At 46.1% G+C, this 50,501-nt stretch overlaps 2 protein-coding genes across 4 annotated transcripts; both read left to right on the top strand.

The window, feature by feature from the left end:
• Nucleotides 1–4,883: 4,883 nt before the first annotated feature.
• On the top strand, nucleotides 4,884–40,800 carry ZNF592 (zinc finger protein 592). 2 transcript variants are annotated; one of them, XM_066196694.1, is made up of 9 exons: nucleotides 4,893–5,024; nucleotides 8,706–11,026; nucleotides 24,624–24,802; nucleotides 29,128–29,304; nucleotides 30,080–30,239; nucleotides 32,805–33,083; nucleotides 34,156–34,268; nucleotides 37,668–37,803; nucleotides 39,040–40,800. In XM_066196694.1, the coding sequence occupies exons 2-9, from the start codon at nucleotides 8,714–8,716 to the stop codon at nucleotides 39,544–39,546; spliced, it is 3,864 nt and encodes a 1,287-aa protein (XP_066052791.1). In that variant the 5' UTR covers nucleotides 4,893–5,024; nucleotides 8,706–8,713; the 3' UTR covers nucleotides 39,547–40,800. The 2 variants fall into 2 exon arrangements, with proteins under 2 accessions (XP_066052792.1, XP_066052791.1); XM_066196695.1 differs by lacking the exons at nucleotides 32,805–33,083; nucleotides 34,156–34,268; nucleotides 37,668–37,803 and having other exon boundaries at nucleotides 4,884–5,024.
• A 516-nt stretch (nucleotides 40,801–41,316) lies between these two features.
• Nucleotides 41,317–48,327, top strand: SEC11A (SEC11 homolog A, signal peptidase complex subunit). 2 transcript variants are annotated; one of them, XM_066196697.1, is made up of 6 exons: nucleotides 41,318–41,425; nucleotides 41,535–41,644; nucleotides 43,291–43,440; nucleotides 47,094–47,213; nucleotides 47,659–47,716; nucleotides 47,858–48,327. In XM_066196697.1, the coding sequence occupies exons 1-6, from the start codon at nucleotides 41,375–41,377 to the stop codon at nucleotides 47,906–47,908; spliced, it is 540 nt and encodes a 179-aa protein (XP_066052794.1). In that variant the 5' UTR covers nucleotides 41,318–41,374; the 3' UTR covers nucleotides 47,909–48,327. The 2 variants fall into 2 exon arrangements, with proteins under 2 accessions (XP_066052793.1, XP_066052794.1); XM_066196696.1 differs by having other exon boundaries at nucleotides 41,317–41,425; nucleotides 47,659–48,327.
• Nucleotides 48,328–50,501: the final 2,174 nt, after the last annotated feature.

The raw sequence follows: 50,501 nt of genomic DNA, 5'->3' as shown, positions 1-50,501 counted from the left end.
CGACTGCACTGATATTGCTTGGAGTATGCTACTGGCAGTTTAAGACAGAGAACCCTTATGGAATTATTTTTCCTGCAATTTTTTCAAGCTTTGTTTAAACTTTTTACCAAAGTTCAGAGAGTTTCCAGGAGCAATGTGGTCTGTGCCTCGATGCTGCTGGTGCCTGTATCCCAGCAGCTCTCCCTCCAGCTGGATCTCACCTGGGAGTCAAGTACCTCAGTCTTCATTTTTGCCCACACAACCACTTGTCAGACTATGTGAAAGCTGAACTTGAATTCTGGGGGCAGTTCTGGGCCCCTCATGACAAGAAAGGTGTTGAGGGGCTTGAGCAGGTCCATTGAAGGGAATGAAGCTGGAGAAGGGGCTGGAGCACCAGGAGAAGCTGAGCGAGCTGGGGTGGCTCAGAGTGGAGAAAAGGAGGCTCCTGGGGGATCTTCTGTCTCTGCACAGCTCCCTGACAGGAGGGGGCAGTCAGGTGGGGCTCTGCTCCCACGATGACAAGAGGAAATGGCTTTGAGTTGCATTAGGGAAGGTTTAGGTTGGACATTAAGGAAATTTTCTTCACTGTAAGGATGTTCAGGCACTGGCACAGCAGCCCAGGGCAGTGGTGGAGTCCCCACCCCTGGAGGGATTTAAAACACAAGTGGATGTGGCAGCTGGGGACATGGTTTAGTGGTGAACACGGCAGTGCTGCATTAATGGTTGGACTCAAAGATCTTAGTGGGATTTTCCAGCTGAAATGAGTCTATGATTCTATGATGAGGGATGATTCAAAGTTTAATTTCTTCCCTGAAGAGAGTTACAAGCCTGGATCAGTTCTCTGTTCACAGAGCTGTCCCACTTCCATCTCATGGGGCAAGTGGAGGCACAAAGGCAAGAACAGCTCAAGCCCTTGTCACCCTGGGAAATGCATGGGGAAACCAGGGTGTTCCCCAGCCACTGCAGAGCCAGGGCCAATGCCACAGCCACAGGAGACATTGCTTCATCAGAAGAGAAGGTTCTCTGGAGAAGGTTCTCTTGCCATAGTCTGGGGTGTGGGAGTGAGTCCATTCAGAGGCAGCTGAAGAAGGAGAGGGGTCACTGTGAATCCCACTCGTGTTCAGCAGTCATGAGGAGCCCCTCAAATGGTTACATCAGCTCTACTTGGACAGAACAACACGGAGCCCAGGGCTCTGCTGTCAGCACAGAGGATTGCACAAAGGGTCCTTGCTTCCCCAGACCTTGGAGTGTGTCCGTACTGCACTGGAGCCTGCAGTTCTCATGGGTGAAGAAAATTGACTGACTGGAAGTTATTCTCCCAGTCTTCTGGTTGAGTAGTAGAATGGGTTTAGTACTGCACCAGAAAAAGCTGATACAGGCAACGTGCATCCTTGGCATTTCAGCAGGGTTTGACTGCAACCTCCCTGCAAGAAATCCATCTGTCTCATCATGCCTCCAACTGGGAATCCATCAAATTCCAACAAATGGGATTCAGAAGCGTGTCAGGGTATGAAACAGTCCTTCTCTATGGGAATTTTGCCACATTATCATTCTTATTCCTGTTCCCAAACTCGCTGGGATACATGGCTTTGTTCTCTTAGATTTGACTCAGGAATTTAAGGTCACGGCTCCATCACTGCAGGAGAGTATGACAGCCACTACAAAGTTATGCTGAGTGAGCATGGATGTGGAGTAGAGGCAGGTTTTCCTGTGTTTATAGTGGATCCGTGGTTCTACAGAGGGATCTTCATTGAAGAGATGCATCAGCTCATTAATATTTGTGTCAATAAGGAAAAAGAGGGAAAAAACCAGTTTGGGGCAATGCAGACGGCAGGCCCTGGGAGTGAGGGAGACCAAAAAGCCTAAGTGATAGGTGTAAATGGTTTTAAATGTATACAGAAGACATCTGTGTAATTAATTACCCTGGTTTAGATTACACCTCTTTTTGTGTGTGTGTGTAGGTAACACCAAGGGCTACGCTGTTGTCTTAGTGTAATGTTTGTGTCTGGGGATTCGTACTCACCCTGCCAATAACAAATCTTCCCTGGAGTTTCTGAAACATTAATTATCATTTTGTAATATGCAAGTTTTGCAACCAGCTCAAGGTAATTCACTGCAACACAGACCTCTGGCAGAAACAAACTAATCACTGATGTGAAAACTGACAGTTGCTTAGACATGAATGCTCAAGACTTTGCGATGTTTTTTATTAAAAATAAAATGGGTCTCACTGTCCTTGCCAGCCTGCCTGCCTCCATACACTTTTCAACACACTAGCACCTGGGAGGAACCATTTCCCCCAGCTAAAAGGCAAGCACCAACAACTCCAAGCAGGTTAAGAATTAAAAGTTTAGGTCCCACATGTAGCTGGACGTAGCTTTAAGAGTATTTCATCCAGGGGCTTCCCTCTCTGAGGTTCCACCAGCAGGTCCCACCAGTGTTGCTCTCTGTCAGGCCTCAGCATCTCCCAAGTGCAGAGAGCTGCTCTGTACATTGTCTCCTTAGATCAACAGCTTTTGTCTTTTCCACATAAAATCACAGAATCCCAGACAGGTTTGGGTTGGAAGGGACCTTAAAGCTCATCCCGTTCCACACCCCTGTCATGGACAGGGACGCCCTTCTACTAGATCAGGGTGCTCCAAGACCTCTCCAGCCTTGGATACTTCCAGGGGTGGGGATTCCACCACCTTTACAAAACAAGCCTAAAGGGACAAATTTAAACTTTTAAAGAAAAACAAAGAGGAGGAAAATGTTTTGCTTCCAGATTTGTCAAATCACCACACTGGACTAAAAATAAGAAAAGGAATGTGATTTTTAGATCATGCTGAAAGACATTGACTCCCCTTAGAGCCTTTTGTGTATCTGCTGTCTTGAGGAAGGGACCCCAGCCACTCCAGGGCTGTCTCTCCTCCTCGGCCACCTGAGGGATAGAGCTAAATTCCCATTGGCATTACATTTCTTAATTATCACAATCCTTCAAATTACCACAGCTTTCCAGCAAGCTAGAACTTGTTCAGGACTGTGACAGCTCTTAGTAAATTGTGTAACAAATGTCATCTCTCTTACTAGATACAATTTAGAGGTTTTCCTAGACATGTGCTAAAATTACAGGTAGCAGTTGCAATTTTGAAAATGTTTTCTTTTTGTGACTCCCTTTGTCCTTTTGCTCATTTTTGGAAACTAGCTGTTCCTTCCAAAAGGAGAAAAGCAATGACACTGATTCAGAAATCAAGGATGTGGAGCTACATATGTCAGTTAGAAAAAAAGTGGGGTTTTTTTTTGTTTTGGTTTTTTTTGTTTGTTTTGGTTTTTGTTTTTGTTTTTGTTTTTTTGTTTTTTTTTTTCCCATGATGACAACGAAAAAATTTATTTAACTAGATGAGAAACAAATGTAGTATGAGCAATGCTGTACACCTGGTACTGGGGGTAGATGGTTAAAATGTCAGTTCATGGGAAGACCACCTCAAGAAAGTACTGTTTATTTATTACAGTAGGAGTGTGCATATCCACACCTCAGTACAAAATGCTTCACAGCATCCCAGAGAACTTGAAGCTGGAAAAGAACTCCTGAAGTTGTCTGGTCCAGCCTCAAGCTGGGCTGGCTAATGCTGGCTGCTCAGAAAATCCTGACTGCTTTTGAACACCTCCAAGGATGGAGAATCCATCTCCTCCCTGGGCAACCTGTGCCAGCCTGTGGTTACCATCAGAGGGAAAAATATTTCCTGCTGTGGATCAGTGTGTGCCCATGGCCTCCGGTCCTGGCACTGGGCACCTCTGGGAAGAACCTGGCTCGTTCTTCTTTGCACCCTCCCTGCAGGTACTTGTAGGCATTGATGAGCCCTCCCTGAGTCTGCTCTTCCATAGGATGAACAGCCCTGGCTCTCTCAGCCTTTCCTTACAGGGGAGGTGCTTCAACCACTTCATCATCTCCATGGCACCTGGCCTCTTTCCAGTATGCCCCTGTCCCCTTTGTGCTGAGGAGCCCAGAACTGGACATGGGTGGAGAACAAACAATATCCACCACCCTCTCCTCATCCCCTGAACTTGCCATAGAATCGGTTTGGCTTGAAAAGTGCCTTAAAGTTCATCCTGTTCCAGATCCTGGGTAGGGACACCTTCCACTAGACCAGGGTGCTCCAAGCCCTGTCCAACCTGGCCTTGGACGCTTCCAGGGATGGGGCAGCCACAGCTACTCTGGACAACCAGGAAGGCCTCACTACCCTCACAGGGAAGAACGTCTCCCTGACTTCAAATCTAAATCTACTGTTCTAGTAATTTCGATGCAGAAGGCATCAGGTTATCAGGGATGGAGGCCCTTTGTAACCTGTGCTGACAGATCCCAGACATCTCCTTGTCCTCGCTGTGTTTGGAAACGGCTCCAGGGGTTATTGGCTCTGTCACCTTCCCAGGGATCAGGGTGAGGCTCACCCGCCCGGAGCTCCTCACATCTTGACTCTCGCCTTTATGTGACATCAGTGAGTCCATCGGTGTAATTGGGAGCAAAGCGCATCACGGTGGACGTGGGACACAACGAGGAAGGAGTTGAAGACAGGGAGCGGCGACTGCAGCGGGAGCCGTTCTCGGAGCACGTTTTGAGGAAACCTTAGAACAGCGGGATCGCGGGGCCTCGGCGGCGTGAGAGGGCAGGGGGACGGGGCCGGGCCCTAGACGGCTCTGTCAGGAGCCTGCCGGAGGGGGAACGGGGCGGAGCCCCGGGGTGGTGAGTCCCCGGGGAAGGGAAGGGAAGGGAAGGGAAGGGAAGGGAAGGGAAGGGAAGGGAAGGGAAGGGAAGGGAAGGGAAGGGAAGGGAAGGGAAGGGAAGGGAAGGGAAGGGAAGGGAAGGGAAGGGAAGGGAAGGGAAGGGAAGGGAAGGGAAGGGAAGGGAAGGGAAGGGAAGGGAAGGGGGGGCGGTTCCGCTGTGCCCGGCCCGCCCCGCCCCGCCCCCGGCCCCACCCGCTGCCGCCGCCGCCATGTTGCGGCCGTTGGTAACCGGTGCGGGGTGAGGCCGCGCGGGCCCGGTGGGCCCGGAGGAGCTGCCTGCGTGGGTGAGTCCTGCCCGCCCGCCCGGGCCCGGCCGCGCCGGGCCCGCCCCTCCCGCTGCCCTCCGCCCTCCCGCGCTCCCTCCCTCCCGCCGGCCCCGCGGCCGGGCGGTGCTGCCGCCCCGCGGGCAGGGCGGGCGGCCCCGCCGCCGGCGCCCCGAGCCCTGTGCGTCCGCACCGGCTCTTCCGGCCCGCAGGCCGCTACCTCTCCCCGTTCTTCAGGTCCCTGCTCCGGATCGGCTGCGGTGCCCACGGCGGCCCACCCCGGCCCGGCCCGGCGGCGCCGGGACAAACTAAGTTCGGGGGGCGGCCCACGTGCGGCGGGGCCGAGCCGGGCCGGGCTGTCAGCGCGGGGGGCGGCGGGGCCGGTCTTTGTCTCGGGTGGGGACGGCGTGGGCCGGGGGCGGTGTGTGTGTGCATGTGTGTGTGGGTGTGTGTCTCTGTGTGTGTAGGAGCGCCGCGGGCCGGGCGAGTCCCCAGCCCAGCGGCCCCGTTTGCACCGAGAGCCGCACCGGGCTCATGAAACTTTCACGGGTGTTACAGCCCCGGGTCCCGCCTGCCACTGAGCCGCCCTCCGGTTCAGCCTTCCGCCAGCTGCGGCTGCCCCGTGCCTTCTCCGCAGCCCTGACAGCCGCTTCCCCCATCCCCTGCCTTCCCCGCGCTTCTCAGCTCCAGTTATCCCTGCCTTCCCGTGGGATTCCAGTGTCATGCAGTCTCTGCATCCCCTCCCGGAGACACCAGCCCAGTTTGGGCTGCCCTTGGCAGATGTTTTCCCTTGTACACTGTTGTTTTGCCGAATTGCCTATATTTAGTAATGGCAATGTACATGATAAATAATCCCCTACAGCAGGGGATTGGAGCTAGATGATCATCAAGGTCCCTTCCAATCCAAGCCATTCTGTGTTCAATTTCCTTGGTGTAGCTGGGGTTTCATGCTTCTTAAGTGGCAGTCTCAAACCTTCTCCCTAGTTTGAAAGCTGCAGAGCATCTACTTACAGTCTCCAGAAGTCCCTGGGGATAACACTGCTAGCTAAAGGTTGGTATGGAGTGAGTGCAGGATGTGGGTCCTGTGGTGCCTCTCCTTGGTTTTGAAGCTTATCTGTAGCACGTGGCCCTGAGATTTCACATCCTTCCCCAGGGGTTTTTTGGGGGGCTTGAAGCCTTCTAGGTCTCCTGATTCCTGGAGAAATGTGCTGTAGTGAGCTTGAGTTTGCACACTGAAATACTCTCTTTACTCCATAAGTCCTTCTTTGCTCATTTTATTCACCCCTTCTACAGCTTTGTAAATCTCAACCTCCATGTTTTCATTGGATCCCAAGCTTAGGTTCTCAGTCCTTTGCACAAAAATGATGGAGTATGGACAAAGGTCTTTATTTTCAGCTTTCCTCGTAAGCTAGTTTACATAATTTCCTTTAATATCTCTTTTCTTTTTATCTGTGATCAGAGGTAAACTGTGTTAAGTCAAAAGTTTAAATTTATGTTATTTAAAAATCGCTTCTGTTGATAAGATACTTTTTCTCTAGAATCTGGATCAAAACTTGCTTTATTCTGAGAAAGTGTAGCTTTGTGTATGACAAGTTTAAGATGCACTTTTGTGGAGAAATATTTGGGTAGAGACTTGTGCCCTCATGATTGCAAGGACCGTAAAACAGTGTTTAATAAGACTCAAATATGAATACAAATGCTTCTGAAAAAGCAAGGTTTTGTCCAACAAAAGGATATTTTGACATGCTGCAGGTATGTGGGATTTATTTTGTCTTGCATTTTAAAACACAGATGCAGAGAGGTGTTCCAGAGTGGGAAGGGGAAGGTCAGGAGTGATTGGCAGGCTCATTTTTCTCTGTACAAAACTCAAGCATGCCAGGTTATGGAATGAAGTGTCTTCCTTGCGGAAGGATTTGTGTGCCAGAAATTTTGGGAGCTGCATGGTGCCTAGCTCTCTCCCAGCTGGTACAAGTTTTCCCACCCAAAGGAATAGGAAGTTTCAGGCCCATGCCTTTGCCAGCTACAGTAATCCGTGCTGTTTCCAAAGTCCTTATCAAGTGCTGGGGATGTGGAGTGTGTGGATAATTTGGGCTTCCAGGGATTTCATGCCCAGCTGTGATTCCTTGAGGGACATGGTTGTAAATTATTGCATAGCCCTCTTTGGACCTTCATATTTGTGGTTTAATTTAAGAACGAGTTTCAAGTTCAGCCACAGCAAGCTACTGTTAAGCCAAATAAATCTCTGCAGAGTGTTTTGCAGTAGATTAACCAAAGCAGCACCTCTGGGACTTGTCTGAAGGAACAGCTGAGCTAAAGCTCAAAGACCACTGTGTCGCTGTGCACCACTCTGAAGTCATTTCTCCTGGCCCAGGAGTTCTTCCCCATTCCAGCAGCCCGGCCAGAAGGGTTGAGCTTTGTTTGGTTTGAATATGATGCTTGACAAACTTCTAAACTGAATTGTGAATAACAACAGCAGCCTTAAATCGGGCCACTTTTGGGAGGACATCAGATGGCTTCTCTCTGTCCCTCTGCCTTGTTCCGTGATCCTCCTGTCTGCTCCCAGTTCTTCCCCGTTGTCCTGGAATCCTGCCACCCCCACAGTCTCGCTTGCTGCTGGCTTTGGTAGTGTTGTTGCAGCCCAAGTCAAGTGTGGCAGGACTTACCTTGCCTGTGGATGCTCCTTGATAAGCAGGAACTGGTGCCCTGCTAGTTCTGTTGACACTTTTTTCCCCCCTCCCCTGTGTACAGCATGCACCAGTTCACATAAATTTGGGGTTTAAATAAAATATATTCAAAGAAAGAGTCATTAAATGTTTGTGAAGTCTCTGTATTGTACCAACTTGAAAATATTTTGGAATCCAATATCCCTGACAGTAGTGAACACAAATGTTCTAGTAATTCTGTGCTGTCAGTTTTCATGCATCTCACCAGAGCTTGATTATTCCCGTTGTAGGTTGCTGTGTTGAGTGTTCCAAGTCCCCACATCCTTTCTGAAGAGCCTAGAAAAAAAGAACTGGCTGGGAACACAATTTCTTCTTATGATTTGGCTATAGTTCTTTATTCTATCTTTGGGCAGTTTTTGCTTCACATCCTAATTAAGGATTGCCCCTGTTTCAAATAACCCTTCTTGGAACTGTTGTATTGAAATGTTTGCTGAAGATTTCTATTATTTAAATTGCTCAGAGTAGGGAGTCATCTCACTTTTCAGGTCTGTGTCTCTTGGGCCACCTGTTTGTCCCTGCCTTTCTTCCTCAAGGAAGGACCGAGTTCTTCAAATGTGACAATCTGTTGAGAAATCAGCAGTGATTGCTGCCTATTGGCTCCACAAAAACCCCAGCCAAACAAAAAAAAAACCCCACTCTGCTAATGCACTTCAGAACCTTTTGTTGAGGCTTATGATGATGGCTGGCTTTGGATTAGTGATGCACCTGACAGGTTGAAAAATGCTCCCTGCATGAGCTTTGTGTAGTTTCAAAGGTCATGCTTGTACCAGCTCTGTTCTCTGGGATGCTGAGATGAGGGCATTCTTGCTGTCTCTCACCATGCTGCTTGAAGCACCTCTGAGGAGCAGCTCTGCCCACACCCCGGGCTTTGGGCGATTGTGATTTTTGTCACAGAAGATGTTGATACATGTGGGTCTTACGAAGTTTGTCCGTGGGGGAAATGTACTTGACAAAGTATTTTTTGTGCTTTCGATTGTAGCTTTCATCATGGGGGACATGAAAACCCCCGACTTTGATGACCTCTTGGCCGCTTTTGACATCCCTGATCCAACTAGTCTCGATGCTAAGGAGACCATTCCATCAGCTGGGGAGGAGAGTGAGAATCACCTGAAGTCATCAGGAATGTGCATCGATGAGAATGTGTCCTTATCCCACTCTCTGCCTTCCTCTGACGCACCTGTTGTGAGTGTGATAGTAAAGAACACAAGTCGCCAGGAGTCTTTTGAGGCAGAAAAGGAGGGGAATCACCTTGAAACTGGTCTGTTACACAATGGCTTCCGTGGCTCTGATCTGCCAGCCGAGGCTCATGCTTTAGTCCATAATTATGGCAAGTTTGAGTCAGCTTTTATTAATGGTGACAGCTCGAGAGGTTACTCTGATAAACTGGACGAGTCCAAGTCAGAGCCTTTGCCAACATTTAGTCAGTTTAGCCCCATTTCCAGCCCTGAACCAGAGGATACATTCAAAGAGAACAGTATTGGAGATAAACCCAAACATGCCCAAACTCCTTATTTTCCACCACCTTCAATATATGTACCAACAGGGGCTTCAGTCCTAGATCATCTTAGGAAGGTGCCAGAGCCTGAATTAAGCATGTTTGATCAGTACTGTAAAAAGGAACAGAAGATGGAAATCCACTGCCAGCCAGAGAATCGGCTGGAAGTGAGCAGGAGAGAACAAGACAGAACAGTGGATAGGTTTGCGGAGTCAAGCAAGGGCTTGTTAGATACCAACAGCTTTCTTGGGGAAGGCTTGGTGTTTGGAGACCTCCCTCACAATAATTTAGAAGATGGCAAGGGGTCTGTGCCCGAGCTAAACATGTCTTCATCAATACCACCTCGGCAGAGGCTAAAGCCAGCTCATTCCAAGTTGTCATCCTGTGTGGCAGCATTAGTAGCTCTTCAGGCCAAAAAGGTTGTGTGTATTCCAAAAAGCGATCAGCCAACTTTTACCAAGGAACCCGGTCCTTTTAAAGACGGGACGAAGGGAAGTCCAAAAATGCCCAAGTCGCCAAAGAGTCCCCGAAGCCCCTTGGAGGTGGTGAGGAAGGCTGGCAAGCAGCCTGAGAGTCCTCGGAGTGTGTGCAGCGACAGCAGTGGGAAAGGCTCCCCTTCCATGGCAGCTGGCTCTCCGCCAGCTATTCCCAAAGTTAGAATAAAGACTATCAAGACATCTTCCGGTGAAATTAAAAGGACTGTAACTAGAATTTTGCCAGAAAATGATGAGTTGGGCAAATTTTCAGAAGAGTCACCTGCGGAAACCTCTTCTGCCGAAGAGTTTATCAAATCTTTCCCATCCCCTGACACTAGTGCAGTTACAGAAAGCGAGGCTGGCAGGAATTCAACCAAAAACGGGGCTGCTGTGGCTATCCAGCTGTCAAATGTAACGAGTCCTTACTCAGACAGTATGAAAATGGATATTGCAAACAGCACATGTACCGTGTCCTTATCTCCACTGCCAAACTGCGGCGGCGGTGCCATAAAAGTGGGGGTCAAGAGGCAGCAGCAGGGTACTGTGACGCAGCCATCCAACACAACCACCTCCAGCCTTCTTCCCAAAGCTGTGCACTTGGCAAATCTCAACTTGGTCCCCCACAGCGTTGCTGCTTCTGTTACAGCGAAGACGTCGGCACAGAGGCGAAACCAGCCTCAAGTGACACAGATGTCAGTGCCACTGGTGCACCAAGTCAAGAAAGCTGCTCCCATTGTCATGGAGGCATTCCATAAAGTGCTACACAGTGCCAATCCAGTGCCGATATATACTCCGAACCTTAGCCCCCCACCTGACGCTAGTATTAATTTACCTGCCTCTGGGTACTGTTGCCTGGAATGTGGGGACTCATTTGCCTTAGAGAAAAGCCTGACTCAACACTATAGTAGGCGAAGTGTTCACATTGAAGTCATGTGCACTCAGTGTTCAACTATGCTCCTTTTTTTTAATAAGTGTAGCTTGCTTAAACATGCACGAGATCATAAGAGCAAAGGATTTATCATGCAGTGTTCTCAGCTGCTTATGAAACCAATTTCCATAGACCAAATGTTTTCACCTTCTCCTACAAGCTCTTCAGTCTCTCCAGCTCCTCAGACTTTGCTCTCATCCTCTCCTCCACCTAAGTCCAGTGCTGCTTCAGGAGGCGGGGTAGGGATTTCTGCGAACGCTCAGCCAGCCTTGCCTCTCTACACGGACCCACAGAGGCTAATCCGTCATGGACTTAAGTGTTTGGAGTGTAACAAGCAGGAGCAGGATTACACTTCTTTAGCAGCTCATTACCAGAGGACCTCGGAAGATAATGAGAGACTGGTAAGTCATCATTTTAATGTTATTAGTTAAATCTCTAAGTTTAAAGAGATTGTCCTCAAGGGGAAAAGTAGGCATAGTGGTGGCAAATGAGTTGCTTTGCCTAAAAAAGTGCTTATGGGGAGGATTTGGAATGCACATGATCCCAGACGGGTGCACGTGAAGGGGTGTTTAGTGTTGTTTGCTTGTCTTCTTTCTACCCTTTGCCAGTAAAAAGAGCGTAGTAAGGAGACTGTGGAGATCCTCGTGTATGAAAGAATGGTGGTAGAGATGAAAGATCGCTTGGATGAGGAGTGCAAAAGAGCTGTAGGGGAGGATCAGTGGAGCGTTACCTGAAACAGGATTTTGTGCTGTAAGCGTGGCTGGAGGAGATCTGGCACAGTTTAATGTTGCCTTTCCTGGAACTGGTGCCAGAACTTTCCGTGTAACACCTTGCACATCGGCTGTTATTGCTTCTGTTGGTGTGGTCAGCTGTGTGTTGGACAGGCCTGCTATGGTATGTGGGGTGAAAGGCTGGTTCTGGCTGCTTTTGCCCTTTGGGTGGTACAGGGCGAGTGGGTGACATGATTACATAGCAGGGTTCAAGAGACTTTTTAGTGGCTTCTTGCCTTCCTCTTGTGCTGCCCTGCTCAGGTCTCCACCACCTTTATGGACCTGATTGGAATCCCCTTAAAATAAACTCCAGCTTAGGTTTCTCCTGATGAAGGGAAGATCATTGTTGCTGTGTACCAGGACCATACGCTTTGTTTATGGCTTTTATTTTGGAAGACATGATCAGTCTTGTTTAAGTGTTAACCAGCCTGCAGCTGAAGAGGACGAGGACCCCTTTCTCCTTACCTCTTTGGATGAGGTGAAAATTTTCCAGGTCGGTGTGGCTGCCAGAAGAGCTGGCTCCCAATGCAAGGGCTGCAAAAACCAGGACTCTGTGCCATCCTTTGGGAGGATGACCACATCTTTACTGTGGTTGTCAGAGCACCTGCACTCTCCAAAGCCTCCCTGTGCCACTTGAATGGCTTGCACAAGTATTGAGGTTGCTGTGGTCCCATTTAGATGCTTTGTTATCTTAAACTGATCAGCCACCAAAAAAAAAAAAAATAGATTATGGCTGAACGGTTTTGATGTCATAAAAAATGGCAAGGCCAAAAAGGATCAGTGTGGCCACGTAATCAGGTTTCTTGCCTGAGGCCGGTCAGTGAGCACTGCACTCTGTCAACACCTGAACTTATTTTTCAACTATAATGCTTTTTTGGGAAATGTCAGCAGTCTGGCATTAAAACTTCCAGAAGGGATACAGTGAGTGCTCCAAAGTGAGCTAAAATGTTAATCAGTGGCATTAAAAATGTACTTCCTATTTCTGTTGTGGGATTATCAATTCAAGGGCTCCTTAAAGAGGGAAAGAATGTGTGATGGTAAGTATTTTTTAGCTTGTAATCAAATAATTTATTCTGTGACTTAACCAAGAATAGAGTTTACGCCTCTCATTTCAAGTAATTCTGCTAGATGTGAGATTATTTTTGTGGTATTTTTCTGAAGAGAAGCACTGGAAAAAAAAGCTAGTTTTGAGCTTCTGAAACCAGTTCCTCCCTGTCAGATCTTCCCATGCTTACACTCCACAGGATGCGTGCACTGCTCTGAGAGTCCTTTTCCACTGTATCTGCTGTCCACCAGGCTGCCCAGTGGTGCTCCAGAGTGTTCCCAGAACATCTGTTTCAATAAAGTTATTACATTTCTAAAGGAAACGTGTCCATGCCTGCAATTGTATGTCTGGATTTAGCAGTAGCTGATGGAAACCATCCCACTGCTTTTTACTAGATCCCAGGTGTTTGGTGTCACTGGGCTGAGAGGTAAAAGATGGGTGAAATTCAGTGGTCTCATAGGGGTCCCTGATTCTCTGAGCTGTCCAAGGGAAAAGGTATGGATGACCTTCATATCATGTGTCCCACGTGGATAATGCAGTGTAGCTCCCAGCGGTATCAAGGTCTGAGAAGCTGAAGGTTTTGTATCTAGGGTATTAATTAACGTAATACTACTAATCATGGTGTGAGAAGGTCGTAGGTGAAGTTGTTGAAATGTGTGTCATAAACTCTTGGAACAGGAGAACATGGCCACCCCTTTCTGAGACGATACCCTGATTTTGCATTAATTTAATTCCTTGGGTTGTTCTTTCTGTTTTGGTCAGAAAAAAAGAGAAATTTTGGTATAAGCAGGAGAGGATCAAGTGACTGTTTTTGCAAACACTTTCTTACATGGTAGAAATGGTTAAAAACTCTGGTTTCCATCTGCAGAATTGTGCCAAGACACTTGTTTTTTGGTGCAGTGGTAGAAATTGGGTGTAGAGAAATTCTTCCCTGTGATGGGGTGAGGCCCTGGCATGGGTTGCCCACAGGAACTGTGGCTGCTCCATCCCCATAAATGTTCAAGATAAGGTTGGATGGGGCTTGGAGCAACCTGGTCTGGTGGAAGGTGCCCCTGTCCATGACAGGGGGGGAACAAGATGGTCTTCAAGGTCCCTTCCAGCCCAAACCAGTCTGGCATTCTCTGATTCTCTGAAATTGCATTGCTGAGGAGGGCATTGATGGCCTGTAGTGAACGTATTTTAGTGCCCTGGTAGTGGTTCAAAACCACTATGTCCACAAGGCAGAAGGTGTTGATTTACATACTGGTACATCTAATTAAAACCACAGTCCACACCAGTTGTCCTGCTTGATCCACAGCACGCTGCAGTGGTGGGACAATCTGTCAAGATGCAGAAGTAGTATTAATTGTTGTGGGCAAACTTGGCTATGATCACATCCCTAGATTTCAAAATACTAATTATCTAAAGTGTTATTATAATTTCGTGCATTTTGAACAAAACCTGTGTATTTCTTCCTCCATACCTGATGTCTATCTCACTGTGTTGAAATGCTGGTTTAGAGGTGGTGGTATGGGGTACGATTGTCTTTCTTAAAGACAGCAAAAAAATGCACTCTGATAATTTGGAATTTTTTTGTATTTTTTAATTTCTTATTCAATCTCAGAATTCAGGTACAAACTCTTTGCCATGCCTCACCGAGTAACTAGGAAGTACCGATGCTTTCCACATAAAGACATGACTTGATTTATCCCTTCTGAGGAGCTTCAAGAAGTAGCAGGGGCAGGTCCCCTTTGTATTACGGCCAAAAGCTTTTAATCTGTGACTATTCAGATGCTTGGTACCAGATTATCTCTAAAAAATAAGGATGCTTGGAAAGGGTAGATGAATGTATAACGAAAAGAGCAACTTCAGCTGAAGAGAAAGGGTAAAAGCAATTTATCCGGAGCACCTGGGTTCTTACTAGAAGGTGGAGACCTGTGGAAAATAAGCCAGGTGATTTCTGATCTGTGTTCTTGGAAGCTTGTCTGTTAAATGACACCAAATCTGGATGCATATCCAGTGTGACCGAAACTTGTGAAACCCAACAAGCTTTGAAGTGCTCAGTTATGGTGCTTGTAACTCAAAAACTGCTTTGGACATGGCTTTGGTGTGGCACCTTGCTAAGAAGGAAGGGCTGATCCACCAGGGTTGTCAGAGAAAAGAAATAACAGGAAAAAGACTTATTTTTCAGTATGATGTTTTCAGTTACCCAGAAACTGAAGGATGAGCACCCTGTGATAAGAGGCAGAAAGGATTGGATTGGATAAGGGGAAGAGCCTAAGCTGGCTCTGCTCTGTGACAGAACTTACCCTGTGTTGATACTTAAGACTTTTCACTTTAATTGGAATGTCTTACCATGACTTTGTGAATTACTCTGACATTTTCAGGTTTCCCAGAGCTGCTTGAAAAGGGATTGTTGTGTTTTTCTTCCAGGTGATGGCTTGGGAAATACCTTGTGCTACATTCCTACATGGCTGTGGGTAAAACCCACATACATAGGATGGATAATGGGTAAATGATTTTCCTAGGTGTGGCCAAAATGTGAATAACATGGCTGGGTCATAGTTCTGTTGCAGGAAGAAAGAAAGATAGGGATGTGGTCTGGACAGCAGGGAAAGGAGGAGATTTGGAGCATGTGGGAGGAAGAGAAGGTGATGATGATGTGGTTGTGCAGGTGCTGTGGTTTTCTAAAGGAAAGACCTTTAAAAAAATGATGGAGAGCTTGACCTTAATGTTGTATTTTTAGACACGTACTTGATTGCAGTTGCTCAGAGTAGGCAGGGTTTATTTTGGTACAGAGTATGTGTAGGATGAAGGCAGTTCCTCCCAGTCGAGTACCGTGGTGGGATGGGATCTCCATGGCTCGCAGGGACAATACAGGCTTGAATAATCCACTTCAGAAACATAAAGAACTGGATTTATTAGATGTATATTTTAAATGGATCATCTTAATGGATCAGAGTGACTTTGCCTTTTTTTGGCTACTAGTGAGGCCAATTCTGCATTTTTTACAAGTTTGTGAATCAAGTTGATCAATGGGACCTGTGTACTGCTTTTCCACGGCTGAACAGCAAGAAGGAAGCAAATGTGAATTTGAATTGCTGGTAGGTTGGATTTGTTCAAAGCAGAAGCTATTCTCTGTGTAGGCATTATAGTTGTCCAGATGTTGAGAGGTGGGGGATTCATGTAACTTCAGGTCTGTTTGGTCTGATACAGTGGTATATTCTAGAACAAGATTTTTAGGGGGTGATGGGGGGAAGAATATTTAAGTCGATGTAGTTTATGTCAAATTAATCTTTACTTTTGGAATAGAGAAATGAGTTTATCCTCATATCCTTGATGTTCAGTGAGATGGTTTTAGACTACTGCATGAAGAATGGATACACTGGAGAAGTTGGATTGTGAGGTTGGAGCAGAATCAGGTAAACTCCCAGAAATAATTGCAATTGGGATCAGGTTTTTATGAATCTCCTGAGGGACTGTTTTGGGTATCTGTGGAGTTAATAATTGTGTTAAGGCGACCTTGAGGATGACTGTGTTAAAAAATTTGCTGAACCAAACTGACAAAGTAAGCAGTCATGGGAAGTGGGGAGTATTTTACAGGAGGATCTAGATGAACTTGAAGACTGAGTAGGAATGGTATGAAAAGAAACCAAAGGCAGGATTTTTGGTCTTGGGAAGTCTTTGAATGACTGAAGTGACACAACTGTGCAGAAGACTTAAGTCAATCTGCAGCACCAGCCAGGGCTGTGGTAATGCTCCCTTCTTGTTAGAAATAACTGAGCTGGAGAGGAACGTATTGTTTTGTTTATCAGGACAGACTGGAATAAGTGAGGGAAGAATGACCAGAAATGGAAATATGATCTCTTAAGGGGAAATTAAAACCCCTTTATGAGTTTAGCTTGGAAAAGGCCTGGTAAATGAGGGTGGATCTCCTTCAGCATTGAAGCAGATAAAGGATTAAGGTGAGTATAGAGTGTAGTACACCTTTTTCCCCCACCAGAAACTGCATCTGCCCACAGGAGGTACTTCCTGTACTCACAGGAATTGCTCTGGGCAGTTCATCAGCATCAGACAGTTTTCAGGGCTCAAATTACAGGAGAGGAGCAAAGTCCATGCAGCTCCTGGTGCCTGCATTTAGGATGTGCTTTTCATTACAGAGTGTCCTCTGTATTCACTCTCATCCTGTATCTGGTGTCATCTTTGTAGAAAGGAGCTTTTAAATTTAGTGGCAGTAATGATGCAAGAACAGACTGAAATAGATTTACATAGAAAATCAGAGGACAGTCTGTAATCATCAGGGGGATGAATTCTGGAAGAGCTTTGCAGCAGAAGTAACGGAACAAAAGACACAAACTGGTTTTGAGACAGAGCTTATTTGTTTTCTTGGTAAAGACAGACCAGTGCACAATAACATATGCACGAATTAAAAGTACTTCCTGACCCTCTTGGGCATAATTGTCCATGTACTGGTAACCAGAGATATTTAATCCTTTTTTCTTTTCCTTTCTTTTTTGACTTGACCACCCCAAATCCACCAAGGTAGCTAACAACTTGAATTAAGTACAAATGTAAACTCGGGACCTCTGAATTTTCTTGAACCTTTTGTTCTCCTTACTTTTTTTCTTGTTCTTTTCTGGGTTTTTTTTTTGTCCAATAAGAATTTTTCAATGAATTGTGACATGTCCTGTTTATGTACCACCTACACGAGTAATTTAAAAGCAATTTTATTGCTGCCTTTCCGTTTTGTTCTTCCTTCCCCGTCTTAAATCAATGCTTTATAATTTATTGGACAAAACTTGCCAGGAGCTAGTAGAACCACATGCTGCCCTGATAATTTCCCAGCAGCAAAATAAGAAAGGCAGCAGCTGTATTTTTCGTATTTTTCTCTTCCTTCCCCCCTCCACGTTCATGTTTTAATTTAGAAAACAAGAGGGTTGAAAATCAGCAAAAAATTCCCTTGGCCCCATAAAGCGCTGTTTTCTCCCTGTCCCAAAACAAGAGTGATTAATGCAGTCCTTAGATACTAGCGAGGATGGATTTTGTTTTATATGGAAATTTTCCCTGTGGATTTTGTAGAAGCAAAGGAATGGAAGATGTTACGATGAAAGCATATTGGGGAAATGGAACTCCAGGCAGGGATTGCTGGGAGTGAAGACAAAGTGGCAGGGTAGCAGAGCATGCACCCAAGGCCAAACCAGAGCATCAGGATGAGGAGGAGAGGCTGGTGAGGAAGAAAAGCCAGGGTGCCGCTCCATGGTCTGCTTAAATCAGTTGAGGCAACCTTGAGGCAACAATCCCACCCTCTCCTCCTTCCCCACTGACCCATGCCTGGCCCTGGTGGTCCTGCTGCCCCCAGTGGATTGGGAACAACTGGAGGGAAGAGGATAAGGAGCACTGCTGTGAACTGAGGGCTAGGACATGGCTGAGAGTGAGGAGGAGGGGATAGCTGGAGACGGAGGGGTTGTCCTGGGTAGATTGGAAATGAGGCTGGAAGCTGGTGTCTGCTGGCACTAAAAAGATGTTCCACAATATTCTTTCATCTTGCTCCTCCATTCTTCCTCCAGCTGGGCACCTATGATGCTGTCCCAGGCAACCTAGAGTTTTGACTGGAGGGCTCTATGGGTGACAGGCAGGGGAACGAGAGCCCAGGTAGTGGTGATGGTCTGCTCAATCCTGCTGTGAGGAGAAGGTGCCCTCTGAAGTGTCTAATGCTGCTGCAAACACCACGGGCAATAAACACAATCTCCAGTCCAGAGAAACCCTGACTGCTGCATCCCTGAAGGTGTTCAAGGCCAGATTGGACAGGGCTTGGAGCAACCTGGTCTCGTGGAAAGTGTCCCTGCCCATGACAGGGGGTGGAATGAGATGAGCTTCAAGGTCTCATTCAGCCCAGACCATTCTATGTTCTGTGATCCGTGTGCAGGACTCTTGTAGTGTTGGCATCACAGGAAAGAGATGTTTTGCATGACTGGAGTGTTGTGAGTGTGGAGGGGACACTGCCTCTCTGGGAAGAACAGGCCAGGAAGACAAGAAATTGGGGTGCAAGGTGAGAAGAAAAAAGCAGGGCTGGGAGGTGATCATCATGGATGGGCAGGAATCAACCCTGCAGGGTGAAAGAGCAGAGGCCTTTAACGTCACCACTGTTGGAAAAGAGACATGTCCCATGTAGCATATGGGATCACACTGGTGACTTGAAAGTGTGGATGTGAAAACTCAGTTAATACACTACCTGATCATTTTAGCAAGTGGGAGTTCAGATTTCTAGTTGGAGCCAAATGCCCACCCAGCCTTCCTCCTCACACTCTTCCCTGCTCCATCATGGAGTTCTTCCCATGGGAGACAGTCTGTCATGAACAGCTTCATCATGAGTCCTTTCCAAGGCTGCAGTTCTTCAGGATCTGCTCTGGGATGAATCATTTCCATGGGGTGCAGTCCTTCAGGAACAGGCTGGAAGAGCATGGGCTTCCCATGGAGTCACAGGTCCTGCCAGAAAACCTGCCTCCAGCAAGGGCTCTCTCCATGGGCAGCAGTGTCCTTCAGGGCACATCCACTGTGGTCCTCTGTGGATTAGAGGGGGACAACCTGTGTCACCATGGATTCATGACAGTATGCAGGGGAGCCTGCTCTGGCATCTGGGCTGCTTCTCTTACATCTTCTCTCTCCACTTTCCCAGGTGCTGCACAGCATCTTTTACCTTTTCCTAATCTGTTATCCCAAAGGTGCTGCACAAAGGCTCAGTCTTGGCCAGTGACAGGTCCATCACAGAGCTCTGTCTGACATGGGGGCAGCTTTTGGTGTCTTCTCACAGAGGCCACCCCTGCAGCCCCTCCCAACCAAAACCTTGCCACATGAACCTGGTAAAGTGGGTCAAAAGAAAAGATGTGGAAACCGAAATTCTTGAAATTACAGCTGTGATCATAAAGAGAAAAGAGCTACAGATTTCACAAATTCAGAAGTAAGCTGAGTTGATGCAATATTGTCTAAGATCTGTGATGCGAGTGGATTTTTCCATTGTGATTCCACTTTGTTTCTCTAAGCTGTCGACTTTCTAGATTTACACTGATGCTTTAACCAGGGATTTTTCCATGTACAAAAAATGAATTTTGTGTTTATTTAACAGCCTTAGTTTTCAGAGATAAGTTTTTATTGGATCACCTTACTGAAGCTTAAGCATTCCGGTGTGTTGGGATGACTGAGATGTGTGTACGAGTTGGTCTTGCTGCAGGTCTGAGGAAGGACACTGGATTTGGAAGTGTTGAAGAGTTAGTGAGGTTCAAGGATACAAATACAAAAGGTCGATGATGGGAGGTGGGATGCGACAATGAAGCTGAGGATGAATTGATGTGAGGGGTGAGTGAGCTGAAGGTAGAAGAGAGAATGGATGGGAGAAGTTTGGGATTAAAGGGTGTCTTGTGATCATGTCCTTTGGCTGTAGGTCAGGCAGGCTCACTCACTGGCATTGGCTCCTTAGACTGACAAAATAGCCAGCTATAATTAGGGAAATAACAATAGCTGTTGTGCTTGGGTATGGTTAATTAGAATAAAATCTCTACAATGAGGGTTCTAGGTTTTTCTTCTTCAAATCACCCATGAATTGAACATGTTAATGCAATGATGCATGTTCATTTAGAGAGAGCCTGGGCAGGAATATAGTTCAGTTATCACAGCGACAGCAGATTCAGTTCTCTGCCTGGTGCTTCACCTCACATTGGTAAAACCTTGTGTAGCAGTGCTGTAGCCTGGATAGTTGGAATAAATAAAAAATAACCCTCCAAGCATCTGGAGCTTGACTGTAGTGTAGCCCACAAACAGTCATCCCACAGGGATGTGGGAAGTGGGAGCACAGGGGGCAGAGATGAAGGTGTGTCAGCTGTGCTGCTCCCACGGCCAGCGCATAGCAGCACTACAGTCAGAGCATCCCTGCTGAAGGATACAGGTTGCTGGCATTGATCCCAGCCAGGCAGTAAGGGAGAGGTACTGAGAAGTTAAAGGTTAACTTTAAGTAGTAATTGGTCACTATTTTTTTTATGGCAAGAGGATTCTGCTAATCTCTGTGATCCCTTGGCTGCCCCTGCAGCTCTGCCTGAAGCAGAAAAATTATACCTTGCAAAATGCTGGATTTGGGAAGAACTGGGGCTTTAGGCCACCACTGGTAGGGGATTTTTGGTTTGAATATGTTAGGAGCAAGCATTCTTTATAACATTAACAGTCTGCAAATACAATTTCTGTTTCCCTGTGATTGTTTAAATTCTTTAGTAAATTTTACTTTTTGAGAGAGAGAATTTGGCTTATGAATCTTTCTCCTAGCCCTGGTTCCATGCCATAGGGTTGGTGCCTAAGTGTTTTTAACTGAAGCTCCATGATGATCATGTCAAGGTAGACCCTTGTAGTCTGGGGGCAGCTCTTAAGTAGATGTGGACTTCATCACCGTCACTTAACTCTGGAACAGCAAAGAGACTAAAACTGCTGGAATGTTTCTTTGCTTATGCCAGTTCCCTTTCCACAGGCATTGTCTGGGGCAAAACTGTGTGTTACTATAAATGCCCTGATTTGCAAACACCTCTGTGACCCCAGGGTTGGGTTCAACAGACAAACTTTTTTTCAGTAGAATATTTTTTAAATCTGCACTGTATCTCAGTGAATATTTAATTTTTTTCCCCTTTTGAAGCAGCTTATAAGTAAAAATGGGAATCAGCTCAAGTATTCCCAAACAGCTGAGCTTCTGAGCATTTGTCTGTGTGTGAATGTGACTTGTGGAAGAAAAGCCCAAATGAAATGTGGCAGGCGAACCAGAATTAAAGAAAATTTGTAATAAATAACTCTTGATTAAAGCGTAGGCTATGGGAGTAAATGAAAAACACAGACATTACATAAGTCAGTCCTGTCCTGGTAACATGTTTTAGAAATAACTGACTAATGAATGTCTCAAATTGCTGCCAGACTTCTTTGAAAAGTCATGGAAAACTAGGAGAGAGATAAAAATGTGACATCTGGAACCAAGTTATAATTTCTCATATGAAGCAGAAGAGTTGCAAAAGGAAGAACCACTCAGTGTCCAAGATGAAGCGTTTGATGGGGAGCCCAGTGTGGCTGCACATTGGCTCCTGACAAGTGCAGCAGCTCCTGATACAAAAGGGGTGAGCAGAACCAACCTCCTGTAATCCTCCTGGGCAGGATGTCTGGCCTCTTGTCTTCTGCAGGTGTTGTGAAAAGGATGAGGGTGAGCAGGAAGATACCAGTTATGGGTTTTTTTTTCTCTTGCTGGAACCTTTCTCTGCTCTAGTACGCTCCTTGCTTGGTTCATTTTATTACCCTCAGCCCTGCATTTTCTTTTTGCAGCCAGCCCTCGTCATCAGCCCTTATCTGTAACATACTGAGTTACTGGGTTATGATCATCAATCTTTGCTGTTTAACTTTCCCAGATACTTTAAGGTTATTTTGAAGAGCCCAAATGCCAGCAGAACTTCCTGGGCACCTTACCCTGTCGAAGGACTGCTTATTCTTTTTTTCTAACCACTTATTTATCCAAGCAAACTCCTTCTCTTATGTGGTAGTACCTTAGTTTCATCAGAATCCTGCAGTGAAGGATGTTGCAAAGCTGTTTGGGAAATCCAGGTAGCCTGACCCATTGCAGCTCAGATCTTCCTTACCCATGTGGTTGTTGACTCCTCTGGAGAGCCCGGATTATTCCATGTGGCCAGAAAGGAGAAGCTGCGTTGACTTTTCCCAAGTCCAGAAGAAATGCTGCTTAAGGATGAGAGCTTCCTTATTCTTACTTGTTTATCCTTGTGTCTCATCTCTCTTTTTTGTGACAATCTGAATTTGGAGGCTTGGGCTGGTTTCTGTTACTCCTGTGATGTGTGGTGGCAGTGTGGGAATCCTTCCATCTCCTTCCATGGTGTCTGCAGGAACAATGAATTAATTTAGCCTTATCTTCACTGAGTCTTGCTTTTTATTCCTGTATCGTGTCCACACTTTTTGGCAGGGTTTCTGCCAGGGCTAAAGTAGATAACCACAATTTTGGTGCCTCTTGCTCACAGTCCCCAAATTTTTCTGCCATATGTTAGCATGGTTTTGGTCCCTGTGGAGCCCTTCACATAATGATGGAGGTGATGGGAGCTAGCTGCTCCTATGCCGTCCCCAGGCAGCAGTGCCCAGGTGTGGAACTCATCGAATACTGAGTGGTTTCGGCGTGTTTTAGATCCAGCACAAGAAACAAGAGTGGTGAAAATTCAGGTTTTCAAACATGTGCTGATTGATTTTGGGAGCAGTGGGTATGACATGAGGGGTTGGAAGAGGTGAGCCTCAAACTGACTTAAAACTAAATTGGCTTTGACAAGGCAGGATCTTGAGAGAGTGTTTCTCACTGAGTTACTAGGGCAAAGGTGCTTTCAGCTTGTGGTTGTGCTTACTCTGCCTTACGTACTGGTTGAGATCACAGCAAGAAGAATCCCATTTTAACAATGCCAGGGAGATAAATTTTCCATTGCAAATCTCAAGCCAGTTAGGAAAAAAAGTCTTAACCACAATACAACTGCTTTTGCTTATTACTTACTTATTACTTACTGCTCTTATTTACTATGAATTTATTGCTTATTACTTCTCATCGCTCTTACTTGGGCATTTGAGAGTGCCTTGGAGAATTAAAGGTCCTGCTCAGCTCCTTGCAGAGAGATCCTGGGGACATTTCTGTTTCTCATTTTCCCATTCCCATGGCCCATTTGCACTGTTTTTCTTTGCTGAAATTAGGGGACTTCTGCAGCATTTGAAATGCTCTTGAGTTTCCTTTAATACGCAGTGGGTGTGTACATGGGGTTTCTACCACATGGTTTTTCCACTCATTTCTCTCCTTCCTGGAGAAACCGTTTCTCCTCTAAACTTAAGTTGCAACATGTCTCAGATCACATCTGAAGCTTTTCATGTATTTGGCAATTTCTGCAGTTTTCACTTTTGAGTGCCTAATTTTTTATTCCCTTCCACCCCATGAACTTTTGAGGTATGTCATAGCTTTGCATTTCATTGTAAGTGATGGTTTCTCTTACCTGCAGGGGTTTTTACAGTTCCCTGATGGATGTTTTGTAGTGGAACATCACAGAAGTGCTGCATGAAATAGCAATGATACAGAAAAGGGAGTTGGCCATGAATTTTATTCTATTTTTTTGTCAGATGTAGGGGCTTCTGTCCCATGCTTCTACCCTGGCTGCCAGCGGTGAAGTTCACAGAAATTACTTAGTTAAATTACTTGATTTGATAATCCATAGTTAGCTGTGTGCTCTTGTTCATTCTTAAGTCAGAGGAGTGATTTTGCATGGGATTATAAATACTGGAAGGGAGTTTTTGCTCTTGGAGGGCTCAGAGTGGGTTGGGATCTGCTCCAGCTCTACTCCTGCTCAGGCATCCAGTAACGTGCATGCTACAGAGGATGAATAGCTGCTCCTGGGCTTTCAAGGAGTACAGAGAGTCGAGACACCTGTGAAAGGCAGCAGAGGTTTGACAGCTGTTGAAAATGGGATGATACATTCACATTCACATTCACATTTACATGTCAAGTAAATGATCCTTCTGCAAAGAGGTTTTGATAGTAAGGATGTGTGGAAAAAATGGATTTCATTAAGGATGAAACAGGGAGAGAAAGAGGCTTTGCATTATTTCTAGTCATCAGGAAGTTCCTGTAAGGGAAACACAAAGTTTGTGGTCTTGGAAAGTTTAAATTTCATCTGATACAAAGAAATTTTGCGAGAGAGACAGCCGTGGTTTTGTCGGGGAAGGTGCACGTCAGGACTGCACTGTCTTCAGCAGCAGATGTTTGGAGTGAGGCTATAATTTTCCTCCTTTTTTGTGATGTTTTGGTGTGGGGTGGGTGCTTGTTGAGAAAAGTGCTCTCCTCAAGTCAGGAAATGAAAGTGCTGAGCATTCAGAACATCATCGGAGCTAAAAGGAGTTTGCTTTCCTTTTTAGGGGGAAAAAAGGAAATAAACCATAGAAGATGTGGTTTAAATATGAAACTTTTGTTTGGAATGGTTAACTGTGGAAGATGTTGGGAAAAAATGTTAAGGAGACTAGTTAAAGAGCATTGTGATGCTGCTGTTAGAGGAATATGCCTGTGCTTCCTTGAAACCTGAAAGTTTTCTGGGGTGAATTTGGGGGAAAAAAACACCCCAAGCAGAGAATAACTAACTAATGTAACCTTTCTTCCATCAGACCTGTCAAGTGTGCCAGATGATGCTGCCCAACCAGTGCAGTTTCTGTGCCCACCAGAGGATCCACGCTCACAAGTCCCCGTACTGCTGCCCAGAGTGCGGAGCCGTGTGCCGCTCCGCCTACTTCCAGACCCATGTCAAGGAGAACTGCCTGCACTACTCCCGCAAAGTTGGCTTCAGGTGTGTGCAGCTCAGGCTCCCTGGGAAGCTGGGATTTGCACCTCTGCAATTGGCTTGTGCTTGTGAGGTTGTGGCTGTCCTTGTCCTGGCTGTGCTTCCTCCAGTTTGTTTTGTGTGCCTTCTCACTGGCAGAGCAGGAGACACACACACACACACACACAAGAACAGGTCCTTGACTTAAGATAAACACAACTTAGCAAAAACCAAAACATCAGTGCGTTATCAATGTTATTCTCATTGTGAACCCAAAACACAGCACTGTTGCAGCTACTGAGAAGAAATTAGCTCTGTCCCATCTGAAACCAGGACACCCATCCCTGGAAGTGTTCAAGGCCAGGTTGAACAGGGCTTGGAGCAACCTGGTATGATGGAAGGTGTCCCTGCCCATGGCAGGGAGTGGATGGGATGAGTTTTAAGCCCTTTCAACCCAAAACATTCTGTGTCTGAGAACTGTGTCTTATGGCAGAAATGAAAGTGGATGTAGCTGGAGCCTGGCATGGTTTTCTGCATGACAAAACACATTTGAAATGGGAAACAATTACTAACTGGATTTAAGGGAGGCTCCTGAGAGCAGACATTATTTTGTTGCGTCTTTGAGCCGAAAAGCTCTTGTACTGAATTCATGTTGCAGCTGGATGTCTCAGGATTGATACTTACAGCAAAAAGATTGCAGATCTTAATCCTGTAAATCTCCTTAAGGCTTGAATTTATATTTATGTCAGTTGTAATGGGCTGAGAATGTGTGCCTTTATGAGAAGGGCATAGATTATTTCCTTCTATGCCCCTGCAAAACTCCAAACGTTTCTCATGAGCTGAGACAGGTGAAGAAGGCTCCCAAGATTCTGGATGTGTTACAATACCTTTTATCCAACTAAACAGCTTGCTCTAATAAGACATTACTTTTCCCTACAAGCCTTCTCTCCTTGGCATGTTTCGGTTACCCGAGCTGTAGCACAGCTCTTACTTAACACATGATGTTTCCTTGAAGTTCTGTTTTTTCTCTTGGTTGCCATTAAATACTCTGAGATTTCAAACAAACAGGGCAATTTCTGCTCTTGGAGATATTCTTTTAAGATGTCTGCAAATTCAGGAAGCTCTGCTGTGTGGTTTGGTCTGAATCACACTGAGGTTCTCAAGGGCTTTTTCTTTCCACTGTAAAGACAAGAGGCACATAACAAACTGATTCTGAGTTTAATTATATGCAGATAAAGTTTTTTAATGTGGGATCTGATTTGAGGAGACCCAGCCCACAACAAAGAATTAATTCCATCACATGTCAAATGGCTTTGACACTGGGACTGTTTGAAAATGAGTTAATTTGGGAAGGAGGAAAGCTGGAGGAAAAAATGTTTTCCCCGAGATGGAAAAATTGGAATGGAGGAGATGTCAGAAAATTAACTTGGGTTTGGTGTGGTTCTTGGGACTTTAGTGGCACCTGGGAATCCAGCAACAAGAGCTTCCATCTGACTACACATGTCATTACTAGATACCTACCAGGGACATTAATGAAGATCTAAATGAAGGCAAAGCTCACAATATACATAAGGATTTTTTAGCTTTACCCAGCTACTCTAAAAGCTGAAATTCTTTAACTTCTCTAATTCACATCTACTGAAGCTCATCTGTGAAAGCTGAGTCCACTAGACAGGTCAACGTCTGGCTGTGCCATCCTTGTTATCCTGCCTGTCTCTGCTGCAGGGCTGATGTCACTGACCTTATTGAAAACCAGAGATAAATTTTGGTTGCAGAACCATATCTAGATAATCTGTGGCATCTGCCCTGTAGTCACGGAGTGACTTCATTCTTTTCTTTCACATTTCTTACTTGCAGAGCTGAAAAGCTGAGGAATTCTTTTAATCCCTCCAAGGATCAGCTTGACATTCACTGCTTCTCTTTACATCCCTGTTTTTCTTGAATTTCTGGAGCATAGGTTTGGGCTTGGTTTTACGATAAGTTTTTATTTTGTCTCCTTTTCTGCTCATACCCCTATGCTTTCAATTAAATTTGGGGTATGGCTGTGTGCCCCACAACATTTGGAGTTTAGTCATAGCTAGTGATTGCACTGAAAATGAAAATGGTTTTCTCCAATTAAAAATTATACTCAACAAGATTGTCCTTAATGCTCCTTTCTTCTTGGTTCCAAGGGTCACCTTCCCCACTTTTTCCAAGCCCCTTTCAGCTGTTCCCACCCGTTTTGGACTCATTTTTCTGCTTGGTGCCATTTGGAGAATTGAGGGGCTGGAAGATGATGGCCTAGGAAGAGTTCAGAGGGTTAAGACAACATCTTGTAGCTGTTATCTCCTCTTCCAGAATGTTTTCCAAGACTTCTAGCCAACCCTCCTTGCCCTGAGGGATCCAACAGTGGTGGGGATGATAGCAGGATTTGCAATTTGCAGGAATTACATGGCAAGCCCCTTGACGTCCTCCATCCACTTTGTTCAGCTAATTAGTTTATCAGACCTTGTCCTTCTGGCACTGGGATTCTTAATTACAGCGTGGCTGTTGTTTAGACTTCCATTTACTGTAAATTAAATTAACCTGTGATCGTTTGACACTGAGTTAGTGCTTGTTTAATTCCTCATTCTTTATGAAGTACTTCTCAAAATCAAGCATCAGGCAGAACCGTCTCTTTTTAGTTCAGGGAGTATTTGGGAAGAAAGCCCGTTGGATATTCCTGGATGTACCAGTCATTTCTTACTGCCAGAATTAGTATTTGTTCTTCCATTTATACTTGGGGAATTTATTCTTCCATAACAACGTGGTTCCTGGTGTTACTGTACTAGAAAGTCTCTCTCCCCCTGTCTCATGTGGTTGAGGATCAGGCTTGAAGGCAGAACTACCCCAGCAGAATGTCTTCATGCTTCCCCAAAGGTGACACCAGTTTCTGTCACTGCTTCCCTCTTGAAATTTAAGGCAACAGCAGTTCTGTGTTTTCTTAAAAGTGTGGGGGAGAGGGTTTGCCTCCTTCAGGCTGGCTTCTGCCTAATGATCTTTTGAAGTGCAACTTCAAAGCCTGGGCTTGTTTCCTAAACGCTGTTGGGAGGCTGGTTCGGAGGGAAGGATATTCCAGCAGCTTGTTTGTTTTTGATACAGGCTTGGAGTTGTTCCAGTGCACGATAGCTGGGGTCCATCTGTGCCAGCAGTGCCGTGGCAGCGCTGAGCACACAGCCCCGAACAGCGCTGTGGGCAGACACAGCCCCCAGGGAAAGGAGGGAAACGAAGGGAAAACCTGTTTATAAGGCAAGGAGGTTATCCCTTGTGCATCTCCCATGTCCCATGAAAACGGGGTTGGCCCTTGCGTTACCAGGCTGGGCTCCCCTGCTCTAACATCTGTACGTGCAGTGCTGGCTTAAGCAGAGTTCCACTGGTGTCATTTTGATGGAATGACAGGAGTTGTCTTTTGGGAGAGGCTATTCTGGTCCCAGATCAGCAGAGGTACTCCTATGCGATGGTAAACCCTGTGGCTGGTGTGCTTGAGGCAGGTGAGGACACGTGGCTGCATCCTCACATGCCCCTGTAAGTTGGAGTGTGACATCTCTCAGAGCACAGCAGGCAGATCTGGGGAGGAGTGTTGAAGTTGAACGAAGTAAGGCTGCTGATTGTTGCCATCTTGTGGGAATATTAGGCGAGACCTGTCACAGGTGTGTGTCTGGAGGAGAGGCAGGCTGGGAACAGTGGGGTGGCCCTGCTCTCTTCTTGGCTTTGTTTTCAGCTGCTGAGAAGAATCCTTTTCTGCTTCTCCCTCTCTCTTCCCTGAGCACCCAGACAGCCCTTCCAGACAAGCACTTTCTAGGCAGCACCTGTATCTTAATGATTTTAATGAGCTTTATCAGTTCATTGGGTGTTTCTGTTGCTGTTGTGATTTTCCGGAGCACAGTGGAGTAGGAATTGCTGAAGATTTCCGACTGGATATTCTTTCTCTTTATTTTGTACTGGGGACTAACTAGTATTTGTGCTTTTTGCCACAGGAAGATCTCATCAGCTGCTTTTACTTGAGTCTTTCATTTGTGCCTGTGCTGGAATTGGCTTGCATGGGTACAGGGCTGGCATTCTGTTGAGCCGCATCTTTATTCTTTTTTGGGTTGTTTTAGTCTCTGAAGGTTTCTTTTATAGATCTTGTTTGCTTGTTGCTGACACTTAGCTGTGAGTTCTGCCCAGAATTCCTGTATTATATTCCTCCTTGACTCTTCCACATTAATGTGGAAGAGATTGAACTGCTTGAATCAAGGACCCACCACAGCCTGGTCCTTCCACCTGTGCCGGTCCATGGGTGTGATGGAAGTGGTGCTATGGCTGTAACTCAGCTCTTTGTCTTGCCTCCCCAGGTGCATCCATTGTGGAGTTGTCTTCATGACCCTTGCCATGCTCAAAGTGCACATCCACGAGAAACACTGCGAAGTCTTCCACAAGTGTTCTTTTTGCCCAAAGGCCTTCAAGTCTGCCGACAGCACCATGGCTCACGTGGCTAGCCAGCACCCAGCAGAGCCTCACAAGACTACTCAGTAAGTGTTTTGGCTTTATCTCTTCTTCTCCTTCACTGGGTGCTTCCAGGATTCCCCCTTTCCCTCACTTTTTTTTCTATTTTTGGTTTCTGTCCTTGTATAAGATGATCTGCTGCTTTGTCTGCCAGCAGGGGTCTGTTCCAAACCAGAGCATGCCTTGGTACAAGCACAGTCTCCTGGATAGGAGAGGACTTTGGTCAGGCAAGAGCTAAACATCCATAAAAGGAACTTAATTGTCACCTCTTTGTCCAGCAGGACCCTCAGTGGCACCTCTTGGTAGATGGCTCCAGGGCAACTGCTGCATCTGGCACTCGAAGGGAAGAGGAGAGTTATCCCAGGCAGTGTTACCCTCAAAAATCACTAGAGAGAAGCCTACTGATTTTTCCACTCTGTAGCTTTTTCCTCCAAGGCTTGAGCTAGTGCCAAAAATCTGTGCTTTAAGGGAGGAACTATGGAAAGGTGGGATTGAAAACAGTGTGTAGCTGGCTGGTATGCTTTGTGTTTGCTCCCATCTGTCTTTGCTCACACACACACAGTGTTATGCATATGCACAGAAGTAAACTTATTTTTAGCAAGCTGTGGTATGTGCCTGAGGCATTTTGATGTTCTTCCCAGTTGAGTTACTGGTTCAGTTGCCCACGTGGGTGTGTGTTGACAATACACGGAGAGCACAGCCCTCCTCAGAAGTCCATCCCTTTCTGCAGTTGCTGAGATAACTTTTTACATTGTCTTCTTGAGGCAGAGAGACTGAATTGACTTTCTTTAATTGTTTAAGGGTGATCTACAAATGCTCTTGCGAGATGGTCTTTAACAAGAAGAAGCTGCTCCAAGAGCACTTCCAGCAGAACACCAGCAAGTTGTTAGTGGGTGTGTTTAAGTGCCCACAGTGTCAGCTGGTGTATATGCAGAAGCAGCAGCTAATGCAGCATGTTAAGGTAGGTAACTCTCTCCCTTACTGGTACAAGATCTTATTTTTTCAGTTCACAGGGAATTTACATCAGCCATGTGAGGCAAGTGGTTCAAGTGGAAGATTCTTGAGGAATATCTTAGTGGAAAATCTAGATTTACCTCTAAATCTGACTTACAGGGTCTGGAAATGTCAGTGGAGTGATTTGTGTTAGTTGGTCTTAATACAGATAGTTCCTCTCAATCTAGAAGCATTTTAGCTGTATGACAAAAACTTGTTTTTACAGGTAAATCTCTTTGATTTTTAACTCTTCTATTTTCATGGAACCACAGAATCACCAACTGGTTTGGGTTGGAAGGCACCTTAAAGCCCATCTCATTCTACCCCCTGCAGGGACACCTTCCATTATCCCAGGTTGCTCGGGGCACTGTCAGTGTTCATTGTGGCCTTGAACACTTCCAGGGATGGGGAGTCCCTAGCCTCTTAAACTCAAAGAAAGTAATTACATTCATGTGGCAGCCTTTTATCTGATGTTTTATTTGGAGAGCTTTGGCCCCTTTGCAGCTGCCTCTGAGGGAGGTTACATGGCATTTAACAGCCTGATTCCCTGCTGCTGTGAACCACACCAGGCTGCAAGGGGGGGACTGAGAGAGGCAGAAGTGATTGCCCTGGAGGTACCAGCCTTACAGATCTGGTTATCTCATAAATGTAAAAGGGCTACATTTTTCTGTTATCTTGCTCAGGATGTTTTTACGTTCAGTGTCTAACAACACTCCAGGAAAATCCTTTCAGAAGATTTCTCAGTGGCATTCTGAAGGAAGAGCTTGCGGTCTTCTTTTCCTTTGATAAGGAAAAAAAAAAAAGGATTTTTTTTTTTAACCCGTGACTTTATTTTGTTTATACTAACATTGAGAAAGCCAGAAGATTTGTTAGCTCATTCCTGATTCCATTCAAAACTCCTTCTTTGCTCACTCCCCCATGCCTTTAAGTTGCAAATCTGGAAGTGCTTTGCATGCAGTAATGAATTACAATTTGAAGCCCTCCTGTGAAGTTGATGATTGCTAATCTTGGTGCATTATAGCTAGGGAAATAGAGTTGAGATTAAGGTTAGGACCTTCAAAGAGGTGTTCATCCCCAGTGCTAAAAAACTGGAGCTAAGATACTCACCTTGTGGTTCATTGTCAGATCCCACCCCAGGATCCTGCCTGCAGCATTTTGTGCATCAGCACCCCGAGATCTTAACCACAACACTTTGTCTTTTAACCTCTGAGGTAATTGAAGGCTTTTTGGCTGTGGCAGGGTAGTAATTGCACTCCCCCATCTCCTCTGAGATCACCTTTGTGCTGCAGAGTTTTTAGGAGGTGCCGTCTAGTGTGTGCCTACATGCAAAATAAAGGATCTGTGTGCTTCCTCATCTTCCTCAGGTTTAGAGTGCTGCAGAGCAGGAGTTAGCTCTGCTTTGTGGTATTGATTCTGCAGAGAAGTCACATTGTTTTTCCATGCTCCTCATTTGTTTTACCCCAGTGGTGTAACAATGGAGCAATGGGCACTGAAACACTCCAGAGATTTCCAGATGGGAAGAAAGGTGATGTGTCTGTGTTCTTGGGCTGGCAGTGCCGTGGCTTCTGTGGTCATCAGCTGGGCCAGGTGTAAAGCACACAGACTTCTCAGCTGGGACCTTGTGTTTGGAGGTTTGTTTGGTGTCTAACCCAAAGAAAGACTTGGAAATGCCTGGGGCTTTCATGTGTTGAAACTTTACCCGTTATTAATTACTGTACACAGTTAAACCTCTAAATTAGCCTTTTGTGTGGATGAACTGTTGTTGTTCCTGGGAGAGTTTCTTGAGGTTTCTTTGGTATGTTGCTGTTTTACTTGCTTTTGCTTTCCCACAGCTCTTCATTTTTAGATTATTTTCCTTATGTTCAATTTTCTTTGTTGAAATAACTTTTGGGGGGGACTTTTGGATTTTGGCATCTTGAATAACCGAAGAGCCTAGAGCCATATTCCTTATAAGGCTGGTTCTTGGCTTTATGCTTGATCTTATATGTCAGGAGCAAAGTTTTGAACCATGAAAAATGTAAATATCAATAGATGGAGTGGAATTGAAGAACACAGACTTGGAGAAACTTAACCATTTTCTCTTCCCATCCCTTGAGCAAAGACGAAGCAGCTTTGGAGCCCCTAGGATACCAGCAAACATTTCATTCAGAGCTCACCAAAGCTCTGTGTTTTTAGAGCTTAGGCTCTTGAAATAATGACAATTGAAATTTCTCTTCCATTACATCTTCCCTGTTTAACCAGAGTTCCCAGGGCTCATCCAAAATGCTAAACAGACAGCACCAAGGAGTGGCTCTTGTCATGCAGGAAACAGAAGCTTCATGTTTCTTGGGAAGATCTCTTGTTGGGGAAAGCACTGCAGCAGCCTCTAGGAGAAATGGGAAGACATACAGGAGCAAGACAACAACATGTTGTGTGGCCAGTGGGGGTTTAAATTATGTATTTAAATAGTAGATGGTATTTCTTTGTAAATAAGGGTGTGAAATATGAATTACATGCAAATGTTACATGTATTTCCACTGTTACTATTATACAGGGTGTTCATGGAGTCCCCCGTAATCCTGAAGAGCTCTCAAACTTTCGGCAGAGGTCTGAGAAGGCTTCAAGGAACCAGGTTCATACCTCACCAAAGGAGCTTTTGGTAGCCAATGGGAGTTCCCCCTCTCCTCTGATGAGGAAAGACATGAGGGTCGAAGGACATAGTCCCGAATCCAAGTCCAGACTGAGAAGAACTGGTTGGACTTGCAAGGAATGTTTGCAGTGGATCCCTGATCGGGAAACCTATGTGTCCCACATGAAGAGAAATCATGGAAGGGTAAGGACTTGGATGAAATACTTGAGCTAGTGAACTGGGGAAGAACACTACTCTCCTGCATTCCAGGCCCCTTTGCAGGGCTGTTGTTACAGGAACTGCAAATCTCAATTTTTTGTGTGTTTCATCCAGCTCAAGCCTTGCATTGCTTTGACCTACTTTTGTCAAGCTAATCCTTGTAGCTGGCAGAACATGGGCCAAGATGCTGTGTGCAGCCAGATTTCTCAGTACTTTGGCATCAGGACTTCTTGTTTGATATCCTGAGACACCCAGCCATGAATGGGAATCTGGATCGTGGTGTTTGAGTCCTTCTAGCTTGATTTGGTCAAGGCTGGGTTGTCCCACTTGATGATGTCCTCACTTCAAGAGAAGAAGATGAGGGCAGGCTGAGTGCTGGATTTTTCCATTTGTATGTCACAGAAGTAGGAAATTGGCCAAATATTTCAGTTTATTACATATATGTATTCTTTAAACAAGTCTAAGAAGATGTTAACTGGAATGTGCATGCAAGTTACATAAAGGGCCGTAGGAAAATTTTGGAGGATGCTGGTTACAGGACAGACTTTCTTAGGGGGATGTGGATATCATACATGGATAACAGAAGGGTCTATGTGGTGCTTTTTAGCATCTTGCCCTTTTCTTGCACCGAATTACGAGGAGCGAGAAGGGTAAGTGGACTTGTACTTAACTGGGTCCTGCTGCCTTCTGGGGCCAAAGGGACCTTCCAACTGAGTGAGTTCTGTAAGGGGCCCAGTAGTGAAATGAACCCACAGAAAGATGTGGGTAATTCCTAATAACTTCCTAATAATGTAATTCCTAATAAAGACGATAAAATCAAACATGTGCTTTAAGTTGTCCTGGTTTTATATGATCAGTGCTGATATTACCCAACTGTTGGGCTGAGTCTAAGTGGGATCTCAAAATCTCAGTGATCTCTATCAGTAGAATTACATATTATGTAAGGGATTTTTTTTGCATCTGAGAGGTAATGTCCAGGTGAAGAGCATGGGAATTAGAATCCAGTCAGTGCCTTCCACGTCCCTGCTGTTCAAAGCTGTTTCTCTTTCCCTGCCAGTCCATGAAGAGATACCCCTGTCGCCAGTGCGAGCGCTCGTTCAACACCTCCAACAGCCTGCGCAGACACATCCGCAATAACCACGACACAGCAAAGAAAGTCTACACTTGCTGGTACGTACCCAACGCCACTCTGCTAACTGGTGTTCAGCAGCAGTCTAATCCCTCAGGTTTGGAAGTTGTAATAACTCATGTCTGCTGCTCCCATCTACTCCGGACTGTAAGTTATTGAAGGAAAGTGAGGAGAAGGATGTGTTAAACACAAGAGACTTAGTGGCTAAAATAAGACTTTGCTTTTGACTGTGCAATGAATGTCTTTTGCAAATGTAAGGGGAGGTGTGATTTAATATCTGCAGGGGTTAAATAATATCTACGTTTTGCATCGTTGTGAAACAGCCAATAAAATATTGGGCCAGTCTTTCACTGCTTTGTGGTTGGTGTGGTCATGCATCACTCTTGCACCTCTCTTTGGGTGCAAAAGGTGTGTAAAGTCCTAATAATGAACCAGATCTTGCCACTGCTTTAGAAGGGCAGAACTGACTGTACAGGCTGCAGGGCAATGGAGTTGAACTTGTGGAATTGCTTGGGAAGTCACACCTCAAAGTTGGAAAACGGATCTGGAGACTTCAGACAAATTATGGAAATCAGTGGTGAATGAAAATCTTTGCTGGTCAACATACTTTAACTGTGGATACGATCTCAGTTCAGGACAAAGCCCAGTGCTTATGAATCTACCTCTGTAACTGCTGCAGAGAAAGTTATATGCTGAGTGACTGTGCAAAATTCCTTCCTGTCTCATTCCGAGATATCCTTTTGAAACAGGATTAAAACACATTTGGCTTGGAAAAGAAGTTTGCAGTGACGTAGGTTGGGGAATTTTTCCAATTTATCTAAAATTTTGGTTTAATGCAAGCATTTCTTACGTGTGTTGTCACTTCACTGCACTCAGGTTGTTAAAACCTCATCTGAAGAGTACAAGTACATTCCTCAAGTACTGTATTTCTTTGGACTGCCTAGTGAGCCACAGTAGCTTTTTGTAAATGGATACAGCATAGGTATTACCACTGAGAATACATTCCTGAGACATTTTTTCATCCAGGACTTCTAAACTTCCCATTTCTTGTAACTGCTCTGACTTGGAACCTGTGGAGGAGATTAAATGTTGGCTCCTATTGTCTTCATTCAGCTTTAAGTTTGTGAGTGATGGTGGTCTTGGGTGTTACACTCACCTGATCTGTGTAAATCTGTTCTCTCTAGATCAGTTGTTTTTAAAGTAGAATGTTTCAGCATCAAAATGAGCATAAGATATTATTAGGAAGAAGGATTTGTGTGAAAGTTTCTGATAGCCTAGGATATGCCAGCCTGCTGTGCATTACCTTGTTACTTTTCAGAACAACACACAGCTGCGGACCCACTGGTTCACCCAAGGGGCGATGATCATGCCAGCAGAGAAAACACAGCTAGCAATCCAAGGGAATTGTGGTTGCATTTAATTCTCCAGCTTGTAGTTGCTCCTTCACAAAATCTGGTGATGAAGTCTTAATTGGACAGCAGTTGTGCTCTCTTCAGTCATTGTAGTGGCAGACTCACTGAAATCACAATTCTCTGCAGATGGAACCTCTTCCTTGAAATACTGTCCCAGCATCTCCAAGAGCTGCTCTTTGTTTGGATCTGGGGTCTCCTGTCCTGTCTTCCATTTGATCCCTCTTAGATTATAGAGTGCTGCTCCAAAAATCTTACCCTCCAGTCTCTGAATTCCTCCTTGACTCTTTTCAGCGCTCTGTAAGGCATCACATGTCCACTGCTCCTCGTTTCTTCTGGTTCTGGTGTCTCTTTTCCTTCTTCCTGTTAGGCATTTTGTATCACTCTGACCTGTTACTTTCTTCAAGGGTTTTGATGCCTTAACTTCATGTCACCCTCTTCTCCTGGGTCTCCATGTGAAGCATGAATAAAATCTGTCATGGATCTGATTACTTACAATTTTTGTGACTCCAGCATGTTTGCTTGTAGGTGACCATCCTCTGGCTTCTAACATTCCCACCTGTGATTTCCCCTTTCTGCCCCTGCCCTGCTTAGGTCTCTGGCTTTGGATAAATTTGTAGGGAGAAACCAGTGATGGAGGACTTACTTGAGCATCCTCCTGCCATGCTTGTCAATGGAGTAATTCAGGTTAGGCAAGCATCTTTCCATGCTTGCATGAAAAGAATTATAAATTAGGGCAAATTGCAAAATACTGTGATGTATTTTGTATTTTCTTTCATAATTCACTTGGTTACTGTTATGTTACTCTTCTTTTCCAAGTCTTAAGTACAAAGTGTCTGAAACACTTGATTTTCAACATGTTTATTTTTGATAAATAGCACTTAATAGCCTCTCAGCTTTCCTTCACGAAGAAGAAAAATTCCATCTTCATAAAATATTGATATATCCTCTGAGCAATTCCTGTTAAAACCCAGAAGTATTCAATGAGCATGTCTGCATTTTCACATCATTGCTGCTATTTAATTTCCCTTTAGTTACTGGAAGATCAGTAGAAATCTTCTGTCCTTTTAGAAGATGTCTTTGTTACCCAGAGACACTTCAGCTCCTCTCTGCCCTTAATCCCATGCTGCCTCTGTCTCAGATGCAATTAAGCCACTTCAGAGGACTCTGGTGTCACTTGTCTGTGCTCAGGTCCATGTGTGGCTGATTGACCTTCACCATGTTGTGCTGGCAAGCACCAGAACAGCAGAGATACTCAATTTTGGCTTTCTCAATTGCTAACAGAGCCCTCTGTGCACTTCAGGGGGGCTGGTTTGTATGTCTGCAAGGCCTGGCACTTACTGAAGTCGATTTCAGTCAACCAGGGGTGAAGGTACAGATGGCACATCTCCTTCACAGCTCCTTTTTGAGATGTCAGCCAGCTCTGTAGCAGCTCTGGAGTTCTGCCAGGTTCAAACAGGAAGAGTTACATATAAGTGACATGTTCATGAGTGTTTCTGCCTAGATTGTTGGTATAAAAGTTGGAATTTCAGCAGTTTGGTAAGAATTTTAACTGTATTGTTGTACAGTCTGGTGGATGTAATGCTGGTTCTCCCTGGTACTTGGGAGTGCTAGGTACAGGACTGGGTTGTGCCACAGGCTTCCTAGGTGTCACACGAGTCACCAGCTCTCTCTGTGTAGTTCTCTCATCTCAGTGTCCATTTTTGTTGTTCTCCCATGTATTTTCCATCCTGATAATTTATCCTCTTTGACACTTGTCTCAAGGTGCCTGACCCACACTAGGCCCTACATTTATTTAGCACTGTAAAGAAGACATGCCCTACTGTCATTCATGAGCACTGTGCCAAACTCCAAACTGTTCTAGATTTCTCTCAGGGTAATGTTTTATTATTAAAACAATGCTTTGCTGTGTACTTTGGTAATCTACTGGTACATTACTCACCAGAGCCTGTCTCCAATGACACCTCTTGGCTTGGTGGAATACAAAGAGCATATCCTCTAATAAATTTTCTTCCTTTTTTTATTTCCAAGGTACTGCACAGATGAAAATCAGACATTTCCGCATCCATTCATGCTGGAGAACCACATCAGCCTCATGCACGGCATCAAAAACCCAGACTTATCCCAGATGGCCAAAGCGAAAGCTCCAGAGAGAAACAGAGCAGAAGTAACTGATACCTATTTTCATGGAAAATTAAATGTACAATTAAATGTACTTGGCGAGTAGCTGTTCATTCGAGGTGTTACGTCGAGCTGTGTGGCCTTGTGCCAATCAAACCCTCCCATCCATAGGATAGATTTCCTTCCCTCAATTCCTTCCAGCCTGGTTCCCTCTGGTGGGGTCTGGGTCGGCAGTGCCAGCACAGCTGAGCTGCACCAGCACCACGACAACATGAATTTGCATCTTGCATTTCTCAAGATTTTTCTTGCTCTGTTTTACTGGCATTTATTCAGTCTATTTCGTAATTTAAGTTTGTTATTACCCTTGTATTCCCCTCGTATCCCATTCACGAGCATGCCACATTTTTCTTCTTTCTCCCTTATTTTTTCTGCTAGTTATAAAACATTTATTTTCTCTTTTAAAATACTTGCTAGATCTATTACCTATGAGAACTGCATTTGTCTTAAGTAGGAATGTGTAATTTTTTATAGCAAACGTAATTGTTCTGCTGATTTGGTTTTGGATTGCTTTGGAGCAGAGGGTTGGCTACTTGGGCTTCTTTGGTCCATTTATTTTAAAAATACACATTTTGGATATTACTGCAGCAACATATTTGAGTTATTCTCATGGGAGAAGCTACTGCAGGATGCTAAGATAGAGAGGATGAGTTACTAAGACAAAATCTGAGTAGAGGGGAGAATGTTTAATCTGAGAAGTGTTGTCTGGGCTAATGACCACCCCTGTGTCCCTCAGCTGTCTCTCTTCTGTGGGCTCCTCCTCCCCACACCAAAGTCTAAGTTGTTCCTACACCACACCAAAATTTTGCCCAGAGAGGTCATGGCTGCCCCATCCCTGGAAGTGCCCAAGGTCAGGCTGGACAGGGCTTGGAGCAACCTGGGATAGTAGAAGGTGTCCCTGCCCATGGCAGGGGGTGGAACTAGATGAGCTTTAAAGTCCCTTCCAGTCCAAACTGTTCCATGATTCCATGATTCTTAACTATTTCCCCATCATGTTTCTGCCCAGCCAGCCTCCCCCAGAGTTCCCATCTCACATCACAGGACAGCAGTTGGAATCTTGTGCACCGGTGAGGTGTTTGGGTATGGGTATGAGGGAGGGGAATGGCCCAGGAATGCCTAGGTGTGACTTCACCCTCAGGCATCTTCAGACATGCGTGTGGATTTTAGCACTTGCTCTTCCGTGGGTTCAAATTATAAGGTAACTTTTTAATCTTATTTTTTTAAGGCAAAATCTCCAAAGAGGATGGCAACAGGTGAGCTGGGTCAGGCAGAGAGCACTGCGGGTTTGGATGCGCCGCCAGCCAAAAAACTGAAAGCGCCTTGGAAATGCGCTAAGTGCAGCTTCGAGACAGATGTCCGGACTGAGTTCCAGGAACACATACCTCGGCACAAGACCGACAGCTCCACCTTCCAGTGCTTGTTCTGTGGCCTGTGCTACACTTCCCACATCTCTCTGAACAGACACCTCTTCATTGTTCATAAAGTCAAAGATGAGGAGGATGAGGAGGAAGAAGAGGAGGAGGAGGAAGATGAAAGGCAGAAGTTACAAACAGAGATGGGTAAGAATGGACATGAGGACTACAATGGCGAGTTGAACACTACAGTGGAAGAGGAAAACAAATACAAAGAGTGCAAAAGTGACTCAGCTCTTTGTGAGCACAGTCAGACGTGTGGCGCAGAAGGCCCCAACAGCACCTCACAGAACAATCATTCAAAGTCTCTTAAGACTTAAAAGCAAAAAAAAGCCCTTTTGGTTGATCGGGGGTTTTTTGTTGGGGGGTTTCTACTCAAAATACAGGGTGGGCATGGGGCAAATCTTTGAAATACTCTGTTGATTTCTTGGGATGGACATTGCTTTCCGTTAGCTCCTATTTGTAAGGGAAATTTAAAACAGAAAAAAACAAAACCAACCCTGCCATTGCATCCGAAGCACTAATTCTCTGCCAGCCCAGAGAGGTGAAAAGGGAAAGCAGGGCCAGAATCCTCAGTGGGCCTTGGCCAACTCCTGAGGATCCAGGAGCACTTTGCAGCTGCAGTTTCCTTCAGACGAGCTCTCCTCCTTTGAGTGTGCACCGCCACCACCTCAGCCTCTGCCCAGAGCCCCAGCCTTGCCTTCCCAATCTCCCTTTCTTTCTCCTCCTATTTATGGCTTCTTTTTTCTCTCCCCATCCTGCGTTTGTGTTACTCATTTTAACTCATAATGCTGGCTCAGCCAAACACGCTTGTGAGGATCGTGCTGGCCGATCTGGGATCTGCATCACATGGGATGGGTTCGAGCTGTAAGTTGTGCTGATTATTCTTTAGTTGCCCAAATAACAACATTCTTTTGCACAACACAGTTTAATGAGGTGTCTTGGACCTGAATTGTCCTTGAAAGAGGATTTTGTAGCCCCAGTCCTCCTAGGTGAGTATAGTGTTTAGGAGGACCTGTCCCCCTTGAGGTCACGTTGGCCATTTGTGGAGTTGCACTGTTGGAAGCCATCCTGGGGTGGGTGTTGCCAGGCCCAGTGCTCAGTGGCTCATCCCAGTGGGGAGCTTGGATTTGCACCATTGCCAGAAGGGGATAACATCCCCCATCCCGTCAGTGGGGTCAGCTGGAGAGAAACTATTCCAGACCTCCCGATGTACCAGTGCCCGGGCTCCCTGACAGCTCCTTTTGAGGGGAGAGGAGCAGAGCACAGGCCACAGAGGTGTTGGAACCAGGGAGAGCCACCGTCCTGCAGCATGGCAGGGGCTGGTGCTCCATCAGTAGCTCCGTAGCTCCTCTCCTGCTGTGACTCAGCATTACCCATCCTTTAGGAGATGTTTGTTTCCATGTAGTCACATTGACTCTCTTTCCTCCCTCATTCCTTGTCACACCCATGCTTTGTGTAATGCAATTACCTTCTATACCATTATTTTTTTTTCATTCTATTGAGCCAGAAATCCGCTTGTTATTGTTTACTCTGACGATGTTTAAATAATTTAAGAACTATTTATCTCCTTGCTTGGGCTCATCACCATCTGCTCTCGCGACGCTCGGATACGGCCTGTCGGAGCTGTCTGGATGTTGGATGGTGTGGTTGGTTGGATGAGTAAAGGTTGGGTGTGGGAGTGTCAGTAGGATGGGCGTTGGTTGGGTGGGTTGTCATATGGGAGTGTAGATTAAATGCGATGTTGGCTGAATGGGGTGTGCAGTGTGAGGCTGTCAGGTGGATGGGTGTCGGGTGTTGGTTGGATAGGGGTTTGGCTCAGTGGTTGTTGGCTGAATGGGGCGTTCACTGCATGGGACTGATTGGAAGAGGGATGGATGGAACTGGGCATTGGTTGCATAGCTTTTGATTGAGTGTGGCATCGCTTGGATGTGGCGCTTCAGCTGGACGGGTGTTGTGTTGGTTGTGGGGCGTCGGTTGGAGGGGTGTTTCGTTGGGCGGGGTGCCGAGCTGGCTGCGGTGTCGGGAGCCTGGGGCCGCCGCCCGGGAGCCCTCGCTGTGCGCGCGGGGCGGAAGCGGCGGTGACGTCGCCGCGCAGGCGGAAGCGGAAGTGGGGCCGTGCGGGCGGCGGCGGCGGCGGCGGCGGCGATGCTGTCGCTGGACTTTCTGGACGATGTGCGGCGCATGAACAAGCGACAGGTGCCAGAGGGGCCGGGGGGGCCGGGGGGGAAAGCCGAGCGGGCGGACGGGGCCGGTCCGCCTTGCCGTGTGCTGGCGGCGGGGCCTGACCGACCCGCTTCCTCCCCAGCTGTACTACCAGGTGTTGAACTTCGGCATGATCGTGTCTTCAGCCCTCATGATCTGGAAGGGGCTCATGGTGGTGACGGGCAGCGAGAGTCCCATCGTGGTGGTACTGAGGTCAGTCCCGGGATGCGGGGACTTAAACTCCCAGGGGGTTTAACGTGGCTGGGGAATCGCCAGGGCCCCCGAGGGGGATCCCCATAGGAATGGATCTGACGGAGGCTCCTGTTACAGCCCCAGCGGGCGAGAGGCCCCTTAGGAATCCAGCCTCAGGAATAGCGAGGGAAGAGGGAGTGAGTAGAAAGAGCATCTCACCTCACTCTGTCAGGCGCCTGGGAGAGGGCTGGTAAAAAAGACGGAGATGGACTTTACACCCGGGCAGGTAGTGACGGGACAATGGGGTGTCCCGTTTCCTACTGCCAGGGGGCAGGGTTGGATGGGTCAATGTGAAGAAATCCTTCCCTGTGAGGGCAACGAGGCCCTGGCATAGGTTGCCCAGAGAAGCTGTGGCTCCCTGTTACTGGAAGTGTTCCAGGCCGGGTTAAACAGGGCTTGGAGCACTCTGATCTAGTAGAAGGTGTCCCAGCCCGTGGCAGGGCGTGAAAAGGGATGATCTTTAAGGTCCCTTCCAACCATTTGTGATGATTTGATGACTGTCCATTACAGAGGTGGTCCTGAGCTTAAGAGTTGTCACTCTGTCACTGTATGTTTTGGGTGTCACACGTTGTCCTTACAGTAGTGTCCTGCAGTGGGTACCACCAGTCGTACTCCCACCTTCCTGCTGCCTGGGACAAATTCCCTGGGCTGTCATTGGATGCTGGCATGGATACTGCACCTGTTCCATGGCCACACTGGCCTTTTCTTTCTGTTTCTGTGTCAATGTTCATGATGTAGAAATGCTCTAATGCTGTGACCAGAACTCTCTCCTGATGTGAAGTACCGGGCTGATGTTTGTTTCCCTCTGCTTCTCCCAGTGAGTATGACAGGGTCACATCCCCTCTTCAGTGATGTGATCTGCTGTTCTGAGCTGCATCTGCTGGGCTCTGTGAAGACAAAACACAAATGCACCTGGTACTTAAAGCTCATTGTTCTGTTTTGCATTATTTATGTGGAATTAGGAAGGATAAGCAGTTGGTGACAATTGCCATTTACAAGACAGAAGAAAAATAACTTGAGTCGTGCTGCCTGAAATGAGATAATTAGGCAAAGCAATGAATCACAGTAACTAATTTTTGGCAAGTCCCTTTGTCTGTTTCAGATAGGAATGCAAGAGCCTGATGTTTTCAGTGCTTTGTTCCTGAGGATAATTTATCTAGCTATGTCTAAAAAAGAAATTAAATTTTAAAAAAAGCTTTCCATCATTACAGAGCTGCCAGCATTGCCCTGCCAATGGTGAGCTCAGAAATCAAAAGACAGTGTTTGTCATCAGCTTTTTGCTTATTAAAAAAGCTTTTCCTTTCGGATGTGCTTGTAACACCAGGTGCTGCCAGTGCTCTTTTCCCAACAGATCCAAACTGCTGGCAATGTGATGATTGAAAACCTGATTGAAATAGAGATTACACAGTTGCCCAGTCTCCAAGGTGGTGTTCTCAGAAGCTCTTCATCAAGGTTTCAGCCTGGTCTTGAACACTTCCAGGAATGGGGTATCCACAGCTTCTCTTTCTCATGAGGTTCTTGTGAGATTCTTCTTAGAGGGCCATGTACTCCAAAACCTGGTACTGAGTGTTTAAATATTGTTCAATTGTTCCTCTCCTCTTTTTCAGTGGGAGTATGGAGCCTGCTTTCCACAGAGGAGATCTCCTGTTCCTCACGAACCGAATTGAAGATCCAATCAGAGTGGGAGAAATAGTCGTCTTTAGGATAGAAGGAAGGGAAATTCCTATAGTCCATCGTGTCCTGAAAATCCATGAGAAGTATGTTAAGAATGTGGGGATTCTACTGCTGATGTCTCCCTAACTGGTGTTCTTCATCTGCTTGGGTAAACAAGTGGGTGGGATGTCAATTATAGATACCAGGTGCTGTAGGAAGTAACACAGAAGTTTCAGACAGACAAAATCTGTCCTACTTGGTTTACCTGTAAAGATCATCTAGCAGAAGGCACAAGCTGAGAGTCTTTTCCAGTGCCATGGACACTCCAAACTGTAGAATCGTGGAATTGTTAGAGTTGGAAGGGACCTTAAAACCAGTCTCATTCCACCCCCCTGCCTGGGCAGGGACACGTTCCAGTATCCCAGGGTGCTCCAGGCCCCATCCAGCCTGGCCTTGGACACTTCCAGAGATCCAGGGACAGCCACAGCTGCTCTGGGCAGCCTGTGCCAGGGCCTCCCCACCCTCACAGGGAAGAATTTAATCCTTATATCCCATCTAACCCTGGCAGTGGGAGGCTGTTCCCCCTTGTCCTGTTACTTTAGGGCTCTTGTTTGAAGTCCCTCACCATGTCTCTTGGAGCCCCTTTAGGCACTGGAAGGCTGACACCACTGACTGTCTCGTGTGCCATCCTCTCTGTCCCAAGCTGCTGTGCTGTCTGCTGTAGCATGGCTGTGTTTGTGTGTGAAGTGAGTCTTGTTTGTGGGCACAGCTGTGGCAGATGGCTGTTTTGTGTGTAGCGTGTGTTATTTCAGAGCTTGTCTCTGTGGTCCTGGCTTTGCTGTCATGCAGACAGGCCTCTTGTCTCTCTAGAAAGTTGTGGTGTCATCCTCAGAGTCTTTGTTCCCTCTCAGCACTGGGGAGGTTGTGTGTCTGAAGGAATGGGAAAGGCATTGGTTTCATGGCTGAACAGGGCTTTGTTTTCTAGCCAAGGCTTCCACTGCAGTCATGACCTTTCCTGTTTTGCTGGATGGAACTGTGGCCTCTCCAGGCTAATCTGTGGGGATACAAGCCAACCGTGTGAGTTGTTTGAGTGAAAAGTGAATCTTGAACTGAATCCCTGATTCTTCAAGGCTTCTCTGAGAGGCAACAGCTAGTTGGGGTCCCAGCATCTGTTTCTGCTGATTAAATGTTTTCTGGTGTGAGCTGCAGCTGTACCAGGTGACATCTGAGGATTCCTCTAGTCGAGACATCGATGGGGTGGAGAGGGTCCCTTTCCCAAAGCTGTTGGAATATCCACACCAGTTGTCTGGTCCAACTCAAGGGTGACCAGCCCTGTGCACGTAAATACACAGCTGGAATCCTGGCTCTGAGGTAACGACACGATGCCTCTCCCAGTGGGCAAAGCACATTCTTTGCTCTTCAGATTTATTCTGTACCCAGAACTTTGAGCAGTGTCAGTTTTCAAAGTGCTGTTCTTTGATACCACTGATGTAAAAATGAGGTCAGTTTACAGGCTGCATTTGACACCTAATGTTACACGAGTGTTTTTTGTGATGTTGTGGGAACTCTTTCAAGTCAAATGCAATTTTCCTCCTCCCCTGTTCTGTGCAGCATTTTTTTCTCCAGATGTTGCCCACCCTTCCTTTTTTGCCTGGTTCTATTTCTAGATATTAGGGTATCCAACACTATTTTTTGTTTAAATGTAGCAGGGCCATAGTGGCAATCCTGGGAAGGTGAAACCATTTTGCAGTATTTCAGGTTTCATTTAACTGAAACAACCAAACACAAACCTAATCTTTTTATTAAGAGAGATAAACCGAAAAACCTATACTGCAACCTGAACCTGGGAGCTGAAGGCAGGATTTGGGTGTCAGTTGCTTCTTTCACTACTTAAAGAATAATTTTCTAGTGCCAGTTTGGAAGTGAAAAGTCTCTGCAGAAGCTGACAGGAGTGTCAAAATGCAGGAAAAGAGAAACAGTGTTCTCTGTGATTTTGGGGCAACTCAGGCCCCAGTTCACATCAATATTGTGTCAGTGAGAAAATGTCTTTTACTTGCTGGCCTTTTCTTCTTGTTTTCAGCCCCAAATTGAATTTGTTCTTTATTACTAACACAGAGTCTGCAGTCAGAATTTACTTAGTGGTTTTGGGGCAGGACAGCCGGACCAGACTTCACTCAGACAGCAGAGAAGTGCACCACAGGCTTCTCATGCCGCGTCGTGACAGAGCCTTGACTCTGCTCAATAAGGTGCTGCACTCCTACACCATCACTCTTCAGAGCTAAACTACGTTAGCTGCACCTTTGGGGATCTTAATCTTTTCCCAGACAGTGTCTCTAAGCTCCTGGAGTGTTTGTTGTTCCCACATAACAAGCCAGATGTGCTTTGGAGAAAGAGTTGTGAGTTTTTTTCCCTTCTTCCTTTCTGAGCTTCTCCTGTCAAGAAACCTGTTGGTTTTCAGGCATGATGAAAACAGCCTGAGCTCCAAAGAACTGCCTCATTTCCTGTTCTGCATTCCAAATGTCATTTCTGTGAGAGCTGAGATTCAAGCACCGAGGATGCTCCTGCTCAGCACCTGCCTGCAGGTGTCGCAGGAAGGTGACAGTGGCAAATCCCTGAGCAGTGCCATGGGCTGCTGTCCAGCATCTGAATGGGAATGGCTGGGAAAGAATCTGTAAAGCTTTTTCCTGGTCAAAGCAAAGATTCATCTGCTCCATGATCCCGTTTCTGGCAAGCTAATTAATTAATCTCAGGATTAATTAAAGACTAGAGAGAGTATGTAGTGATAGTTTCCCTGCTTTCTGAAGGTTACAATTTCAAGCGCAAAGGCCTAGTTCTTTATGAATAGTCTAATTTCCTCTTTTACATGGAGTATTGGGTCAGTTTTTGAGCCAATATAATTTTTGCCAACCAAAATACCTTTGCAGAGAGACATGGTTTGGTTTGTGCTGTGGCTGTTTCTGCACAGCACCTTCTGCCTGGTTTTAACCCATTACTTCTGAGCTCCTTTTGGTACTCTCTGGCGCCTGCATTGGAAGAGACAGTGAAAAGCTATTTGATTGTTGCTGTCATTTGTGGTGGACTATGTAATATCTTCCATCAGTTCTGTCTTTTCCAGCCTGAAGAGTCCTGGTCTGTAGTTTCTTGTACGGAAGTGGTTCCACACCTTGTTAACCATTTCTCAACTTTTGCCAGTTCTTCTCTCCATTGCAGAAAAGGATCTGGGGGGCTCAGAACTGCCCAGAGCATTCCAGATGTAGGCACATCGTGAGTTCATGCAGTGTCATCATGGTATTATTTGATTTTTTTTCTGTCCCCTTTTTCTAACCAGTTCTGAGTTTCAGCATGCTTCTGCCCACTGCTGAGTAGAGCTGTGTGCTTCAATCCCAACCTCTCTTTTTGTGTGGTAGTAGGGAGACCAGAATCCAGCATTTGTGTGAAGCAAGAGAAGCATCAGCAAAAGATGGGTCAGAAGGCAGGAGGCAATAGCTGCACCTGCACTAGAAATGGCTTGTGCTGGTTCTGTTCTGAAACTCTGCTGGAAAGCTTGGCTGGGGCCAGAATTCATTTTTCCCATGGCAGTTATTTTCCAAACCATCTGCTTTTCTGCTGCATTTGACAGAGTTTCCCTCTTCTATCCTCCTTGAATTGTAGGCCATGTTTGCTTTTAGTACCTTTGTGTTAGTCTCTCCATGCTTGTTGTAGAACAGCTTCTAACAAGTTTCTGTCCTGCCTTACCTGGCTGTCTTGTTTTTGCCAGGCAAAATGGAGACATCAAATTTCTGACAAAGGGAGACAACAATGCCGTGGATGACAGAGGGCTCTACAAACAGGGGCAGCACTGGCTGGAGAAGAAGGACGTAGTGGGACGAGCAAGAGGGTAAGTGAAGTTGAAAATGAGGGGGCTTTTCACACTGCTGTCCCCAAAAGCCATCTGGCAAATTCCCCCTTTGTGTTGAGCAGTCCTTGCTGGGTTTTGTAACCTGCCTGAGAGTGTGGAGAGTTAGTTTGGCTTAAGCAAAAGTATCAAGTTGTGAGCTGCGTCCTGAGATGTTGATGCTGGATGGACACAGATGTAAGGGTAGCATGGGCTCAGACTTGATCAGAATTGTCATCAGATTTATCCTGGGAGGCTCAGCGTTTGCAGGCAAGTGAAATCTGACTCAGGCATAGGCTGGAACACACTCTGGGGCTGGTTGTCACTCAGCCCCACTATGACAGGGAGGAACAAGTCACCAGCCCATTGACTGCAGCCCTCAGGATGCTTGACTCTCCCTCTGCACCCTGGAATAGTGTTCGTTTTAAGAAAACTTTTATTCTTGTAGATTTGTGCCCTATATTGGAATAGTGACTATCTTAATGAACGATTATCCAAAATTTAAGGTAAGAGCTCTATTTCCTGCCTGCTTTTCTCACCCCAGCTATAATTCCTTCATGAGAACATGGGCAGAACCCTGTGCCCTGCACATTTGCTGCTGTAGATGTCAATGTGCACTCCTGTATCTTCTCTGCTCTCTCTTCCAGTATGCAGTCCTCTTTTTACTGGGTTTATTTGTGCTGGTCCATCGAGAGTAGTCCCTTGCACTGGACTGCGAGGTGAAGGTGCCATGGATTTTTCTAGAGGAACGTTTAAAGTAGCTGATGGTCTGATGTACCAGGAGAAAGAAGAAAGCATGCATTTCAAAGCTTCTTGCCAGTTTGGGTTTGTTTTGGTTTTTACTGCATAAGGGCAAATGTTTGGCACAGTATTTCCAATGGTTTGTCACATTTTAGCCTTTTTAGTGAATTTTTATATTAAAATTTTGAGCCAAAATGTTTAGTGCTTGTACTTTGAAGCTGAGCTTCCTCTCCAAGTGCCTCTGGGACCGTGTCCTCAGTGTGTGCCTGGCCGGGCCAGGTGTCCCCTCCCTTGTGCTTACTGGACTGTCCAATGGTGAGTTGTGGCCATGACGGTTTTTTTCCAATTCAGAACTGGAATAAAGATTTTGCCTCTTGCCAAGTTTTTTGTGATTGCCCTGATGAGAGCAGCCTCCTTGCCCAGGTTCTGGGGGATACCTGGGCTTTGCTGTTACACACTCACTCCCAGAGCCACCATCTAACTTGTTCTCTCTTCACAGAGCACTAGCAGTTGCTCGTCTGACCTCTGCTTTGGAGAATAATCTGTCCTGAGCTGTAGATCATTCCATACTCCTGTGTTTCTGTAAATCACACTGAAATAATCTGCCTAAAGACTGCAAAGTGTTTGGCATAGAAGATGGCAAAGGATTACTTTATGCATTGTGGCACTAGGTAACAGAGGAATTGAGATGGGAAATACCCACAGCTCTTTTGACAGGGATGATTTAGCAGGATGCAATAATAAAAATTGATTCGTTTTGGAAAAGAGTTTCAGGTGTCCTGTGAGCTGGCCACATCTCACAGCTCACCTGCAAGCTACAGGCTGCCCTGGGGTCTGAAATAAAGAACCCAGCTGTCACCACATGCAGCAGCTGTTTTTTCTGAGCTTCTCATTCAGGCTTGTGAACCTGCTGGTGGAGGTGTTGGCAGAAAGAGCCCAGGGAAGAGGTGCAAAGCAACAGCGCTGCAGTTTATCAGCTCTTCTCCATGACTGCTCCAGGATTCCAGAGCTACAGGAATCATTGCAGGTGGTCACTGCTGCCGCAAACAGCTTGTATAAAGCAAAAGCAGTCAGGAAAAGCAAGGACAAAACCCAATGGGGTGTTTATGGCTGTTTGCAGTTTCTTGCATATGTCTCTCATTGGGTTTGTCAGGTCTCTCCCATCTCTGGAGGTGAATTGTGCCGTTTTGCTGATTTTGATGTTACCAGGTGCTTTGTTCCCTGTGTTGGATAAAGCAAACACCACCTGTAGGGCACTCCAGCACTGAGCCTTGGGTCTGTGGCTCTGAGTAATCATAGCTTCATAGTAAAAATGGTAATAATATCTGTCTCTCTTGCCCCCAATGTTAGAGCCCTTGAGAATGTGGATAATTCTGTAATTCTTGAGTTAAGGATGGGATGTTCTGTCAAAATTCAAACCCAGGCAGCAGTGAGAGAACAAGGAGTCTTTGAAGCTGCTATCACTGTAGAGCACCTTCCTGTGGCATCTCTGCCTTTGCAACTCATGTGGAGCCTGAGTCTGTCCCTGCTTTGCCTTGAGCCTAAAAAGCTTTTGTGCATAAATGAGTTTTAGACCTGGGCTCACACAAAGGGCTGAGTTGAGCTTGTCTGAAAGCTGCTAATCAACACCTCCCCACATGCACTTGCTGGGAGTGCTGCTGCTGTCCAAGTCCTCTCCCTTACAGACCTCCAAAATTCTGAGCGTACAAAAGCAGTTGTGTTCCTGTCACTGAGTTAATTTAACCAAAAAAAAAAAAAAAAAGGCTAAAGCACAGAGGATTACAGAGCAAGGTTTAGCTCTCAAACTGCTGAGACTGCAGTTCTTTGGCAGGATGGTATGTCCAGAGGGTGGCAGCTGGTGTCAGGAGTCCCTGGGCTGGGGGGGCACAGGGCCAACGTGAGCTCTTGCAGGAGGATGTGCCCTGCTCTCCCCTGGTGCTGTATGAAGGAATTGAACAGGAAGTGCTTAAAAATGCAGGGTGGTTGGGCGAGGGTGACTGGAGCCCCTGCTGCAGCCCAGCTTCAGAGGCTTCTCTCCAGGGTCTGCAGGTGCTTGAAGAACAGGAACAATTGCCCTAAACCAGGGACTGCCATGTGGTATTTGGGAATTCATCTCTGCAGCCTCTGTCCTGCCCGTTTTCAGCTCTGTGCAGCTGAGAATGTGGTTCTGTTACCTGCAGTTGTGAAATGTTGATGCCAATTAGGGCGAGAATAATTCAGCAGTCAACCCCATCACAGCTCCAACACCCGCCACCTCCTGTGCCACCTCCCACATCACCTGCTGCCTTCCAGCAGCACCTTTCCTGCGTCAGTGGGATGAAGGAGTGTTGAGGATGAGCCTGCACAGGCTGGAAACTGGGGATATGGGGGCAGGATGACACAGAGTTGTTGCTGGCTCTGTCCCCACTAGATTTATTCTGCTTTACTGAGCAGAAAAGCCACGGAGTGAGCAGGATCTCTGGCTGGCTGGGTGCTGATGCTGAGCTGTTTGGGAGCACAGCTGATCTCCCAGAGAACCAGGGTGGTAGATGGTAGAACTGGATGTGTTTA

The sequence above is a fragment of the Chamaea fasciata genome, unplaced genomic scaffold, assembly GCF_029207755.1.
Source record: "Chamaea fasciata isolate MVZ Bird 193981 ecotype frontalis unplaced genomic scaffold, bChaFas1.0.hap1 SCAF_14, whole genome shotgun sequence".
NCBI lineage: Eukaryota > Metazoa > Chordata > Aves > Passeriformes > Sylviidae > Chamaea > Chamaea fasciata.
This window is presented reverse-complemented; position numbering and strand designations above follow the sequence as displayed.

Coding starts and splice junctions, on each gene's coding strand:
- ZNF592 (XM_066196694.1), top strand. CDS start 8,714: ATGGGGGACATGAAAACCCCCGACTTTGATGACCTCTTGGCCGCTTTT. Junction 30,240..32,804: donor AGCTAATGCAGCATGTTAAG/GTAGGTAACTCT, acceptor ACTATTATACAG/GGTGTTCATGGAGTCCCCCG. Junction 34,269..37,667: donor AAGAAAGTCTACACTTGCTG/GTACGTACCCAA, acceptor TTTATTTCCAAG/GTACTGCACAGATGAAAATC.
- SEC11A (XM_066196696.1), top strand. CDS start 41,375: ATGCTGTCGCTGGACTTTCTGGACGATGTGCGGCGCATGAACAAGCGA. Junction 41,426..41,534: donor GGCGCATGAACAAGCGACAG/GTGCCAGAGGGG, acceptor CTTCCTCCCCAG/CTGTACTACCAGGTGTTGAA. Junction 47,214..47,658: donor GTAGTGGGACGAGCAAGAGG/GTAAGTGAAGTT, acceptor TTATTCTTGTAG/ATTTGTGCCCTATATTGGAA.